At 49.0% G+C, this 70,958-nt stretch overlaps 2 protein-coding genes and 1 long non-coding RNA gene across 4 annotated transcripts; 1 reads left to right on the top strand and 2 right to left on the bottom strand.

Annotated features, from left to right (window-relative positions):
• Positions 1-11,303: 11,303 nt before the first annotated feature.
• Positions 11,304-46,599, top strand: LOC142070620 (uncharacterized). The gene is made up of 3 exons (XR_012666531.1): positions 11,304-11,449; positions 27,277-27,355; positions 45,894-46,599. It is a non-coding gene; the product is annotated as an uncharacterized LOC142070620 (long non-coding RNA).
• Positions 21,404-30,542, bottom strand: LAG3 (lymphocyte activating 3). Its single transcript, XM_048835920.2, has 8 exons — positions 30,345-30,542; positions 29,910-30,081; positions 29,452-29,678; positions 28,860-29,117; positions 28,312-28,605; positions 27,575-27,865; positions 27,262-27,380; positions 21,404-21,666 (listed from the first exon to the last, which is right to left on the bottom strand). The coding sequence occupies exons 1-8, from the start codon at positions 30,397-30,399 to the stop codon at positions 21,556-21,558; spliced, it is 1,527 nt and encodes a 508-aa protein (XP_048691877.1). The 5' UTR covers positions 30,400-30,542; the 3' UTR covers positions 21,404-21,555.
• A 13,534-nt stretch (positions 46,600-60,133) lies between the features above and the next one.
• On the bottom strand, positions 60,134-68,665 carry PTMS (parathymosin). Of its 2 annotated transcripts, none has more exons than XM_048820727.2 (5): positions 68,395-68,665; positions 62,997-63,068; positions 62,054-62,129; positions 61,828-61,895; positions 60,134-61,126 (listed from the first exon to the last, which is right to left on the bottom strand). In XM_048820727.2, exons 1-5 carry the CDS (start codon positions 68,440-68,442, stop codon positions 61,076-61,078), a joined length of 315 nt encoding a protein of 104 aa, XP_048676684.1. In that variant the 5' UTR covers positions 68,443-68,665; the 3' UTR covers positions 60,134-61,075. The 2 variants fall into 2 exon arrangements, with proteins under 2 accessions (XP_048676684.1, XP_074975829.1); XM_075119728.1 differs by lacking the exon at positions 68,395-68,665 and adding an exon at positions 68,096-68,326.
• Between the last annotated feature and the right edge of the window lie 2,293 nt (positions 68,666-70,958).

The following is a 70,958-nucleotide window of genomic DNA, read 5'->3' as shown; positions in this document are numbered from 1 at the left end:
TGTGATTAGGCCCTATGATGGTGTCCCCTGCATAGATATGTGGACACAGTTGGCAACGGGCTTTATTGCAAGGATAGGTTCCTTGGTTAGTGGTTCTGTTGTGTGGTGTGTGGTTGCTGGTGAGTATTTGCTCCAGGTTGGGGGGGCTGTCTGTAAGCAAGAACTGGCCTGTCTCCCAAGATCTGTGAGAGTGATGGGTCGTCCTTCAGGATCGGTTGTAGATCCTTGATGATGCGTTGGAGAGGTTTTAGTTGGGGGCTGAAGGTGATGGCTAGTGGCGTTCTATTTTCCTTGTTGGGCCTGTCCTGTAGTAGGTGACTTCTGGGTACTCTTCTGGCTCTGTCAATCTGTTTCTTCACTTCAGCAGGTGGGTTTTCTAGTTGTAAGAATGCTTGATAGAGATCTTGCAGGTGTTTGTCTCTGTCTAAGGGGTTGGAACAAATGCGGTTGTATCGTAGAGCCTGGCTGTAGACAATGGATTGTGTGGTGTGGTCTGAATGAAAGCTGTAGGCATGTAGGTAGGAATAGCGGTCAGTAGGTTTCCAGTATAGGGTGGTGTTTATGTGACCATCGCTTATTAACACTGTAGTGTCCAGGAAGTGGATCTCTTGTGTGGACTGGTCCAGGCTGAGGCTGATGGTGGGATGGAAATTGTTGAAATCATGGTGGAATTCCTCAAGGGCTTCTTTTCCATGGGTCCAGATGATGAAGATGTCATCAATGTAGCGCAAGTAGAGTAGGGGCATTAGGGGATGAGAGCTGAGGAAGCATTGTTCTAAGTCAGCCATAAAAATGTTGGCATACTGTGGGGCCATGCGGGTACCCATAGCAGTGCCGCTGATTTGAAGGTAAAACTATTTCCCCGTGTTTATTCCCCCCGCACCCTCCACTGTTCCTCAGACATTCTTGTCAACTGCTGGAAATGGCCCACCTTGATTATCACTACAAAAGGTTTTTCCCCCCCACTCTCCTGCTGGTAATAGTTCACCTTAAGTGATCACTCTTGTTACAGTGTGTATGGTAACACCCATTGTTTCATGTTCTCTGTGTATATAAATCTCCCCACTGTATTTTCCACTGAATGCATCCAATGAAGTGAGCTGTAGCTCACGAAAGCTTATGCTCAAATAAATTTCTTAATCTCTAAGGTGCCACAGGTACTCCTTTTCTTTTTGATAAAATACAGGTTCCACAAAAGTTACACACGCAATCCATCTACCTGTTTTGTTATGCAAGCATGGGAAAATTACTAAAAAAAACCCCTACTTTCATACTTATAAAAATAGCTATGTATATCACAGACAGAAAACTTATACTTTGTTTCATAAAATGCTATAATTTAAAAAGTAAATAAATCTTCACTAAAGAGAGAAGAAATGCCTCTGAACACAAAGGGACCCAGGAAGGCAAGCAGCAAACCTCTATGACTGAATGGCAAGGGTCGAGAGGCTATTCAACCAGGAGAGTCTAGAACATTTGGAAATTTAACCCAAATGAAGTGAATAGAAAGGAACATAAAATACAGAGGCAATATGTAAGAGAAAAATAAAGAGGGCTAGATAGATTTGGAAGAGGAAATATCTAAAGGATTTAAAACCAAACAACAAGAAATTCTTTAAGTCTGTCAGAAGCTGGAAGCCTGCAAAAGAATCAGTGGGTCTAGTGGATCACTAGGGATTTAAGGGGTCAATTAAGGATGATAAGGACATTGCTGAGAAGTTTAATGATTTCTTTGCATTAGACTTCACCACAGGGGATGTTAGGGAGATATCTAGCCCATGCCTGACCTCTTCTGGTAAGAAAGATGAGGTACTATCAGAGACTGAGGTGTCAGAAAAAGAGCTGCTGGAAAAAACTGATAATCTAAAGTAGGCCCAGATGGTTACATACAAGAATACTGAAGGCTCAAGTATGAATTTTCAGAGCTGCTAGGAAAAATATGTAATAATAAAAAACTGCTACTATGCTGGAGAACAGCAAATATTGCTTGTATATATTTTGTAAAAAAGGCTATCAGGTGATCTGGGGAATTACAGCCCTGTGAACCTTACATCTGTGCCTAGTATATTGGCTGAAATGATAATTAACAATAAAATAATAAATCGCCTGGAAGCTCATAATCTGATAGGGTATAACCAGCATGGATTCTGCAAAGGAAAATCATGTCTCTCTGATCTCTTACAATTTTTGAACATGTCAGTAAAGTAGGCGCTAAAGGAGAACTGGCTGACATAATTTATTTAGACTTTCAAAAGGCCTTGACAAGAGGCTACTGAAGAAGCTAAGTCATCTCGGGGGTGTGAGGCAAAGTGTTGTAATGGAGTAAAAACTGAGCAAAGAGTTGGAATAACTGGTCAGTTTTCAGCCTGTCTAAAGGTTAACCGCAGGGGTTTTAAGGATCTGTACTAGGTCCCGTGATATTTATTAATGATCAGCAGATCGAGGGACGTGATCGTTCCCCTCTATTCGACGTTGGTGAGGCCTCATCTGGAGTACTGTGTCCAGTTTTGGGCCCCACACTACAAGAAGGATGTGAAAAAATTGGAAAGCGTCCAGCGGAGGGCAACAAAAATGATTAGGGGGCTGGAGCACATGACTTATGAGGAGAGGCTGAGGGAACTGGGATTGTTTAGTCTGCTGAAGAGACGAATGAGGGGGGATTGGTTAGCTGCTTTCAACTACCTGAAAGGGGGTTCCAAAGAGGATGGATCTAGACTGTTCTCAGTGGTAACTGATGACATAACAAGGAGTAATGGTCTCAAGTTGCAGTGGGGGAGGTTTAGGTTGGATATTAGGAAAAACTTTTTCACTCGGAGGGTGGTGAAGCACTGGAATGGGTTACCTAGGGAAGTGGTGGAATCTCCTTCCTTTGAAGTTTTTAAGGTCAGGCTTGACAAAGCCCTGGCTGGGATGATTTAGTTGGGGATTGGTCCTGCTTTGAGCAGGGGGTTGGACTAGATGACCTCCTGAGGTCCCTTCCAACCCTGATATTCTATGATTCTATGAACATTGGAGAGACCTAAACACACTAGGGGAATGAGCAACATGATGGCAAATGAAATTCAGTGTCAATGAATGCCAAGTAATGCATGCTGAAGAGAGAAATTTAACAGCTTGTACATCATGCTGGGTTCTCCATTAACTGTATCAACTCAGGAAAAGGGACCTGGATTTCATAGACAGCTCAGTGATGACCTCTGCTCAATGTTCACTTGCGGTCAAAAAAGCAAACAAGATGCTAGGATGCATAAGGAATGGGATGGGTAATGATATAGAGAATATTATAATGCCTTTATATACATCACTGGTGCTGCCTCACATAGATACTGTATGCAGCACTGATGACCCCATCTCCAGAGGATATTGCAGAACTGGAGGGGGCTTAGAGAAGAATGACAAGAATGATCAAGAGCCTGGAAAAACTCTTGCAGGAGGAGAGATTGAAAAGATTGGGCTCACTGGGATTGTTACTGATGTAAGCAGGGTCTGAATGAACTCTCCCCTGACAGCTAACTGGGAGAGGGAGAGACTTCAGGAGCAAACTGTGTTTACGTGAACATACCTACTCTGCGTAGGTATCCAGCAGACAGGAGCTGTGTAGCGCCAAGTAATCAACTTTGGCTGATGTTGGGTTACAAATCACTTTAGTACTGGATGCAGGGATAGTGAAATGTTGTTATCAGTGTTGTTGTCTTTATTTCTTTATTTTCTGAGTAAAGGGGAGCAGAACTGTGCTTAACCTATCCCAAATGAAGGAGTCACCCTCAGCTGAAAGGACCTGGTTAAGCCAGAGGCTCGAATGCCAGAGCCCTGTGAAAGCAGAGAGGGGTGGGGACAGGTGTTCCAGCCAGAAGATGTGGACTCCCTTTCTCTGAAATGGTTTCTGGTCTAGTTTAACCAGTTTTTCCTCACTATTCAATGATAGAGCTAAATGGGCTTCATTGGGAGCCTTTTGTTATTTTAAAAGCTTAAAACTGCTGACAATCCTTTGTGTTGGGACAGCATCTGCCCAGTCTCAGAGCTGAAAATTACTAAGAACTGGGTGGAACCTCAAGGGACTGACCTGCAGAGGTCACAGCAGGTGGCAGATGATGACCAGTGAGTGAAAGGGTGGCTGGTGAGGTGGCAAGCGGAATGGTGACTGGCAGGGTGGCCAGTGGGGAGAAACTGCAGCTGACAGGATGGCCAAGTGGAAAAGAACTGTAGTTGGCAGGGCAGCCAGGCAGCAAGGAGCAGCAGTGGCTGGCAGGGTGACCAGGCACAGAGGAACCGTGGCTGGCGGGGTGGGCAGTCAGAGCAAGTTCTCAGATGGGGAAGCAAACAAGGTGCCTTCTTCCCTGGGTGGGAGGTGAACAGTGGTGCAAGTAAGCTGGTACGGTCAGGTACACCTTACCATTAAGACATTTATTGCCGGTACACCATACCGGAAAGACATATTTTCAAGAATGAATTGTAGAGCCCTGCGTGGATACAAATCTATACCCATGGATGTGGATATCCGTGGATAGAAATCAGTATCCGCTGCGGGGCTCTCCTAGGAACCGCAGTGGTGAAAGGAGCAGAACATGGGGCTGCCATGCCCAGGAGTCAGCACCCCATGCTTGCAGCTGCTCCGACACAGCTGTACCACCCCTAACCCCACCCCCAGCCCTTCCACGCAGCTTCGTCTCCTGTCATAGAATCATAGAATATCAGGGTTGGAAGGGACCTCAGGAGGTCATCTAGTCCAACCCCCTGCTCAAAGCAGGACCAATCCCCAGCTAAATAATCCCAGCCAGGGCTTTGCCAAGCCTGACCTTAAAAACCTCTAAGGAAGAAGATTCCACCACCTCCCTAGGTAACCCATTTAAGTGCTTCACCACCCTCCGAGTGAAAAAGTTTTTCCTAATATCCAACCTAAACCTCTCCCACTGCAACTTGAGACCATTACTCCTTGTTCTGTCATCTGCTACCACTGAGAACAATTGAGATTCATCCTCTTTGGAACCCCCTTTAAGGTAGGTGAAAGCAGCTATCAAATCATAGAATCATAGAATCATAGAATATCAGGGTTGGAAGGGACCCCAGAAGGTCATCTAGTCCAACCCCCTGCTCAAAGCAGGACCAATCCCCAGCTAAATAATCCCAGCCAGGGCTTTGCCAAGCCTGACCTTAAAAACCTCTAAGGAAGAAGATTCCACCACCTCCCTAGGTAACCCATTTAAGTGCTTCACCACCCTCCGAGTGAAAAAGTTTTTCCTAATATCCAACCTAAACCTCTCCCACTGCAACTTGAGACCATTACTCCTTGTTCTGTCATCTGCTACCACTGAGAACAATTGAGATTCATCCTCTTTGGAACCCCCTTTAAGGTAGGTGAAAGCAGCTATCAAATCATAGAATCATAGAATCATAGAATATCAGGGTTGGAAGGGACCCCAGAAGGTCATCTAGTCCAACCCCCTGCTCAAAGCAGGACCAATTCCCAGTTAAATCATCCCAGCCAGGGCTTTGTCAAGCCTGACCTTAAAAACCTCTAAGGAAGGAGATTCTACTACCTCCCTAGGTAACGCATTCCAGTGTTTCACCACCCTCTTAGTGAAAAAGTTTTTCCTAATATCCAATCTAAACCTCCCCCACTGCAACTTGAGACCATTACTCCTCGTTCTGTCATCTGATACCATTGAGAACAGTCTAGAGCCATCCTCTTTGGAACCCCCTTTCAGGTAGTTGAAAGCAGCTATCAAATCCCCCCTCATTCTTCTCTTCTGCAGGCTAAACAATCCCAGCTCCCTCAGCCTCTCCTCATAACTCATGTGTTCCAGTCCCCTAATCATTTTTGTTGCCCTTCGCTGGACTCTCTCCAATTTATCCACATCCTTCTTGAACTGTGGGGCCCAAAACTGGACACAGTACTCCAGATGAGGCCTCACCAATGTCGAATAGAGGGGAACGATCACGTCCCTCGATCTGCTCGCTATGCCCCTACTTATACATCCCAAAATGCCATTGGCCTTCTTGGCAACAAGGGCACACTGCTGACTCATATCCAGCTTCTCGTCCACTGTCACCCCTAGGTCCTTTTCCGCAGAACTGCTGCCTAGCCATTCGGTCCCTAGTCTGTAGCTGTGCATTGGGTTCTTCCATCCTAAGTGCAGGACCCTGCACTTATCCTTATTGAACCTCATCAGATTTCTTTTGGCCCAATCCTCCAATTTGTCTAGGTCTTTCTGTATCCTATCCCTCCCCTCCAGCGTATCTACCACTCCTCCCAGTTTAGTATCATCCGCAAATTTGCTGAGAGTGCAATCCACACCATCCTCCAGATCATTTATGAAGATATTGAACAAAACCGGCCCCAGGACCGACCCTTGGGGTACTCCACTTGATACCGGCTGCGAACTAGATATGGAGCCATTGATCACTACCCGTTGAGCCCGACAATCTAGCCAGCTTTCTACCCACCTTGTAGTGCATTCATCCAGCCCCTACTTCCTTAACTTGCTGACAAGAATACTGTGGGAGACCGTGTCAAAAGCTTTGCTAAAGTCAAGAAACAATACATCCACTGCTTTCCCTTCATCCACAGAACCAGTAATCTCATCATAGAAGGCGATTAGATTAGTCAGGCATGACCTTCCCTTGGTGAATCCATGCTGGCTGTTCCTGATCACTTTCCTCTCATGCAAGTGCTTCAGGATTGATTCTTTGAGGACCTGCTCCATGATTTTTCCAGGGACTGAAGTGAGGCTGACTGGCCTGTAGTTCCCAGGATCCTCCTTCTTCCCTTTTTTAAATAATGGCACTACATTAGCCTTTTTCCAGTCATCCGGGACTTCCCCGGTTCGCCACGAGTTTTCAAAGATAATGGCCAATGGCTCTGCAATCACAGCCGCCAATTCCTTCAGCACTCTCGGATGCAACTCGTCCGGTCCCATGGACTTGTGCACGTCCAGCTTTTCTAAATAGTCCCTAACCACCTCTATCTCCACAGAGGGCTGTCCATCTCTTCCCCATTTTGTGATGCCCAGCGTAGCAGTCTGGGAGCTGACCTTGTTAGTGAAAACAGAGGCAAAAAAAGCATTGAGTACATTAGCTTTTTCCACATCCTCTGTCACTAGTTTGCCTCCCTCATTCAGTAAGGGGCCCACACATTCCTTGGCTTTCTTCTTGTTGCCAACATACCTGAAGAAACCCTTCTTGTTACTCTTGACATCTCTGGCTAGCTGCAGCTCCAGGTGCGATTTGGCCCTCCTGATAACATTCCTACATGCCCGAGCAATATTTTTATACTCTTCCCTGGTCATATGTCCAACCTTCCACTTCTTGTAAGCTTCTTTTTTATGTTTAAGATCCGCTAAGATTTCACCATTAAGCCAAGCTGGTCGCCTGCCATATTTACTATTCTTTCGACTCATCGGGATGGTTTGTCCCTGTAACCTCAACAGGGATTCCTTGAAATACAGCCAGCTCTCCTGGACTCCTTTCCCCTTCAAGTTAGTCCCCCAGGGGATCCTGGCCATCCGTTCCCTGAGGGAGTCGAAGTCTGCTTTCCTGAAGTCCAGGGTCCGTATCGTGCTGCTTACCTTTCTTCCCTGTGTCAGGATCCTGAACTCAACCAACTCATGGTCACTGCCTCCCAGATTCCCATCCACTTTTGCTTCCCCCACTAATTCTACCCGGTTTGTGAGCAGTAGGTCAAGAAAAGCACCCCCCCTAGTTGGCTCCTCTAGCACTTGCGCCAGGAAATTGTCCCCTACGCTTTCCAAAAACTTCCTGGATTGTCTATGCACCGCTGTATTGCTCTCCCAGCAGATATCAGGAAAATTAAAGTCACCCATGAGAATGAGGGCATGCGATCTAGTAGCTTCCGTGAGCTGCCGGAAGAAAGCCTCATCTACCTCATCCCCCTGGTCCGGTGGTCTATAGCAGACTCCCACCACTACATCACTCTTGTTGCACACACTTCTAAACTTAATCCAGAGACACTCAGGTTTTTCTGCAGTTTCGTACCGGAGCTCTGAGCAGTCATACTGCTCCCTTACATACAGTGCTACTCCCCCACCTTTTCTGCCCTGCCTGTCCTTCCTGAACAGTTTATAACCATCCATGACAGTACTCCAGTCATGTGAGTTATCCCACCAAGTCTCTGTTATTCCAATCACGTCATAGTTCCTTGACATCACCAGGACCTCCAGTTCTCCCTGCTTGTTTCCAAGGCTTTGTGCATTTGTATATAAGCACTTGAGATAACCTGTTGATCGCCCCTCATTCCCAGTATGAGGCAGGAGCCCTCCCCTCACAGACATTCCTGCCTGTGCTTCCTCCTGATATCCCGCTTTCCCACTTACCTCAGGGCTTTGGTCTCCTTCCCCCGGTGAACCTAGTTTAAAGCCCTCCTCACTAGGTTAGCCAGCCTGCTCGCGAAGATGCTCTTCCCTCTCTTCGTTAAGTGGAGCCCGTCTCTGCCTAGCACTCCTCCTTCTTGGAACACCATCCCATGGTCGAAGAATCCAAAGCCTTCTCTCCGACACCACCTGCGTAGCCATTCGTTGACTTCCACGATTCGACGCTCCCTACCTAGGCCTTTTCCTTCCACGGGGAGGATGGACGAGAACACCACTTGCTCCTCCAACTCCTTTATCCTTCTTCCTAGAGCCACATAGTCCCCAGTGATCCGCTCAAGGTCATTCTTGGCAGTATCATTGGTGCCCACGTGGAGAAGCAGGAAGGGGTAGCGATCCGAGGGCTTGATGAGTCTCGGCAGTCTCTCCGTCACATCGCGAATCTTAGCCCCCGACAAGCTAAATCCCCCCTTATTTTTCTCTTCTGCAGACTAAATTATCCCAGTTCCCTCAGCCTCTCCTCATAAGTCATGTGCTCCAGCCCCCTAATTATTTTGTTGCCCTCTGCTGGACTCTTTCCAATTTTTCCACATCCTTCTTGTAGTGTGGGGCCCAAAACTGGACACAGTACTCCAGATGAGGCCTCACCAATGTCGAATAGAGGGGAATGATCACGTCCCTCGATCTGCTGGCAATGCTCCTACTTATACAGCCCAAAATGCTGTTAGCCTTCTTGGCAATAACGGCACACTGTTGACTCATATCCAGCTTTTCATCCACTGTAACCCCTAGGTCCTTTTCTGCAGAACTGCTGCCTAGCTATTCTGTCCTTAGTCTGTAGTGGTGCATGGGATTCTTCTGTCCTAAGTGCAAGACTCTACACTTGTCCTTGTTGAACCTCATCAGACTTCTTTTGGCCCAATCCTCCAATTTGTCTAGGTCCGTCTGTATCCTATCCCTACTCTCCAGCGTATCTACCACTCTTCCCCGTTTAGTGTCATCTGCAAACTTGCTAAGGGTGCAGTCCATGCCATCCTCCAGATCATTAATGAAGATATTGAACAAAACTGGCCCCAGGACTGACCCTTGGGGCACTCCGCTTGATACCTGCTGCCAAGTAGACATGGAGCCATTGATCACTACCCGTTGAGCCCGACGATCTAGCCAGCTTTCTATCCACCTAATAGTCCACTCATCCAGCCCATACTTCTTTAACTTGCTGGCAAGAATACTGTGGGAGACCGTGTCAAAAGCTTTGCTAAAGTCAAGGAATAACATGTCCACTGCTTTCCCTCATCCACAGAGCCAGTTATCTTGTCATAGAAGGCAGTTAGGTTAGTCAGGCATGACTTGCCCTTGGTAAATCCATGGTGACTGTTCCTGATCACTTACCTCTCCTCTAAGTGCTTCAGAATTGATTCCTTGAGGACCTGCTCCATGATTTTTCCAGGGACTGAGGTGAGGCTGACTGGCCTGTAGATCCCAGGATCCTCCTCCTTCCCTTTTTTAAAGATGGGCACTACATTAGCCTTTTTCCAGTCATTCGGGACCTCCCCCGATCGCCATGAGTTTTCAGAGATAATGGCCAATGGCTCTGCAATCACATCAGCCAACTCCTTTAGTGCCCTTGGATGCAAGCGCATCTGGCCCCGTGGACTTTTGCTTGTCCAGCTTTTCTAAGTAGTCCTGAACCACTTCTTTCTCCACAGAGGGCTGGTCACCTCCTCCCCATACTGTGCTGCCCAGTGCAGCAGTCTGGGAGCTGACCTTGTTTGTGAAGACAGAGGCAAAAAAAGCATTGAGTACATTAGCTTTTTCTACATCCTTTGTCACTAGGTTGCCTTTCTCATTCAGTAAGGGGCCCATACTTTCCTTGACCTTCTTCTTGTTGCTAACATACCTGAAGAAACCCTTCTTGTTACTCTTAACATCCCTTGCTAGCCGCAACTCCAAGTGTGATTTGCAACTTGCAACTGCAACTCCAAGTGTCTGGGGTCTGTACAGCCCCCCCGGAGGAGCTGCCGGCGTGGGGCGCTGGCTCCTGGGAGTGGCAGCCCCATTTTCTGCTTCTTTCACCGCTGCGGTTCCTGGGAGAGCCCTGCGGTTCAGTGGATACCGATTTCTGTCTGCTGATATCTGCATCCGCGAGTATAGATTTGTATCCAGGCAGGGCTCTAGTCATGGAACATTTTTTTTGAGGGGCGCAGGGTCAGGGGGGTTGGTACTGTACTGGTAAGAGTTACAATATACTTGCACCACTAGAGGTGAACTCACACAGATGCACCTCTGAACTCTGGGTCTTCACTGATCAAGGACAGCCACTGTGAGTGGGGTGTAGCGAGGGAGCTGAGAGGGGCACAGAAAATGAACTTTTGGTTGTAGAACTCAAGAACACGAGGCAGAAGGCACTGCCCCACGCACTCTGGGGTGGGTGTTCTGCTTACAGTCAGGCATGCCGACGGGGAGGGGGGGGCAAAGGGGGCACTTGCCCGGGGGCCCAGGTGATTTTAAAGGGCCCAGGGTCCCCAGGCCATTTTAAATTGCTCAGGTGGGCCGCAGGGCTCCTAGGCATAGGTGCCCAGTGCGTGCTCAGCACCCACCAGCAGGCCCCTCCTCCCCCACAGTGCCTCTGACCAGCAGCAGGCCCTGCCGATCAGCTCAACCTCCTCCCCCCAGTGCCTCCCACCTGCCGCCATCAGCTGTTTGGCAGCGGGCGGGAGGCACTGTGGGGAGCGGGAGGAGCAGGAAGTGGGAAGAGGCGGGCTGGGCCTGAGTGACACATGGCCCAGATGCTGGGAGTGGAAGGGGTGGGATGAGCCCCTTCCAGCTGCTGAGACGCTGCTCTGCAGCCCTGTGCAGTGGCTGCCTGAGAGAGCCTGGCTCAGGAGGTGATTTCCGCTCCCCGGCCGGGCTTTGGGTCCCCGGCAGCCGAGCTGGGCGGGGAGCGGAAGCTGCCTCCTCCCCAGTCAGGCTCTCTCAGGCAGCTGCTGGACCGGGAGGGGCTGGCATTAAAAGCAGCTCCCTCCTGCTCCCCACTGGGGCTCCTGCCCACCAGGGAGAGCGGCAGAACATGCTGGGGGCGGGGCAGGCACAGTGGGAGGACAAAGCGCCCCCTCGCCCCTCAGGTAAGATGGGGTGGGGAGAGCGCGGTGGCCCTGGGCTTGGGGGGGACACGTGACCTGCCCTTTAGATCGTGCCCCCCCCCCACACTATGGGAAGGCACCAGCTGTATATGGGGCGCCCTTGGGGAAAGAATGGAACAGGGATGGGAAGAGGTGGGATGGGGTGGGGCATTGGGGGAAGGGGCCTAGGCATGGGCGGCAGGTATCGTAGGCAGGGGGAGGCCTTGCCACGCTCCACCAGGTCCCCTTCTGCCTGCTGCTCCCTTCTGTGGCTGAGAGGCTGGAGCAGGCAGGCTGGGGGTCATGATATTCAAGACCATGCCTGCCACCCGTCCTCCCGGTGCTGGGACCACGCTAGAGCCGGGGGCGCTCTGGCCCTGCCGCCCACCTGCCCAGTGCTGTGGCCGGGGGCGCTTCCCACCCACCCATCCAGCGCTGGAGCTGGAGGTGCTGCAGCTGCTGCCTGCCGGCACTGGGGCTGGAGGGTGTGCAGGCCAGCCAGCAGGGGTGCGGGGGGCGGTGTGCTCTGGGCTCCAGCGTGGGAGCAGAAGGGACGGGCCCTCGGGCAGAGCAGGAGGGGCCGGGGGCTAGCCTCCCCCAAGGGTGTGTTCACTCACCGCCCATGAGCCTAGGACAGAGCGGGAGGTCAAGCACCTCCCAGGAAATCTGGAGCCTATGCTACTAGGTACGCGTGGAGTGGTACCAGTGGTGGCGAAGGCTACCGGGCGGGCATGTGGAAGCTCTGGCTGTGCCGGAAGAGCACGCCCAGCAGCACAGCCGGCAGCTCGCTGGGCACCAGCGGGGGCCCATTGACTGTTCTGCCCTGGGGCCCGGAATTGCTGTTGGCGGGCCTGCTCACAGGGTTATGATATGAATCCTGCTTGTGGCATTTTCCCTAATTAATATCAGGTGACTTCCCTCCTTTCATTAAAAGCTTCTTTTCTCACTCAGACTCTGCTTGCGAGTGGGGAAGTATTGCCTCTCAGAGGCGCCCAGGGGTGGTGTGTAATTGTCCCAGGTCACTGGATGGGGGCTCAAGCCAGTTCTGTGTTGTATTGTTGAAAAGGAACCCCTAGATATTGAACCGGCCCTGGTTGCTGCTGGCTCAGCCTCCACCTAGCAGAAGGGTTACACTTAGAAAGGAGGAGAATAAGAGGGGACATAAAGAAAGTCTACACAGTAATGATTAGTCTAGGGAAGGGAGATTGGGAACCTCTGTTCTCCCTCGCCCCTAACACAAGAACAAAGGGACTGTCAGTGACATTGAAAGGTGGGAAATTTGAGATCAATAAAAGGAAATATTTTAGGGTAATCAGATCATAGGAACTCTGCTACAGGATGTTGTTGAGGCCAAGAACATAACAAAATTCACAGAGGGATCATACCTATATATGGATAACAAGAACAACCAGAATTATAGCTAATGCTAAAAAAGCTTATTGGAAGGGATATGAAACCATATGCTTCAGGGTTTAAGCAAATCTCTAATTATTGGGGACTAGGCTGAGACCTTCATGAGTGTCAGATTATCCTACAACTTCCCACTCTGGCATGACCTACCCCTTCCTCCGAAGTATCTGGTGCTGACCAGTGTCAGAGACAGGACACTGGGTCAGATGGACCACTGGGCAAACGTAATCTGGTAATTCCTATGTTCCTATAAAATTCTCAGGTAAATTCCTAGCACTAAAATGGACTCTGCTTCCTCACTTAACCTTCCCCTTGCCTCAAGTCCAATCTAAAGAAAATCAGTGTCTGTTTTGAAAGCGACTTGCAAAACTGTATGGGACACTTCACATGGACAGCTCAACCTGGTGCCTTTAACAAATCTCTGCAAACTGGGATACCACTTAGTGGTGAAACAATCACATTTTTGGTAAAGCTGAGGACAATTGAACAGTAAAATGACTGATTTGCCCTTATTTATGCTGCATTGTACTGACTATGGTCTTTGGGATATGTCATTTGGGAGCTTTGGGGCAACTGCTGGTTACTCATTAAAACCCTAATATCCCTTGTCCCTTCACCAATATCTTCCATCTGAGGATCTCAACATGGTTTACATGTATGAAGCTTCCAAACTCTTGAGGAGGGAGGAAAGGAATACACTGGGAGGGATCAGGGATGTCTTCTCTTCTTCACTGAAATAATAAAATAATGAGCAAAGCAAGGCCCTACCCTCAATTTGATGGCATTCCTTTGTCTGTCTGTAACATAATAACTTCTGTAATTGTCTATATATTAAAGAACCACTTGATGGCAGTCATTAACACCTTCCAGCATAACAACACCCCCACCTCAGCTCAGCCTATCCTCCCAATGAAGTTTCATATGTTGATACTCTGAATGATTCCTCCCCCAAACAGAAAGAAAAGAAAGTGGAATCATAGAATCACAGAAACATAGGGTTGGAGAAGGGGTGGGCAAACTTTTTGGCCCAAGGGCTACATCAGAGTTGCAAAACTATATGGAGGGCCAGGTAGGGAAGGCTGTGCCTCCCCAGACAGCCTGGTCCCTGTACCCTATCCGCCCCCTCCCACTTCCCACCCCCCTGACCGGAAGACCCCCTCAGAATCCGCGACCCATCCTGCTCCTTGTCCCCTGACTGCCCCCTCCCAGGACCCCCATCCCTAACTGACCCCCAGGACCCTACCCCCTATCCAACCCCCCCTGCTCCCTGTCCCCTGACTGCCCCAACCCCTATCCACGCCCCCTCCCCCTGACAGGCCCCCCGGGACTCCCACACCTACCCAGCCCCCCTTGTTCCCCATTCTTTGACCACTCCCCCCAGAACCTCCACCCCATCCAACTGCTTTCTGGCCCCTGACTGCCCTCCAGGACCCCCCACTCCCCGCCCCCTTACCATGCCGGAGCCAGCCACGCCGTTGCGCTGCCCAGCAGGAGCAGCGGGTGTGGTGCAGTGAGCTGAGGCTGTGGGAGAGTGCGGGGGGGCTAACCTCCCCAGCCAGAAGCTCAGGGGCCAGACAGGATGGTCCCACGGGCTGGATGTGGCCCGCGGGCCATAGTTTGCCCACCTCTGGGATGGAGGGTACCTCGAGAAGTCATCACATTCAGCTAGTTGCACTGAGGCAGGACCTAGAGCATCCCTGACAGGTGTTTGTCCAACCCCTTCTTAAAAACTCCAGTGATGGGGATTCTATAACCTCCATTGCAATCCTATTCCACAGCTTAAACTACTTTTATTGTTAGAAAGTTTTTCCTAATAGCTAACCTAAATCTTCCTTGCTGCAGATTAGGCCCATTACTTTGTGTCCTACCTTCAGTGGACATGGAGAACAACTGATCACCATCCTCTTTATAACAGACTTTAACATATTTGAAGACTCTTATCAGATCCCCCCATCCCCAATCTTCTTTTCTCAAGATTAAACATAACCAGTTTTTTAATCTTTCCACATAGGTCAGGTTTTCTAAACCTTTTATCATTTTTGTTGCTCTCCTTTGGACTCTCTTCAATTTGTCCATGTCTTTCCTACAGTATGGTGCCCAGAACTGGACATGCCCAGAACTGAGGCCTCACCAGTGCTGAGTAGAGCAGGACAATTACCTCCCGTATCTTACATATAGCACTCCTGTTGTTACATCCCAGATTTAGATCAGCTTTTTTTTGCAATTACATTTCATTGTTGACCCATTTTCAATTTGTTATTCTCTACAACCCCCAGATTCTTCTCAGTAATAATACCACCTAGCCAGTTATTCTCCATTTTGTAATTGTGCATTTCATTTTTCCTTCCTAGAAGTACTTTGCATTTGTCTTTATCAAATTTCATCTTGTTGAATTCTGACCAATTCTTCAGTTTGTCAAGGTCACTTTGCATTCTTATTTGGTCCTCCAAAGTGCTTGCAACCCCTCCCAGCTTGGTGTCATCCACAGATTTTATAAGCATGCTCTCCACTCCATTACCCAAGTCATTAATGAAAATCTTGGCTAGTGCTGGACTGTGTTCCCTGTAAGCTGAGTGCTTGGGTGGCTGCCCAGCTGATTAGAGAGCGCGCACAGCTGGCAGCATGTTTTCAGGTGCCCCTCACCGCACATTGCGCCAACTGCAGCTGCTCCCGGGACCCTCCTGCTGGCTGTGCAGAGTGGGGGTGGGGGAGAGGAGGGTGTCAGGGTGTCCCCCTGCCCCTGTACCCCATCTTCACAGAGCAGGGCAAAGAGGACAGCCTGGCTCAGGAAGACTTGGAGCTGCTGCTGTGGTCTGAGGTCTGAATGGTGAGTGGCTGAGTGTCTTTCTTAAAGAGACAGTGCACTGTTTCTGAGATTTCCCAGCAGCCAGCTCACACAGTCTCTCTCTCTCTCTCTCTCTCTCTCTCTCTCTCTCTCTCCCTTGCTCACATACACACACAGACACAGACACACACACTCTTTCTCTCTCCCCTTTCCCTGTCCATGTGCCCCATCCCACAGAGTGGGGGATGGGCGATAACAGGGCTCAGGACAGAGCAGGAGAGCTTTCAGTGAATGTCTTAAAGAGACAGCACATGGCTTTCCCCATCAGCGAGCACATACACTGTCTCTGTGTGTCACACACACACACACACACACATACAAACACACACACAGAGTGTCTCACACACACACTGTGTCACACACAGTCTCTCTGTCACACACCTGCTGTGTCACACACACAGACACAGACACAGTCTCTGTGTCACACACACCCTGTGTCACATGGAGTCTCTGTGTCTTTCTCTCACACACAGACACTCAGTCTCTGTGTCACATACACCCTGTGTCACACAGTCTCTCTGTCTCTCTCTCTCTCACACACACACACACACACACACACACACACACACACACACACACAGAGTCTCTGTGTCTCACACACACAGTCTCTGTCACACACACACACAGAGTCTCTGTAACACACACACCCTCTGCATCACACAGTCTCTGTGTCTCACACAGTCTCTGTGTCACTCACACACTGTGTGTGTGTGTCTCTCTCTCTCTCTCTCTCACACACACACACACACACACACACAGAGTCTCTTTCACATTCACCTCCCATCAGATACTTGTATTATTGTTGTTGTTACTTCTTGGTACTTCCTGCAATGCACATATATTCTCTGTAATTTTATTCTTTCAAAGTGTGTTCTTTTAGTGTTTTGACTGGTCTATGCATTTCATAATTTTTATTTCTCTCTCACACTTAAATTTAATTCTTTGAGTAGTGAGTTCTCAAATGCCTAACCTGTCCTGTCTGGAGTAACTATCCCTATGGTAACTTTAAAAATATACATATATATTATATCCAGTGATGAGCTGCCAAAAGCTGAAGAATCGGTTCCTTCAGTCGCTTTGGGTCTTCGGCGGCACTTCGGCGACAGGTCCTTCAGTCATTCCGGGTCTTTGGCGGCACTGAAGGACCCGCCGCCGCAGTCCCGGAGCACTGCTGGGTGAGTAAAAATTTAAAAGGGATTCTCAGGGGAGCCTCCCCAGCCGAGAGCTCAGGTGGGCTGGACAGGATGGTCCCGCGGGCCGGAGTTTGCCCACCCCTTTAACAACCAGTTCTAAACCGGCTTCAAAATTTAACAACCGGTTTGCGTGAACCGGTGTGAACTGGCTCTAGCTCACCACTGATTATATCTAGGTTTTTTGTTTCTACTGGTGATGCACATGCACACATTACCTTGGTGCACATAACAAAGTTTATTCCGCACATGGATGGAAAAAATTAGAGGGAACATTGGTGCTGGAGCGAGGACTGACCTCTCTGGGACCCCACTAGATGTGCCCTCCCAGTTTGACAGTGAACCACTGATAACTACTCTTTGAGTATGTTCTTTCAACCAGTTGTGCACCCACATTATAGTAATTCCATCCAGACCCCCATTTCCTTAGTTTGCTTATGAGAATGTCATGTGGGACTGTGTCAAAAGCCTTACTTTTCTGTAACAGGCAAGGAAGGGGACAAGGGAGGCACACAAAGCTCCTGGCATGATAGGGAGACTGGGGGACAATGGTAAGGGGTAGGAGGGACAGAGGGGACACAGATGCCCTGGCATGCCCTGCTGCTCACAAACCGGGTAGAATTAGTGGGGGAAGCAAAAGTGGATGGGAATCTGGGAGGCAGTGACCATGAGTTGGTTGAGTTCAGGATCCTGACACAGGGAAGAAAGGTAAGCAGCACGATACGGACCCTGGACTTCAGGAAAGCAGACTTCGACTCCCTCAGGGAACGGATGGCCAGGATCCCCTGGGGGACTAACTTGAAGGGGAAAGGAGTTCAGGAGAGCTGGCTGTATTTCAAGGAATCCCTGTTGAGGTTACAGGGACAAACCATCCCGATGAGTCGAAAGAATAGTAAATATGGCAGGCGACCAGCTTGGCTTAATGGTGAAATCTTAGCGGATCTTAAACATAAAAAAGAAGCTTACAAGAAGTGGAAGGTTGGACATATGACCAGGGAAGAGTATAAAAATATTGCTCGGGCATGTAGGAATGTTATCAGGAGGGCCAAATCGCACCTGGAGCTGCAGCTAGCCAGAGATGTCAAGAGTAACAAGAAGGGTTTCTTCAGGTATGTTGGCAACAAGAAGAAAGCCAAGGAATGTGTGGGCCCCTTACTGAATGAGGGAGGCAAACTAGTGACAGAGGATGTGGAAAAAGCTAATGTACTCAATGCTTTTTTTGCCTCTGTTTTCACTAACAAGGTCAGCTCCCAGACTGCTATGCTGGGCATCACAAAATGGGGAAGAGATGGACAGCCCTCTGTGGAGATAGAGGTGGTTAGGGACTATTTAGAAAAGCTGGACGTGCACAAGTCCATGGGGCCGGACGAGTTGCATCCGAGAGTGCTGAAGGAACTGGCGGCTGTGATTGCAGAGCCATTGGCCATTATCTTTGAAAACTCGTGGCGAACCGGGGAAGTCCCGGATGACTGGAAAAAGGCTAATGTAGTGCCAATCTTTAAAAAAGGGAAGAAGGAGGATCCTGGGAACTACAGGCCAGTCAGCCTCACTTCAGTCCCTGGAAAAATCATGGAGCAGGTCCTCAAAGAATCAATCCTGAAGCACTTGCATGAGAGGAAAGTGATCAGGAACAGCCAGCATGGATTCACCAAGGGAAGGTCATGCCTGACTAATCTAATCACCTTCTATGATGAGATTACTGGTTCTGTGGATGAAGGGAAAGCAGTGGATGTATTGTTTCTTGACTTTAGCAAAGCTTTTGACACGGTCTCCCACAGTATTCTTGTCAGCAAGTTAAGGAAGTATGGGCTGGATGAATGCACTACAAGGTGGGTAGAAAGCTGGCTAGATTGTCGGGCTCAACGGGTAGTGATCAATGGCTCCATGTCTAGTTGGCAGCCGGTATCAAGTGGAGTGCCCCAAGGGTCGGTCCTGGGGCCGGTTTTGTTCAGTATCTTCATAAATGATCTGGAGGATGGTGTGGATTGCACTCTCAGCAAATTTGCGGATGATACTAAACTGGGAGGAGTGGTAGATACGCTGGAGGGGAGGGATAGGATACAGAAGGACCTAGACAAATTGGAGGATTGGGCCAAAAGAAATCTGATGAGGTTCAATAAGGATAAGTGCAGGGTCCTGCACTTAGGACGGAAGAACCCAATGCACAGCTACAGACTAGGGACCGAATGGCTAGGCAGCAGTTCTGCGGAAAAGGACCTAGGGGTGACAGTGGACGAGAAGCTGGATATGAGTCAGCAGTGTGCCCTTGTTGCCAAGAAGGCCAATGGCATTTTGGGATGTATAAGTAGGGGCATAGCGAGCAGATCGAGGGACGTGGTCGTTCCCCTCTATTCCACATTGGTGAGGCCTCATCTGGAGTACTGTGTCCAGTTTTGGGCCCCACAGTTCAAGAAGGATGTGGATAAATTGGAGAGAGTCCAGCGAAGGGCAACAAAAATGATTAGGGGTCTGGAACACATGAGTTATGAGGAGAGGCTGAGGGAGCTGGGATTGTTTAGCCTGCAGAAGAGAAGAATGAGGGGGGATTTGATAGCTGCTTTCAACTACCTGAAAGGGGGTTCCAAAGAGGATGGCTCTAGACTGTTCTCAATGGTATCAGATGACAGAACGAGGAGTAATGGTCTCAAGCTGCAGTGGGGGAGGTTTAGATTGGATATTAGGAAAAACTTTTTCACTAGTTGGGTGGTGAAACACTGGAATGCGTTACCTAGGGAGGTGGTAGAATCTCCTTCCTTAGAGGTTTTTAAGGTCAGGCTTGACAAAGCCCTGGCTGGGATGATTTAACTGGGAATTGGTCCTGCTTCGAGCAGGGGGTTGGACTAGATGACCTTCTGGGGTCCCTTCCAACCCTTATATTCTATGATTCTATGATTCTATGGCTCTAGACTGTTCTCAATGGTAGCAGATGACAGAACGAGGAGTAATGGTCTCAAGCTGCAGTGGGGGAGGTTTAGATTGGATATTAGGAAAAACTTTTTCACTAAGAGGGTGGTGAAACACTGGAATGCGTTACCTAGGGAGGTGGTAGAATCTCCTTCCTTAGAGGTTTTTAAGGTCAGGCTTGACAAAGCCCTGGCTGGGATGATTTAACTGGGAATTGGTCCTGCTTCGAGCAGGGGGTTGGACTAGATGACCTTCTGGGGTCCCTTCCAACCCTTATATTCTATGATTCTATGATTCTATGATTCTATGGTAGAAAATGGAGTATCCTAGAAATGGGGAGGGGGTGTCAAACAGAACCCCTGGCATGAAGCCAGGGGGGTGATGTTATAGAGAATTCCTGAAATAGAGGGGAATGGGACAGTGGCACACGGAACTGGGGGTAGAGAATGGGGGATGCAAAGAGCCCCTGGTGAGTGCAATGTATTCAGCCTACACAAGCTACAAAAAGTGAAAGCCTGCAGTAATGACAATACTTAATGCAGCTACCTCTGGGGTAGGACACAGCAGTTGTTTAACAGCCACACAGCAGCACTACACAATAATTTGGGACAGGAAGCAAAGGGGAGTTCTGTATACAGCGAGATCACAGTGGGATTTAGGGTGGTGAAATGGGTGCACTCAGCAGGGATTTGGCCAGCACTCTTCCTGGATCCTGGTATGGGGCATTTGACTGGTTAATGCCCCAAACTGGGGGGAAATGACAGGGATGTTTAATGACCATGAGTGGTCAGGATCTCTTGCGTTGATGTCTCATCAGAAAGACAGAGTGGGGAGAGAGAGAAAATGAAAGAAAGAGAGTGAATGGCACAGAGAGAGACAGGCAGAAAAAAGAGAGAGACACTGAAACTGAGAGAAAGGGACGGACAGAGCGTGTAACTTTTCCTTCTCTGGTGCCATTTCATTTTCCCTCCTGAAAGTCCAGAAACTAATGATCTACACCAGCAAAACAAAAATAAAAGTGAAATCCGGGGGGGGGGGGGGGGGGTAGATTTCAGGGAAGCTGCTTCACACAGACAACCAGATGCAAACAATGTGCTAGACAGGCCCATTTCACCCCAAATGCACACAGAGACCAAAGGGTTTCCAGTGGGGGGGTTTTATTGAAGGACATTTTCTTCTGAGTGCTAATAAACTATAACAAACTCAACTATGCAATATCTCTGGCTGAAGGATCTGCTGTGCCAGCGAATGTGTGCCAGAGCAGGGTGCTTATGGGATACAGAGAGGGAAGTCAGCAGCGGGGAGTTAAATTCCCTGTGGGCAAAGGGGAGCCAGGTCTCTGCCAATCTCCCCATCTGCTAAAGACCACTCACACCCCTCCAAGGAAGGAGCAAGGCTGAGAGAGGGAGACAGAGGGCAGAGGGTGTGAAAGAGAAAGAACAAGGGAGTGAGGGAGAAACAAGTGGAAGTGAAGCAGGTTATGGACACTGGAGTCCTTCAGCTCCAAAAAGGAAGCTCAGAAACCAGTACAACAGCCCCACCCACCCCCCCAACCTTCCTGCACCCAGGTGACACCCATCTCCTTTTTGTCATATGACTCCCACCCCCTCTGCAGTGGCATGGTCCCCATGCTGTGTCCATGTGACCTCCATGCCCTCTGGACAAGTCTGCATGGTTCCCATCCCCCAGCTGTGTAACACAGTCTTGTTTTCCCATTGAAGTGCTTGCCATTCCAATTGACCTTTGTGCCTTCTCTTCCATCAGCACTCTGTCTGCAGGCTCTTCCCTTCCTGGCCTTCATCCTTCCCTGCATTCCCTGGTGTGGGGGCGGTAACCACCCGCTCCAGTGCTGGGAAGGCTGGGGAGAATATCTGAAAGGGAAAAAGAAGAGATGATTGGGGAATGGACCTAGCATGGGCTCCATCCTGCCCCAGCATGATGCTTACATCTGGACCCTGGGTCTGAGCAGCCACCGTAGGTCTTATCCCTCAGAGGCCTAGAACGTCACAGAGAGAACCCTGAGAGTCCTGATTTCTAATTCTTCCTGCTCTAACCCACTACACCCTTCTTTCTCACAACCAAAAATAGGATTCAGGAAACCTGACTCTCAGTTTCCTTTGGTGTAACTACTATACCCCAGTCATCTCCTAGAGCTGAGAAAAGAACCCAGGAGTCATGCTCCACAATCATGTTCCCTTTCCTGTAGAGAATACTGGCTTGATATTAGGCTTTGTGCAGTTGAGTTATGCCTTTAACGTGGCTCCTTTCATAGATTTTAAGGCCACAAAGAGCCATTATGATGATCTAGTCTAACCTCCTGTGTAAACCCACCCAGAGAACCCACCCAGGAGTTTCTGCATCAAGCCCATAACTTCTGGTTGAGTTCAAGTGTTTCTTTTAGAAAGACATCCAGTCTTGATTGAAAGACTCCAAGTGATGAAGAATCCACCGTAACCCTTGGTAAATTGTTCCAATGGTTAATTACAGTTGCTGCTAAAAGTTTGCATCTTATTTCTAATCTGTATTTATCTAGCTTCAACTCCTAGACATTGGACCTTACTATGACTTTTTCTGCTAGATTAAAGAGCTGTCTAGTATCAGAAATCTCTTCCCTGTGTAGATACTTGTAGCCGGTGATCAATTCACCTATTAACTTCTCTTGGATAAACTAAATAGATTGAGCTTCTTGAGTTTTTCATGGTGAGACAGGTTTTCCAGACCTTGAATCATTCAAAATACACTCAGGAGCACTATTCTGTGGATACATAGCTCTAATAGTATTGAAAGGTTCACAGCATCACCCCTGTTGAAGTACACTCTGGGGTGTTACTCTTCAAGTGTACCATGGGCTCTCAGTTTGAGGTTTGTGACCTCCAGGTGGGTGATGAACAGGGGACAGGGGCTTGTCCTTTCTATATTGCAAATTGGGAGGGATATCCCTACTAGATGGGAGCGGTCCCCATTATAGAAAAAGAGGTTGTGGTATTGAAGAGTTTGAGAACCAGGCTACATCTACACTATATCTGGGATCAACGCTCTGAGATCAATCCACTGGCAGTCAATTTAGTGGGTCTAGTGAAGACCCGCCAAATCGACAGCAGATCACTCTCCAGTCAACCCCTGTACTCCACCCCGATGACAAGAATAAGGTAAGTCGATGGGAGAGTTTCTCCTGTTGACCCCCAGCAATGTAGACCCCATGGTAACTCGACCTAAGGTACATCAACTCCAGCTTAGTTATTCACGTAGCTTCTCTTGTGTAACGTAGGTTGACTTACCGCGATAGTGTAGACATAGCCCCAGTAAAGTATAGAAAAATCAAGAAGTCTATGAGAGAATAATTGGGTCCCCTGGACCACCAGGAGAGCAATTAGAGGAGGAATTTGCAATGTAAGTAGTTTGCCCTGAAGAAATGTGATTTCCTTGCGTGAGTCTTTGACCACTGAGGATGTTGTGGGGACACCTAACAAAGACCTGCTCTTTAGTGGTGCCAAAGCTGAGGCACTGCGAGAGATTGAAGTCTGAAAAAAGGAGATCCTGGAACAAACTGATAAATTAAAAGAGTGACAAGTCACCAGGAGTGGATGGAACCTGGGTCTGAGGCAGCTAACAAGAATATGAAGCCTCATTAAAATCAGCAAGTGTACATTGACAAATGTTGTACATTGATCCTGATAATTACACATCAGTAAGTCTGACCTAGCCCCAGAAAAGCTGCAGCAAGAAAATTACCGAAGAACAGGAAAATTAGTTGAAACAATAATTAGAGCACTATAAAAACCTTAGAAAAACATGATCTGATAGCTACAAATTAGTGCCTGCAAAGGAAAATCATGCCACTCTAATTTATTAGAATTCTCTGAATGCATCAGCAATATTGTGAATAAAGAATGACTCAGTTGTCATGATTTTGGGGGGGATTTCAGAAGACTTTGACAAAGTCCCTTCTGAGATGCTGTTAAGGAATTAAGTAACATGGTGTGAAAGGTTAAGTTTTATCATGGATCAGAAACCGGCGAACAGAGAGAAAGCAGGAATAAATAGTACATTTTCATCATGGCTAAAGGTTAATAGTAGTGTGCCGCAAGGTTCTGTACTAGGACAGGTGTTTACCATGTTTATACGTGTACAATTTTTTTAAGTCCCTAAAAGACTTAGGAGTACAGCTGGCCAGAAAATGGGGGCATCCCCCACAGAAAATTATGACTTCTTGGTAGAAATCAAAACCTAAACATTTTTGGCCAAACACACAGTGACTCATGGGATTTGTGGCTTGGATCCCCCATGCTCACATTCTCCTTTATGAGCCAGGCAGCCTGGTCAGTCTACATCTCTCCTCTTGTTGAGCCACTGTGGTACATCATAGGAGTTCTACAGCCATGGTGCATCATGGAAGATGTAGTCTGGTTGCAGAACTTGGCCCATAGAGAAGAATGGGGGCATGAGGCACCCAAACAACAACTCCCATGAGGCACACTTTTGGCAAGTCCAAATCCAAATTTTGGATTTTGGGTTCTCAGTGACAAGTCAAAAGTTTTTGAAAAAGGAACTTTTTTGCAAAAAATTTAATGTAGTCAAAAAACAAATTTTCAACGAACCCTACTTAGGAGCCTGGAAGTCTCATTGTCAGAAGCAACTTGGCAATTTTTATGCACTTAAGGCCCATTGAAGTGCAATAAGCCTTAGTTTCCTAAGGACCCAAATCACTTTTGAAAAGGGAACTTAAGATCCTGGGTCCTTCAGTGATTTTAAAACTTTACCTAGTCTGGAAAAGGGGATGAGCAGTGAAGTAGCAAAATATGCACATAGCACAACATTATTTAAGTTAAACAACACTGGAGAAGACTGTGAGAGCTAGCACAGAGTTGTAGTAGATTCTCCGTCATGGGCAATTTTAAAATCAAGATTGGATTTTTTTTCTAAAAGATCTGCTCTAGTCCAAACAGGAATTAGGCTGGGGAAGTTCTATGGCCTATGTTATACACAAGGTCAGACTAGCTTATGACAATGGTCTCTTCTGGCCTTGGAATCTATGAACCTATGAATCAAAGCTAGATGAATGGACATCGCAATGGCAGATGAAACTCAGTGTAGACCAGAGGTCCCCAAAATGTGGGGTGCGCCCCCTAGGGGGGCGTGGAGCATGGGCAGTGGGTGAACCATGGGCTTCAGGAGGCTAGCCCCTGGCCAGGCCCATCCCTTCCACCTGAGGCCCTGCCCCTCTCAGCCCCTTCCCCCACCAAAGCCCAGTGGCCCCCCCCCCGGCATGACCTCTAGTCCCTCCCACCCTGGCCCCAGGCTGCCCAAGCACCTCCAGCCCTGGAGCACTGGGTGGGAGGGCATTGCGCGTCCCCCCACCCCCCAGTCCTGGAGCACTGGACGGATGGCGCCCCCGCCACAAGCCCAGAGCACCAGGTGGGCAGCACACAGCCCCCCCCACCCACCCCCCAGCACTGGGCGATGCAGCTCCAGCACCCCCAGCCCCAGAGCACTGGCCACCGCAGCCCCAGCACCGGGGCTCCCCCCAGTGCCGTGCAGCCCCAGCCACAAGTCACCCCAAGTCCCAGCCACCCTAGTCACAGCCCCGTCAAGCTCCCTGGAAAAGGAGCAGCCTGCCTGGGCTGAGATCAAGGGGGAAGGGCAAGCAGGAGGGGGCCTCGGGCTGGAGCATGAGCGGGGCCACAAGCGGGGCTGTTTGGGGAAGCACAGCCTTCCCCAGTCTATTATACCTGCCGCCTATGGTGTGGAGGAAAGTTCAGGGGGGCACGGCAGGGCCCGGACCAGCCCCTAGGGCTGTAGGGAGGGAGCACCACCCAGCCCTTCCCTGCCCTGCCCCCAGCTCTGCTCTGGTCCCACTCATGGACCTGTACCTGGCCCCGTCCCCAGCCTCAGCATGGCTCCACTTCCAGCCTCGGCCCCTGGCCATGGCCCCACTCCCAGCCTCAGGCCCACCCCCAGCTGTGGCCCCAGTCTTGGCCCCCTTACCCCTGTCTGTGTCCCCCCGCCCCAAACCACAGCCCCACTCCTGGCCCCGGCTCCTGGGGGCAGACAGGGTAAGGGGAGTGTGCGACCCTCAATAGTTTGGGGACTGCTGGTATAGGCAAATGCAAGGTAATGCACATTGAAAGCAATCATCTGAACTCCAACAAATTATTAGGTTTTAAATGAACCATAACCACTTAGGGAAAAAGACCTAGACATTATTGTATAATTGAAGATCTCTGCTCACCAGGTAGCAGTAGTTAAAAAGCCAACAAAATGTTAGCTATTCCCATGTCGCTATTCCCATGTCGCTATGTAAATTAGTGAGAAGACCTCATCTGGAACACTGTGTTCATCTCCGGTTACCCTCTCTATAAAAAGTCATAGTAAAACAGAGAGGATTCAGATATGAGTGATGAAAACGATGTGAGGCCTTGAAAGATTTCTGTGTGAAAAGAGACGGTGTTTGTTTTGTTCAGAGACAAGAGAAATAAGAAGGGACATACTAGAGGTAAACAAAATTCTAACTGGGTGAGAAAGTCAGTCAGGATGAATTTATCATAGCACAGAACAAAGAGATGATCAGTAAAATTGAAAGCTTGCAATTTCAAAATGGATAAAAGGGAACAGTTTTTACACCTTGCATAATGAGCCCCTGGAACTCACTGCCCCAGGATAATGTGGAGGCCAAGAGCTTAGCAAGATTCAAAAAGGTATTGGGCATTTACATACACTGGAACAATTTACTAAGGGTCGTGGTGGATTCTCCATCACTGGCAATTTTTAAATCAAGATTGGATGTTTTTCTAAAAGATCTGCTTCAGGAAGTATCTTGGAAAGTTCTATGGCCTGCGTTATACAGGAGGTCAGACTAGATGATCACAGTGGTCCCTTCTGGCCTTGGAATCTATGAATCTATTTGGGAATTGAGAACATCCACAATTACATTAGGTCAGATTATGAAAAAGAAAAAGTACAACCACAATAGTTTGGAAGGGACATAAACCCTCATCCTTTAAGGCACAAGAGGACCTCAGACTGACAGGAGTTAAGAGAAAACTTCCTCCGTGGGCAGGTTATTCTATAATTGTCCACTAGAGGGTATTTTGCCCCTTCCTCTGAGGTATCTGGCACTTGGCCACTGTCAGAGACAGGGCACTTGGCTAGCAGGTCCACTGGGCTGATCCAGCCTGGCAGTTCCTATATTCCCAGTACATACTGCATACGACCAGGGCAGAGCTGGCAGGCTACCCAATGTAGCCTCTTTGCCCTGCACACACAGCCCCAACCCGAGGCAGGGCTGTCAGGCTTAGATGAGCTCAATCACAGCCCTTTCCCCCCTGGTTCTTCCCTCTCAGCTCTCCCATTCACTCTCCCTTTGTCATGCTACTCAGACACTTCTTTGACGGCTCTGCCCAAGGAGGAATGAATGGCCTTTGAGAGAGAAGACAGATGGACATAGACAGAGCAATGGACTGACTCACCCTTTGGTTCCGCAGGACCAAAGCCAGGATGGAGGCCACAAGCAGGAGGAAGAGGACAAGGATAAGGCCAAAAGAGACCTGCCCATCCAGAATGGTATGAGGACCAGAGAGCTGGGCACCTGTAAGGGGAAATCACAGTTAGAAAGGAGGGTGAAACGGGGGGGGGGGGGGTTGGGACTGGTTCGGGGTGTGGATGAGGTTTGAAAAATGTTGGCTGGTCAAGTGGGTCAAGTGGAGCAGAAGTCTTGGGGCACAGGGAGATGGAAGTGGGGTGGGGTGGGGTGGAGGAAATGGGGCACAGGGGAGACGGTACCTGTAATATACAGCTCATATTCCACAGCTCCCAGCCTCCCTTCTGAGCTATGGACACTGCACTCCCAGGTGCCAATATCCTCCTGGGACACACGGGTCAGTTCCAGGGTGGAACCCAGATAGTAGCGCTGGACCCCTGGGCTCCTGAGAGTGGCCTCAAATGAGCTCCTATTGCTGAGGCCTGAGCTCAGCTGCCTCCACTGAAAGTGCTCGTGCCCCCTGGGGTGGGTGAGGCTGCAGATAAGCAGCAGACGAGAGCCTTCAGCGACTGGCCCTTTGATGCTTGGGGTGACTGTGGGGGAGGGAAACAGAAATACCCTCAGCAAAAAAAGGAGAGCCTCTTCCTGCCTCACCCCTTCAGCACCTCCTTTCTCTCTGTCACGTTCCTCCTTTTTCACTCTCTCTCTCACACACCTTCTCTCATTGACTCCCTGGCTTCCCCCTTCTCTCTCTCTCTCTCTTTCATTTTCCTACTTTAAGGCAGATTTCTAAAAGAAAAATACTGGAACCACCATGAGAAACCTCCCTATGGCACAGCATCCTGTGGAAAGAGAGACTCCACTCCTGTGCAGCTAAATGCCTGAGCTGAGACACAGGGTCTCCCCGCATGGGGAGGCTGGACAGGCTGAGAACATCCCAAACTCACCACATTGGTGTGCAAGGAGATTTTCTCCAAGCCAGTGAAAGCCACTGGAGGGAAAGAGTCCCCTTGGCATCCTCTGGGCTTCCCTTGCTCACCTGTCATCACTGCCAAGGTCACATCCCTAGTGATGGTCGTGCCATGGATAGAGACAGCACAGCAGTATTGCCCTGCATCCCCTGGTCCCACCTCAGGGAGATGGAGGGTGAAGCTCCCATTGCTTCCATTCTTGGAGATGCCCCGTATTTCCAGATCCCCTCCTGCAAGACGGCTCCAGTGGGCTGACACCCCTAGAATGCTGGAGGCACTAGGGTCTCGGTTCAGGAGGCAGGGAAGGTTGGTGGCAGATCCTACTGCAGCATAGACTACAGGAGAGGCTGGGCCAGCAAAACCTGGAGGAAACAAAGAGTGTAGGGCAACATTAGATTGTATGAGGTCCACAGAACTGCAACAGAAGGGGAGGTTACCACCCCCTGTGGGGAGGGGATGCTGGGACAGAGGGAAACCATGACTGGGAAAGCAGGGAGGGAAGCAAAGAGATCCCAGGAGGCTACTCATGATAGGGCAGGAGTTGGAGAGGAGGAGGCTATTGTGAGAGGCCAGAGATCTCTGGGAGCTGAGAGGGTGAGTTGGAAGCCAGAGTTACCTAGAATTTGAAGGTTGAATGTGGCAGAAACTTTCTCATCATTTGAGTATGTGAGTTCGCAGCGCCAGGGCCCTGAATCACTCACAGTTGGCCTAGAGATGGATAGAGCCCCATAGCGGGAACGGAACCTGCCAGAGACGGGGACCAGGCTGCCCTTATGGAACCAGCGCATCCCCACAAGCTTAGCCGGATGACTGGAGTTACAGAGTAGCAAGAGAGGCTCCGTTTCCACCAGCAGGCCTGGGGGATTGACAGTCACTGCGGAGAAGAAGGGAAAAGAGAAGTTAATGTCACAGGGGAGTCCTAAAACCATTCCCGCTTTGGAGCTCCCAGCCCCTCTCTACAGGGCATTGAAGTGACAATCAACCTGTCCTTGATCTCCCCATTTTCCTTGTGTTTATTACCTAGAGATTTCCCTCTCTGCAGCTCTCATCCCATGGGATGAAGACAGGGGAGTTGACTAATCTCAAGAGGCTGCTTCTCATTTTCTAACCTGCTGTTCCAGTCCTGGGCTCCCCTGCCAGAACTTTTTGTCCTAACTGACAATACCCTGCTGTTCCAGGGATCCCTGTTGGGCTCCAACTTCTCGTACCTGTCACCATGCCCAGCTCCAGCTGGCAGCGCCGAGTCTCCTTGCCATATCTCACCAGTGCCTCGTAATGGCCTGCATCATCATTCAGTAGTGGCTCAATCCAGAGGGAGAAGTCCCCCTGGCGGAAGCTGGTTTCCCTGACTGAGGCTCGGGGCATCATGGATCGGGCTGTCTTCAGGAGACCACTGTACTCCACCTCCAGCACCATGTGGGGCTCTTTGTGGGAGCTGGGGATATGGGCAGGGGGAATGAGTTAGTGCTAGGAGAGGGAGAGGATGGGGAAAGGAGCAGAGAAAGAGCAGGGAAGAAAGGCAGCGAGAGGGAGAAAGATCACATCAGGGGAGAGAGGATGGGAATCAAAGACTGTGGAAGAGGAGAAGAAAGAATGAGGGAAAGGTGAAGAAATAGGAAAGGAATCAAAAAGCACAGCACCACCACCCCCTCACAGCCTGAATTACCTTTCCCCATGCCGCTCCCAGCGGACGGCTGTCTTCTCATACAGCTGCTTCCAGCTGCTCTGCAGCTCCTGAGGACTCAGGTGACAGGGGAGCACAACCAGGTCCCCCACTTTGGCCCACACCCTCTGCTCCCCCCTCTGCTCCTTTGCTGCTCCAGGGGAAGTACTGCTGGCTGCAACAAGACAGAGAACTGAGCAGGGGGGAGGTTTAGAAATGGGGGTGGAGACATTTTTTTCCTGTCCTGAGAGGACCCTGCCAAGGAGGATGGAAGAGGCCTGGGGAGCAATATCGGGATAAGGGGAACACTGAAGGGTCAGGAAAGCAAGATCTGCCAAGAGTTCAGCTTTGAATTGCTAAAATCCTGTGGACCAAGTAAATCCCAAATGTCCCCAGTGCAACTACCCTCCACCACCAAAAATACTCAGCCCCCCTTACCATTGGTCACCAGCAGCATGAGGGCGAGAGACAGTGGCATGAATGCCAATGTCATGGTGGCATCAAGGAGACAAAGGGGATGTGTCTCCACACTCAGTTCACCACCAGAATGGATCCAAAGCTTCAAGGGACGAGTGAGAACAAGGCATGGACTGGACAAAGGAGGGGGCAGGTGAGTGGGTCGTCAGGTTCTCTCGTTCACTTGCTCTCTCGCTCACTATCTCTCTCGTTCTGATCAAAGCCTTTCCCTAGATGCCCTTATAATGCGGGTGGGCAGCTAATTTCCTCACAGCGCTGAGAAGATGCGTCACAGCCAAGAAACCAGCATCAGACTGAGGCACGTGCAGAAAGAGATGGAGACAGAGGAAGAAGGAGTCAGAGATCGTGTTCTAAGCATCTTTTAGTGGAAATTCTCTCTCTGGGTTTCTGTTGTTTTCTTCACAGTTTCGCTTCTACCCAGACAGCGGAAAATTTGTAGAAGACACTTCCCAGCAAGTGCCCTTCATGTTTTTCTTTCATCTCTTACCTTTTTTGGTTTGATCTTTCCGCCTCTCACTGTTTCTGTCAATTAATTGTTTTAGTCTTTTCAGAATGCCTTGTTCCTCTTTCCATTTTTTCTTTTACTTTCTCAAATATAGGCTCTCTTTTTCTGTATTTCCAATTCACAGGGGGACACTAAATGAGGAGCTGCAAACAACAGGAAGGACAGGAAAATAACCCAAAGGGACTAAGAAAGACTAGAGATGGCACAGGTGCTGGAACTAGGGGTGCTGGGGATACTGCCACACCCCCTGGCTTGAAGTGGTTCCCATCATATACAGGGTTTACAGTTTGATTCAATGGCTACACGAATTGTTCCAGCTCCCGTGGGAGGTGGGGCCGGGAAATAAAGTGAGTTTCAGCCAGGACAAATGTAGTAGTAGATCCAAAACCCAGGACCACACTGGAGGGGAGATGGCCAAGAGGAGCTGAGGGAGGAGGCTGCATATTGGCTGCAGAAAAGATTGCTGTGCTTTTGCGGTTGCATGGCAAGACACTGCATCCTAGGGCGGGAATGATCTCTCTCTGTCTAGTTTTGGGGAGACCCAACTTCAGGTCCTGTGACATGGGGGCTTCTCCCAGCTCCCATGTAGGTGCTGAGAAGTTCAGGGAGAACAGAACTGAACTTTGCATAGTGAGATTCATAGATTCCCATCCCTGTCACACGTGGGACCCCCTTGTCACCTCAGAGAATCCCTCCTTTTGTGGCTCACACTTTCCAGCACCCACTGGTTTTGGCTCTATCTGACTTAATCATGCATTTGTCCTCTCTGGTGACTTCTGACTGTGCTCCCTTCTGTGCACACATCCCCCACTAACCAGAGTGGGCGGGGCCTCTCCCTGGGGTCAGGGAGCACAGGGTGACTCAGGGGCACAATTCTCCTCTGCTGGAGGATCTCTTTCTCTCTCTGTTTTTTGTCAGCGGAGTGATCAGGAGGGAGGAATTGGGAAACAGAGAAGTGGGTAACGGAGAGAGGAAAGGAGAGGAGGAGAGGTTGGAGAATACATTACAGTTAAAGCGCAAGGTGTTTTTCCTCCTGTTCAGCAAAAACAGTGCCTGGTGTCCGGTCTTAGCAGAGGGTATAGACTTTCCATTCCACTGAGTCAGCATCAAAGGGATGGCATGAGCGCGTGGGTGAAGGAGAAACAGAGCAAGAGAATGAAAGAGAGAGGGGTCTGCGGCATAGCGAGGAGACATGTGGGGCTTCACTCTCAGTAGGGCTGCCTGAGGGAAAATGGCACCCTGAGCAAACTTGTATTTTGGCACACACACACACACACCCTTGTTCCCGTGGGCACAGTGCCCCCGCACACTGCCCCTGGCCACTGTGGGCTTTTGAGGCTCCCCGCCCCCTCCTGCGCTCCTAACCCCTACACTGTACCCCCTCCTGTGCTCCTAACCATTGCATCCCCAATCCTGCACCCACGTGGGGAAACTGACCTGGATGCATGGAGCGCCTGGCATTGCCGCTCACTCACCCCTTCAAACACTGCTCCTCTGCGCACCCCTCGGGGGTTCTGGGGGGGGGGGCAAAGTCAGGGCTCCCTGCATCCAGGTCACTTTCCCCACCCGGGCTGCATAACAGGAGGGCAGGAAAGCAGCAGCTCCTGATGTTCTCCTCACAGCACAGCACAGCTGGGGAAAGTGACCTGGATGCAGGGAGTGCTTGGTGTTGCTCCGCTCTCGCTCCCTCCCCTCCCCACACACACACACACATAGCCCCATTGCGGGGATGGTGACCGTGAGCAGTATCTGTACATCACCACTGTCCCTCCTTCCTCTGCAGGGAGGGAGCAGGGAGAAATCTGGGAGCCTCCCCACATGGGACACAGCACTTCTGTGCCAGCCGGGAGCAGTTTCTGACTCTAGATCGGCAGTGTGCCTCTCTGTGCTGCCATGCAGTGCCCCTTTAACCATGGCATCCCTGGGTGGTCGCCCAGATGGCCCACCCCTAAGACTGGTCCTGACTCTCAGGCCACATCTGCCCCACCCCTCTCCCTGGCCCCACTCCAGAGATACACACAGGACCCTGCTCTCCATCTCCATCCATCTGCTCCTCCTCAATCTCCTAACCTCACTCCCCCTGCATCATCCCCACTCAATCCTTAATATTGGCCCAAGTGTTAACCACACTCACAGCATTGGAACGGTTGTCTTCAAATGAAAAAGCTCATCTCCTAGTGTGACAGGTTCGGTCACAGAGCCCCCTTGGGAGTGTCACCTGATGTGCTAAAATGACCTCTGAGCTCATTTTCCCTGCCAGCTTGGGACTCCAGAACCCTGCCTTGTTGAGCCAGAGTCACAAGCCTGCTGCAACACAGATCCAGGGTCTGAACCACACCCTCAAAGCTGCAGGCTTTAACTGAAAACCACTCAGCAGGTACTCCTGTCTCCAGCACCCAGATGCCCAGCTTCCAGTGGGATCCAAACCCCAAATAAATCTGTTTTATTCTGTATAAAGCTTATACAGGGTAAACTTATAAATTGTCCGCCCTCTATAACACTGATAGAGAGATATGCACAGCTGTTTGCTCCCCCAGGTATCAATTACTTACTCTGGGTTTACTAATAAACAAAAGTGATTTAATTAAAAATAAAAAGTAGGATTTAAGTGGTTTCAAGTAATAACAGACAGAAGAGAGTGGACTAGACTAGATGATACATCTGACGGAAGGGAACAGAAGGAGACTCTGCCGATTGGAAGGCATGAGATGCACTGTCCTAGGGATGGGGGTTCCACGACCACCGTTCCCAAGAAAAGGAGGCAGGTGGTGGTGGTCGGGGACTCCCACCTCAGAGGGACTGAGTCATCTATCTGCCGCCCCGACTGGGAAAACCAAGAAGTCTGCTGCTTGCCAGGAGCTAGGATTCATGATGTGACGGAGAGACTGCTGAGACTCATCAAGCCCTCAGATCACTACCCCTTCCTGCTTCTCCACGTGGGCACCCATGATACTGCCAAGAATGACCTTGAGCAGATCACTGCAGACTACGTGTTTCTGGGAAGAAGGATACAGGAGTTTGAGGTGCAAGTGGTGTTCTTGTCCATCCTCCCTGTGGAAGGAAAAGGCCCAGGTAGAGACCGTTGAATTGTGGAAGTCAACGAATGGCTACGCAGATGATGTCGGAGAGAAGGCTTTGGATTCTTTGACCATGGGATGGTGTTCCAAGAAGGAGGAGTGCTAGACAGAGACGGGCTCCACCTAACGAAGAGCGGGAAGAGCATCTTCGCAAGCAGGCTGGCTAACCTAGTGAGGAGGGCTTTAAACTAGGTTCACCGGGAGGAAGGAGACCAAAACGCTGAAGTAAGTGGGGAAGTGGGATACTGGGAAGAAGCACAAGCAGGAGAGCATGAGAGGGGAGGGCTTTTGCCTCATACTGAGAAAGAGGGACAATCAGTGAGTTATCTTAAGTGCCTATACACAAATGCAAGAAGCCTGGGAAACAAGCAGGGAGAACTGGAAGTCCTGGCACAGTCAAGGAATTATGATGTGATTGGAACAACAGAGACTTGGTGGGGTAACTCACATGACTGGAGTACTGTCATGGATAGATATAAACTGTTCAGGAAGGACAGGCAGGGCAGAAAAGGTGGGGGAGTTGCATTGTATGTAAAAGAGCAGTATGACTGCTCAGAGCTCCGGTATGAAACTGCAGAAAATCCTGAAAGTCTCTGGATTAAGTTTGGAAGTGTGAGAAACAAGGGTGATGTCTTGGTGGGAGTCTGCTATAGACCACCAGATCAGGGGGATGAGGTGGACGAGGCTTTCTTCCGGCAACTTGCAGAAGTTACTAGATCGCACACCCCGGTTCTCATGGGAGACTTCAATCACCCTGATATCTGCTGGGAGAGCAATACAGTGGTGCACAGACAATCCAGGAAGTTTTTGGAAAGTGTAGGGGACAACTTCCTGGTGCAAGTGCTGGAAGAAACCAATGAGGGGCAGAGCTCTTCTTGACCTGCTGCTCACAAACTGGGAAGAATTAATAAGGGAAGCAAAGGTGGATGGGAACCTGGGAGGCAGTGACCAGGAGATGATCAAGTTCAGGATCCTGACACAAGGAAGAAAGGAGAGCAGCAGAATATGGACCCTGGACTTCAGAAAAGGAGACTTGGACTCCCTCAGGGAACTGATGGGCAGGATCCCCTGAGAGAATAACATGAGGGGGAAAGGAGTCCAGGAGAGCTGGCTGTATTTTAAAGAATCCTTATTGAGGTTACAGGGACAAACCATCCTGATGTGTAGAAAGAAAAGTAAATATGGCAGGCGACCAGCTTGGCTTCACAGTGAAATCCTTGCTGATCTTAAACACAAAAAAGAAGCTTACAAGAAGTGGAAGATTGGACAAATGACCAGGGAGGAGTACAAAAATATTGCTCAGGCATGCAGGAGTGAAATCAGGAAGGCCAAACCACACCTGGAGTTGCAGTTAGCAAGAGATGTTAAGAGTAACAAGAAGGGTTTCTTCAGGTATGTTAGCAACAAGAAGAAGTTCAAGGAAAGCGTGGGCCCCTCACTGAATGAGGGAGGCAACCTAGTGACAGAGGATGTGGAAAAAGCTAATGTACTCAATGCTTTTTTTGCCTCTGTCTTCACGAACAAGGTCAGCTCCCAGACTACTGCACTGGGCAGCACAGCATGGGGAGGAGGTAACCAGCCCGCTGTGGAGAAAGAAGTGGTTCAGGACTATTTAGAAAAGCGGGATGAGCACAAGTCCATGGGGCTGGATGTGCTGCATCCGAGACTGCTAAAGGAGTTGACGGATGTGATTGCAGAGCCATTGGCCATTGTCTTTGAAACCTCATGGCGATTGGGGGAGGTCCTGGATGACTGGAAAAAGGCTAATGTAGTGCCCATCTTTAAAAAAGGGAAGGAGGAGGATCCAGGGAACTACAGGCCAGTCAGCCTCACCTCAGTCCCTGGAAAAATCATGGAGCAGGTCCTCAAGGAATCAATTCTGAAGCACTTAGAGGAAAGGAAAGTGATCAGGAACAGTCAGCATGGATTCACCAAGGGCAAGTCATACCTGGCTAATCTAATTGCCTTCTATGACAAGATAACTGGCTCTGTGGATGAGGGGAAAGCAGTGGACATGTTATTCCTTGACTTTAGCAAAGCTTTTGACATGGTCTCTCTTGCCAGCAAATTAAAGTATGGGCTGGATGAATGGACTATAAGGTGGACAGAAAGCTGGCTAGATCATCGGGCTCAAAGGGTAGTGATCAATGGCTCCATGTCTAGTTGGTAGCTGGTATCAAGCAGAGTGCCCCAAGGGTCGGTCCTGGGGCTGGTTTTGTTCAATATCTTCATTAATGATCTGGAGGATGGCGTGGACTGCACCCTCAGCAAGTTTTCAGATGACACTAAACTGGGAGGAGTGGTAGATACGCTGGAGGATAAGGATAGGATACAGAGGGCCCTAGACAAATTAGAGGATTGGGCCAAAAGAAATCTGATGAGGTTCAACAAGGACAAGTGTAGAGTCCTGCACTTAGGACAGAAGAATCCCATGCACTACTACAGACTAGGAACCGAATGGCTAGGCAGCAGTTCTTCAGAAAAGGACCTAGGGGTTACAGTGGACGAGAAGCTGGATATGAGTCAACAGTGTGCCCTTGTTGCTAAGAAGGCCAATGGCATTTTGGGCTGTATAAGCAGGAGAATTGCCAGCAGATCGAGGGACGTGATCATTCCCCTCTATTCGACATTGGTGAGGCCTCATCTGGAGTACTGTGTCCAGTTTTGTGCCCCACACTACAAGAAGGATGTGGAAAAATTAGAAAGCATCCAGCGGAGGACAACAAAAATGTTTAGGGGACTGGAACACATGACTTATGAGGAGAGGCAGAGGGAACTGGGATTGTTTAGTCTGCGGAAGAGAAGAATGAGGGGGGATTGGATAGCTGCTTTGAACTACCTGAAAGGGGGTTCCAAAGAGGATGGATCTTGACTGTTCTCAGTGGTAGCAGATGACAGAACGAGGAGTAATGGTCTCAAGTTGCAGTGGGGAAGGTTCAGGTTGGATATTAGGAAAAACTTTTTCACTAGGAGGGTGGTGAAGCACTGGAATGGGTTACCTAGGGAAGTGGTGGAATCTCCTTCCTTTGAAGTTTTTAAGGTCAGGCTTGACAAAGCCCTGGCAGTGATGATTTAGTTGGGGATTGGTCCTGCTTTGAGCAGGGGGTTGGACTAGATGACCTCCTGAGGTCCTTTCCAACCCTGATATTCTATGATTCTATGAGAACAAAGTAAGTTACCAAGCAAAATAAAACAAAACACGCAAGTCTAAGCCTAATACATTTAAGAAACTGAATACAGGTAAATCTCACCCTCAGAGATGTTCCAATGAGCTTCTTTCACAGACTAGATCCTTCCTAGTCTGGGCCCAATCCTTTCCCTTGTTCCAGCTCAGGTGGTAACTCAGGGATTTCTCATGACTGGCAGCCCCCTTTGTTCTGTTCCACCTCCTTTTATAGGTTTGGCACAAGGCAGGAATCTTTTGCCTCTCTCTTTCTAAATGGAAAAGCACCAGGTTTAAGATGGATTCCAGTTCAGGTGACATGATCACATGTCACTGTAAGACCTCCTTCTTCATAGCCTAGTAGCTGGAAGACATGTACATAGGAAGACTTGCAGGTAAACAAACCCATTCACAGTTCATTGATTCTGAAGCACCCTTAATGGCTTCCACTTGACATGTTTACATCAGTAAAACAAGTTTATATCTTATTCTCCTAACTCCAGACATAGAAATAATACATGCAAACAAATAGGATGAACACACTCAGTAGATCCTAAGCTTTGTAATGATACCTTATAAGAGACCTTTTGTATAAAGCATATTCCAGTTACATTATGTTTACACTCATAAGCATATTTCCATAAACATATGGAGTGCAATGTCACATCTAACTCTTAAAAAGGGATACAGCTAAATTTTGGCCTATCTGCCACTGCCTGGGAAAGTAACCTAAAGCTCAGGCTTGGAGAGCTGAGGGGCTGAGGACAATGCCTCTCATGCACAAGGGGATGTTGATGGTAGAGGGGTTATTGTGGTGAGAGGGCATGTTCTGAAATGATAGCTTTTAAGGCATTGTTTTACTCAGCGTGAGGCTCTATCTTTAGAAGTGAAGTCTCTGACGTTTCTCTGTAATGACCCATTTTAAATGCTGACTCCATTGAATGGCATCTTCATCATCTCCCAGCACAAAACCCCACCAGCACCAATAGCAGTGACTGGAGTGAGGTCACCACTGAGACACATTGGTGGAGCTGCATGTGTGGCTAGGCTAGGGCAGCAATAGCAGAAGGGGCTGAAGGTGAGGACTGAGGGGCATTGGCAGAGCTGGGGAAGGCAGTGGAAACTAGGATTAGAATACAGGTGGGGCTGAAGTTCGGAAGCTCAGTATTGATACATTTGGCTTGGGCATTAGCTGCCTTTGATCAGGTTCTAGGCTTTACTGACCATTTCAGTGAATTCCCTTTATTGCCTTTTTGGGTTTGTTTTTGTTTCTTTTTAATTATGTAGTATACATGCAAGTTCAGTTCCTGGCACTCCCCATCTCTGCTCTTACTAGTGCCACAATGAGGTCTGGACCTTTGCAGAATGCCTCTTGTGAGGGTCACCCCTTTCTTTCTACCTTGCAGCGGGGGGCAATGCCCTGTATTATAAAACCTGCAGCCCGTTTCCCAAAGAATTGTCAGCAACCCGCTTCCTTAGGCTTCAAAGGTAATTTCTGACCCAACTAGACAAGTCTAATTAGAATTAAACAATAGAACTTTGGTTAAGGCAGTCTTAAAATTTACAGTTAAAAATCAGGAAAAAAGTGACTTTAAATAGTTTCTTTTAAATATAAACTGGAAAATTAAATGCAGAAAACTTTGAAAATTAAAAAAAAAACATTAACTATGCGATCCTCTCTAGATTCTTAAGGCCAATAGGAACCATTAGATTATCTAGTCTGACCTACTGTATATCACAGGACATAGAATTTAACCCAGCTTCTCCTGTATTGTGCTCAACAGCCTTACAAAATCCCTTTGAGATACTGCAGGTAGATGATTCTCAAAGAACCATCGTTACTGCACAAGCTAACTTCTTTTCTGAAGTCCAGGGTCCATATTTTGCTACTCTCCTTTCTTCATTTTGTGAGGATCCTGAATTCAACCATCTCATGGTCACTGCTGCCCAAGTTGCCACTCACTTCTACTTCCCCTACCAATTCTTCCCTCTTTGTAAGCAGCAGGTCAAGAGGAGAATGGCCCCTGGTTGGTTCCTCCAGTAGTTGCACCAGGAATTTGTCCCCAGCACTCTCCAAAAACTTCCTGGATTGTCTGTGCATTGCTCTATTGCTCTCCCAGCAGATATCAGGGTGATTGAAGTCCCCCATTAGAACCAGGGCCTGTGTTCTGGAAGGTTCAGTTAATTGTCTGAAGAAAACCTGGTCTACCTCATCCTCATGGTCTGGTGATCTATAACACACGCCCACCATGACACCACCCTTGTTGCTCTTGCTTCTAAACTTAACCCAAAGACTCTCAACAGGCTTTTCTCCAGTTTCATACTGGAGCTCTGAGCAATAATACCACTCTCTTACATACAGTGTAACTCATCCATCTTTCCTCCCCGGCCTGTCCTTCCTGAACAGTTTATACCCATCCATGACAGTGCTCCAGTCATGTGAGCTACCCCACCAAGTCTCTGTTATTCAATCACATCATAGTTCTTTGACAGTGCCAGGACTTCCAATTCTTCCTGCTTGTTTCCCAGGCTTCTTACATTCGTGTACATGCACCTAAGATAACTAGCCGATTGCCCTACTTTCTCAGTATGAATCAGGAGCCCCCCCCTTTTTTCACCATCCTCCTTGTTTTTCCTCCCAGTATCCCACTTCCCCACTTACCTCAGGGCTTAGGTTACCCTCCCCCGGTGAACCTAGTTTAAAGTTGAAGTGTGCAGCTGAAGTGTGCAGCTGCTGTTACTCAAAACTGGGCCAGCTAGTAAGCTTAGGGAGGACTAATGACCCACCAGAGTTTGGCAGAAAGCAGCATGTTTATTATTCTGATAGCTAAGCTCAAAAGAAAAGGCGGGGTCACATTCACACTTGCATACTCATGCTCCCAGGACAGGCACGGCACTGGAGATGTCAGGATCCTTCAAGGTAAGTGTCTCACAGTGCAGCAATGGATGGTGCAATGAAGGTAAGTCTTCCTGAGGTACTATGGAATGCAATGTGGGGAACCACTGACCAGACAGTCCAGGCAAAGGGCCTTCATGGGAGGTACAAGCTTGTGAGTGCGCTCCTGAGCGCATGGCCCCTTCCCCTTTTATGGACCTGCTCCTCATGGCCTGCAACTAGAGATGACTTGGCCGCGTCTGGTTGGTCACACTCCACGTCTGGTTGGTCACACCCAACCTCCAGCAGTGTCCATGCACTGGGTGTGTGATCGCTGCCTAATTAGAGTTCCAGACACCTTGTCTACCTGGGAGCTCTTCTGATCTTCCAGTTGTTTAAGCAGCCCATTCATCCCACAAGTATTCCAGGAGGGAGTGGGAGAGGGAAAGCCACTTCACAGATATTCAAAGAGGGAGAGGAGACAAAAGGCGGGGGGGAGAGGGGGAGGGAATGTAACAGACCTTTTGAGTATACAGGTTATACATAGCATACAAATCACTGCTGCTCCTACAACACTCCACCCCTTGATCTATGATCTCTGATCATTACAGTAGTTGTTGTCATTGTAGGGCACAGGTGATCTGTTGCAAAGAAACCAAATAATCATAACCAGGTGAATATAACTAAACCATTAAACTGACTAAACACCAGATATAACATAAACACAAATGCAAACAATCATAATAATAATAATTGGGAATACAATGAAACCATCACCATTACAATAATTGGGTACATTGACAAACAAGTTTGATGCTGCAATAGCCATCAAACAATAAAAGTCACTGAGGTCAAGATTTGTAGGTGTACCATAGCTGTCATGCAAGGTTAAACTGATTTGGACTTAAACTAACATTTAGTTGCTAAAATGTTGCAGAATCCCCTATTACTAACAGTTGGGGTTCGGGGGTAAGGGGGAGAGGAACAAATCCAACACCTGAAAGATGGGGCCCTACAATCACGGGCCAAGATCTTACAGGTTATGGGGGCCCATGAACTACCCTTCAGGGCTTGGGGAAGTAGAACCAGGGTGCATAGAGGAAAGTGTGGAATTAACAATACAAGAAAATGTAACTAACAATATAAACGTATCAATAACAAAAATCAACAACAAAATGATTAGAGAACCTAACAAAAAATAAACCTGGTGCACTGGGGACAAAAGTCTTTTGGACAGAGGTATATGTGATTGGTAATTTGGTTGGAGAGGGGAGAAATAGAGAGAGGAAAAGGCATTTACTCTGTCTAGTGTAGTATCCCCTTTCTTTCTGGACCCAGCGCTAGCACAGGACACCCACCAGAGACAGAAACAGAACATGCAACACAGACTTTCTCGCGACACTATAACCATGGTATTTCTATAACTCTTCAGCTGGTACGAGCTCTCCAGATGTTCTGGTTCAGAGGCTGAAAGACAGAAGCTTAGAAACAAATTAGCACAGTGCTCCCACCACGGCAGACCCTGCTTGTTTGAGTTGTCCGCTGTGTACCCATTTTCCCTCCAGGGTTTTTGCTAACTCTATTGCTTGCGCAAGAGCCAAGTTGGTCTCTGCCACAGTGTGTCCAGTACTTGGGGCTGCCCCGCCCCCTGCAGGCACAGGCCCATAGTTTCAGACCACCCTTCAGACCGCTGCAACACGGTGTCTGGGGTCCAGCCATCCGGAATCCAGATCCGGGGGATCTGGATCATACCAGATATCCCCATCCCAATCATCATATGGTCCCGCACCGCCCTGGGCTTTCACCCCAAAGGTGGTGACCTGGGCTGAATAAGCCTCCCGGATGCTGTTCTCCTGGGCAGATGCCTCCAGGCCCATATCTTTCAGGCAGGTAACTGCCTGGCTTGGAGTGGCATTCTCTACTTCCACCTGCTCCCAGTACTCCTCTGCTGCTGCCACCTGTGCTGCGGCTACAGAGAGGGAAGACGGCTGGGTGCTAGCAGTCAGAGCCTGCACCTTCCACATATCTTGTTCCTTCTCCAACTCATGAATTGTACTCCCAGGTGGAACTGCCCCTGGCATCCCGGGGTCTGCCCCTTTCTTTTGGAGCCATTCTAACAACACCCCGGGTGGTGGTGCTGCTCCCCAAGGCGGGGTGTCTTCTTGCTTGGGCTGCTTTGCCTGTTCCTTCCCCTTGCCCCACAATGGCATACTTAGTGGCAGCATCCTTTTCTCCCTGCAGTGGGTTGCTAGCCTACCACCTTTTCCACAGGCTCGAGCTGGACCCGCGCAAGAAGCTATTAGGGAGCACAAGGGATTTACACCCAATTTTCTCCCTTGCCCTATACCAGCACTCAACAGTGGCATCCTTTTCGCCCTGCAGTGGGTTGCTAGCCTACCACTTTTTCACGCAGGCTCGAGCAGGACCCACCCAAGAGACCACCGGGGGGGCACCAGGGGACCCCTACTCTTGGGTCAAATCCTCCACCAAGCTGCCGACATTATCCAACATTAATGTAACCCAAAACTGGGCCAACTAGTAAGCTTAGGGAGGACTAATGACCCACCAGAGTTTGGCAGAAAGCAGCACATTTATTATTCTGATAGCTAAGTTCAAAAGAAAAGGTGGAGTCACACTCGCGTACTCACGCTCCCAGGACAGGCACGGCACTGGAGATGTCAGAATCCTTCAAGGTAAGTGTCCCACAGCACAGCAATGGATGGTGTGATGAAGGTAAGTCTTCCCGAGGCACGATGGAATGCCACGCAGCGAACCACTGGCCAGACAGTCCGGGCCAAGGGCCTTCATGGGAGTTACAAGCTTGTGAGTGCACTCCTGAGCACATGGCCCCTTCCCCTTTTAAGGACCTGCTCCTCATGGCCTGTGACTAGAGATGAATTGGCCGCCTCTGGTTGGTCACACTCCACCTCCGGCACTCCATGCAGTGTCCATGCATTGGGTGTGTGATCACTGCCTAATTAGAGTCCCAGACACCTTGTCTACCTTGGAGCTCTTCTGATCTTTCAGCTGTTTAAGCAGTCCATTTACCCCACAAGCATTCCAGGAAGGAGGGGAGTGGGAAAGCCACTTCACAGGTATTCAAAGAGGGAGAGGAGACAAAAGGGGTTGGGGGGGAATGTAACAGACCTTTTGAGTATACAGGTTATACATAGCATAGAGATCACTGCTGCTCCTACAACAGCTGCCACTGCATATCTCCAGGGGATTCTGAGCAAGGCAGAGAGTTAGAGTTAGGGCTAAGAAATCCCTTTTCTGGGTGGAAGGGAAGCCCTGAACTCCTTCCCCACTCACTTCTCCCTGACCTGAGGAAGGGGCTCAGGGATTCCCCTTCACCCACTCCTGGGTACAAGGTTGTGCAGAGCTCTTTCCACATGCACTGGGACCTGAGGTAAGGTAGGGAAACTAAAGCACCCCTCACAGCCTAAAGCCATATCCGCTTCCCTCCTCTCAGGGTACAGCTATACCAGAGCTGGAGGTGTACTTTCCAGCCGAGCAGACTACTCATGCTCGCTGGCGTGAGCTGTGGGAGGAGCTAACCGCCCAAGTACTTACCTCTGGTCTCAGACAGGACCATTCTCAGTGTGGCTAGCCTTTTCCGCTGCCCGTGCTGCTGCAGTGACGCTGCTATTTTCTGCACGCCAGCTCAGCCAGAGCTAGCATGGGTATGCCCGCCTGTGCTGGACACTACACCTTCCAGCGCCAGCACAGACATACCTAAGCGACCCCACCAGCCCTGCTGGAGCATGGAGGGGCTGGAAGAGAGAGCTAGTAGTTGAGGGGCAGCAGTGTGACAAGGAAACCACTTCATTACCATCCCAGGTGCCTCAATCATGCTCCTCCACTACCATCCATTTCTAAAAAATAATCCTTGAAGATTATTAACAAAACTTCATTAATGAATTAGGGTTGCTTAGCCTCAGCCTCTGCCAGAGCATGGAAGTTGGCTGCCACAGATAGGATCCTCTGAGAACCAGGGGAAAATACTCACCCGTACATTTCCTAGCTTTCTAATGATTGTGTTTTGTGGGGTTATGCTTCACACACACACTGCCCCTGGGGAGATGGCTGCGGGCACTGGGAATATAACAGAACTTTACCATTCCCCTAACACCACCTGCCATTTTGTCAGTGCTCCCAACTCTAGCTCTGCATTCCTATTCATACACTCCCATGAACCGCCAGGGTGTTCCAGGCAGGCCCTGGGAGCACTAGCCAGGAGTGGCAGACATCCATCTGGACAGTAAGGCCTAGTCTGCACTACAGAGCTTTGTTCACAAAAGTTGGCTTTCATCAACAAAATGGTGGAGGTGTACACACTGCAGTGCTCCTTCTGCTGACAAAAAAAAAACAAAAAAAAAAACACCCCACCAACTCGATGAGAGCAGCATAGAGCTTGACAAAGTGTCAGTGTATGTTGCTGTACATGGCCTCCAGGAGGTGTCCCACACAATGCCCATATGACCGCTCTGGTCAGCAGTTCAAACTCCGCTGCCCTCCACCCAGGTACACAGGCTTCTGCCCCTCCCCCTTTACAAGCCCAGGAATTTTTGAAATTCCACTTCCTGTTTGCTCGACATGGACAGCTCACATCGCATCTTCCCAGTTGGCCATGGCAGCTCTATGCACCAAATGCTCTCCCGCTTGGATCACACCTGAGTTGTTGGATCTGCTGGCACTGTGGGGAGAGGAGGCTGTGCAGTCCCATCTCTGTTCCAACTGCAGGAACTTCAATACCTACAGTCAGATTTTTCATGGCATGTTGGATAAGGGCTGTGAACAGGACACACATCAGTGCATGCAAAAATAAAGGAGCTGAAGCAGGCATACCTGAAGACAAGAGATTGAAACCATCACTCTGGTGCTGCTCTGAAGACCTGCCACTTCTATAAGGAGCTGGAGGCCACCCTCGGTGGCAACCTCACCTCCACCACCAAGAGCCCCGTGGATACTTTGGTGGGGCTGGAGACAGTGTACTGTAGACTCAACTCTGAGGATGAAGTTGTGGATGAGGAAGTTGAGTATGAGGACGATGTGGAGCACATGGCAGGGTCGTCTAGTGACCTGGCCAGCCAGGACCTCTTTTCCACTCCTGAGGGGTGTTGCCAGCCCCAGCAGTCCATCTCTGGTGCACATGATGCAGGAGAGGAGAGCCCTGGTAAGTGATCTTTTTCAGTTGTTGCTGCTCAGTTATATAAAATAGTGCTGTTCTTTGTGCTGTATATTCTAGAAGTGGGTGAAGGGATAGAAATGTACAAGACTAACTGTGTTTGCATGTGCTTCACATTCCTCTGTGCAGCTGAGAAGTGTGGCAGAACAGTGTGTTGATGCACACTGAGATTTAACGGGAGTCCTCCAGAGAGATCTCTCGGAAACTTTCCTGGAGGTACTCACAAATCCTCTGCCGATGGTTCCTTGGCAGAGATGCTTTGTTCCTTCCCCTGTTGTAGGAAATTTTTCCGCTCCAAATGGCAATAACTTGTACAGGAACCAAAGCAGCACACAGGTGAGCAGCACAGGGACCCAGTCTGAAGCCACACACATGCAGGAGATGCACCCTTGCATCCTTTCTTACACTCAGGAGTGAGATATCAGTTTCAATTACCCCTGTCTATGGAAAATGGTGTCAGAATTTACAATATTGTCCCAGGGCACTGGCAGTGATCCCCTTAAAAAATGACTGAGACCCTTTGACCCATCTTGAGAATCCCCCCCAGGCTGAACTTACCATGTTTAGGGCGTTCACTGAGCTGTGTCCTTGCCGAGAGACATGGATTCGTATTTTTAAAAGGGTGCATTTTACTATAATGATTTGATGCTGTGCATGCACTAACAATCATGCTTCTGTTTATTGTTTCTTGTGCTTCTGCAGATGTGGCCTTCACTGGAACCCCCTACACACCGGCAGAGTGACTCTGTCAGATAAGGAAGCTATCAAAGAGGAGCAAGGATGACATGTTTCAAGAGGTGTTCCAAACCTCAGAGGCTGAAAAACAAAAATGCAGGTTGCGGAGAGACACTTTAAAGAAAATCATAAGATAGGCAGGCTGGACAGAAAGGAGAGCCAGGAAAGAATTCTATTGGGCCAGAAGCAGATAAAAGTGATGGAGGAGCAAGTTGAAGTCCTTAATCATGCTTCAGACAGAATTAATGCATGCTTGCCCTGACCCCCATAGGCGACACATGGGGGGAGAACACCGGGGGGGGGGAACACCAGGGGTCACATCCTCCCACCCACTCACCCCCATTTCTGCCAGAGTGGGAGTTGGGAGTGCAGCTGCTGAGACATGCCTGGGAAAGGCACCAGCAGCTAGTAATACCGCTGATCCCCACTAGGTGGTGCCTAGAACAGGAAAGCAAGACTGGGCTGGGGAAGCAGTTCTGTCCCTTTCTGGCTGGCAGCCGCAGTTACCTGGTCAGGTACATGTCTGGGCTAGCTTGCCTGAGTGCCACTACCTGGGGTGAGCAAAGGGAGCTTGTGGAGTTGGGGCAATGGGATGAGAGGAAGGGAGGCCCAGGAGCACTGGGAATGGGATGGGAGTCCGGGGAAGGCAGCAGAACCCATGGGAGATGGACGATTATCTGGCGTGCTGGGGGGAGGGGCACCGGCAGCAGGGGCCAGGGGTGATGGGGATGGAGGCGGGGATGGGAGAAGCAGTGGGAATCAGGGGGGAAGGCTGGGCAACTGGGTTAGGCGGCAGGAGGCTTGAGGTGGATGGGTGGGGGGAGGAGGTAGTTGGAGCTAGGGCAGATGGGGGGATTCCAGAGAGGATGGTGGGGCCACAGGGGCAATGGGGGGCAGCAGCAGGGGCAAGGGGGGATGGGGAGAGGTGGAGTCCAGGGGAGGCATCAGGAGCCAGGGGCAATGGACGGGGAGCTGTGGGAGGCAGTGGCGGGGCACAGGGGCAATGGGTGAGGACATGTGGGAGGCAGTGGGAGCCAGGGGAGATGGGGAGAGTGGGAAGTCCAGGGGAGGCATCAGGGGCCAGGGCAATGGGTGGGGGGCTGTGGGAGGCAGTGGGGGCCAGGGCGCCAAAATACAAGTTTACCCAGGGTGCCATTTTCCCTATGGCCAACCCTGGCAGGGCTGGCCTTAAGGGTGGGTGACTGCCCAGTGTGCCGTAATCAGCCTTGACAGTCACCAGAAAGCTGACTGTGGCTGTAATGGCAAGGGGAGGCCCTGCCATTTTGCCGCCTCCACTATCACTAGAGGGAGGGATAGCTCAGTGGTTTGAGCATTGGCCTGCTAAACTCAGGGTTGTGAGTTCAATCCTTGAGGGGGCCATTTAGGGATCTGGGGCAAAAATTGGGCATTGGTCCTGCTTTGAGCAGGGGGTTGGACTAGATGACCTCCTGAGGTCCCTTCCAACCCTGATATTCTATGATCAGCAGTTGCCTGTGTGGCAGCCAATACAGAACTGCTTTCCATGCCCTCCTCAAACTCCTTCAACACATTCCTTGCAACTTCCTGGCCTGTTCTGGTACCCCATTCAGTCTAAACCTTCAGACAGCTTCTAAAATGATAGCTGAACTTATACACCGCTATGAGAGCCTACACTGCCCTGCACTCTTATCTCCCTTCCCACCAATTCTTTTGTGTGTGTTGTTAATTCGTATTTAATAAAAACATGCTCTCTGAAAAATAACCAATCTTTATTTGTCTCTTACATATGGTGGTTGCTGCTGGAATTAATACACAGTGGCTATTTGATCATTTCTTGAGTACAAATCACAGTCAGAAATCATTAAAATTTTCATGCAAGGTGGCAAGTTAACAAAACATGGCAAGTGCTGTATAGAAAGACACATTCCTGGATCTCATTGTCAAAATGGTGCCTCAAAGCCTCTCTAATTCAAATAGCCCCCTGTCGTGCCCCTCTGATAGCCCTAGTATCTGGCTGCTTAAAATCAGCGGCCAGATGATGCACCTCCGCACTCCACCCTGGGTGAAACTTTTCACCCTTAGCCTCACAAATATTATGCGCACAGCAGGCTGCTATGACCAGAATATTTTCCTCATTTTGGTCTAACCTGCCATAAAGGCAGCACTAGCGAGCTTTTAATCTGCCAAAAGGCACATTCCACAGTCATTCTGCACCTGCTGAGCCTATTGTTGAAGCACTTCTTGCTGCTGTCCAGATTTCCCATGTACAATGTCATGAGCCATGGAGTAAGGAGTACACTGGGTCTCCCAGGATCACTATGGGCATTTCAACATCCCCAATTTGTATCTTCTGGCCTGGAAAGAAAGTCCCTGCTTGCAGCTTTCTATATAGGCCAGTATTCCTGAATATGAGTGCATCATGAACCTTCCCGGACCACTCCATGTTGATATCAGTGAAATGGCCATGGTGAGCCACAAGCACCTGCAATACCATAGAGAAGTAGCCCTTTCTATTGATGTACTCTGTCGCAAGATGGTTCAGGGCCAAAACCAGGATATGCGTGTCATCTATCGCCTTGCTGCAGTTAGGGAATCCCATTGCTGCTAAACCATCCACTATTTCACACACACTGCCAAGAGTCACAGACCTTCATAACAAGATGTGATTAATGGCCCTGCACACGTGAGTTAATGCAGCCCCAACAGTGGACTTTCCAACTCCAAACTGATTCGTGACTGACCACTAGCAGTCTGGAGTCGCCAGGTTCCACACAGCGATCGCCATGTGCTTCTCCACTGAGAGGGCAGCTCTCAGTTTGGCGTCCTTGCTGGGACAAGCTTTGCACACAGTTCTAGGAAGGTGGCTTTCCACATCCGAAAGTTCTGCAGCCACTGCTCATCATCCCAGACCTGCATAACAATGCGATCCCACCAGTCAGTGCTTGTTTCCCAAGCCCAAAAGTGATGGTCCATCGTGTACAGCTGCTCCGTGAATGAGAAAAGTAATCTGGTGCAGTTTCTTTCCATGGCACACTGCAGGTCAGGCACCTCTGATTCCTCTTCAGATTGGGAGTTCATGATATACTGTATGACCCTCCGCAATGTGTTCATAACAGTGACAACAACAGTAGAGAGCAGTGCAGGATCCATCCTTTCAGACAGAGATGGTGGGTGCACAGTAAACAGGGGCCATTGAAAAGTGCAGTGAAATGCAGTCAGAAGCCCATGGAATGATGGAATTGAAAAAACTGCATCATGGGATGTTGAGCCTCCACCCATGATGCACTGCAATCCCCTCCACTTTCCCACAACTCCTAGTTACAGAAGGTGGTGAGTAGCACAGTGGGATAGCTAACCACAGTGCATAGCTCTCACTGTCGATGTTAGAGCACCAACTGTGGATGCGCTCTGCCAGCAGAAGGAGCGTTGTGTGAGCAAGCACAAGCAATGTAATTATACTGGTTTTTGATCGTCAACATAACTTGCATCAACAAAACTCTGTAATGTACACAAGGCCTTAATGTGAGGGGTAAGTAATGCAATCTCCCCGAGAGACTCCTGAGAGCAGGGATCAGAGGGTTTACAACACTTAAGACTTCTTTAGTTTCCCCAAAATTCTTCTTCACTCTTCCTGCCACCCTCCAAGTGCCTAATGAGGTATACAGCACTGAGATCTGCCTGAAGGACTCCTTAGGGTGGTGATCAAAGAGGGGGCAGAGTTAAGGCTGAGTCTGGAAAGTATGACTTTAACTGTGCATTGCCTGGTTTTATAAGGTGCGTGTGTGACTATTTTTCTCAGTTCTCGGAGGTTTCAGTTTCCAGCTACCAACTTCTATGTGCTGGAAGGATAGGTACAAGGCACTGCTAAGCAGCCTTAATTCACCTTTAGCAAAGATTTTTGTGAGTGGGTTTTTGTTTTGTTTTTTTCCCTTTTTTTCTTAGGACAGGAAAGATTGAAGAGCCACTCCCCACATCCTATCTTAAGTACATAAGAAACTCAAGCTCTTGGCCTTAAGGATTTAGCACAACTGCTGACAAAGTGAAAATACTGCATGTGCCCCATACATCTCTCTAGAAGTTCAGACACTGCAAAACTATCCGTCTGTGCATGCCCGATGCAACATTTCATTAATTTCCAATCTGTTGCTCTGATGCATTTGGCTGCATTAAAACATAAGGTCATATATCTAGAAACAAAGAACATAGGGCACACTTACAGGATGTGGAACTGTATCCTGGAAAACAGCAACTATGGAAAGGATTTGGGGATAATGGTCGATAACCACCTGAACAGGAGCTCCCGATGTGACACTGTAGCTAAGAGTGCTAATGCGACCCTTGGATGAGCATGGAGATATGACTTCTATATACAGACCACTGCTGGAATACTGTGTCCAGTTCTGATGCCCACACTTCAAAAAGGAAGTTGACAAATTGGAAAGAAATCAGAAGAGAGTTGCAAAATTGATTAGATTTCTGAAAAATATGCCTTACACTAAAAGAAAAGGAGTACTTGTGGCACCTTAGCGACTAACCAATTTATTTGAGCATAAGCTTTCGTGAGCTACAGCTCACAGCTGTAGCTCACGAAAGCTTATGCTCAAATAAATTGGTTAGTCGCTAAGGTGCCACAAGTACTTCTTTTCTTTTTGTGACTACAGACTAACACAGCTGTTACTCTGAAACATGCCTTACACTGAAAGACTTAAGATGCTCTAGCCTATCCAAGAGAAGGTTAAGAGGTGGTCACAGTCTATAAGTACCTATAGAGGGAGAAGATTACTGATAGCAGAGAGTTCATTCACTGAGCAGACAGAAGCATAAGTGCCAATTAGAGGAATCTGAAACTAGACAAATTCAGACTAGAAAAAAGGCATACATTTAAAGCAATGAGCGTATTTAACCACTGGAACAACTTACCTAGGGACGTGGTAGATTCTCCATCACTAGAAGTCTTTAAAATCAAGACTGGCTATCTTTTTAAAAGATAAGCTTTGGCTCAGTCAGAAGTTATGGGCTTAATGCAGGAATCACAGGGTTACATTCTATGGCCTGTGTTATACTAGAGGTCAGATGAGATTTTATAAAGATCCCTTCACAACTCAAAGTCTATGAATACGCCTTCCAGTCATTTTCTTCACTCAGAGCTTTTTACCAGCTGGGTTCAGGGTTCAAAGTTCAGCTGTTTCTGAAGACTCAACTTCAAAATGGCCAAAGAAATTTCCTCAAACTGGCTTAAAACACACACACGTAGGAGAGCCAGCAGGAAAGTTTAATCCAAATAAATCAAATTTATCATGAAGTTGCACAAAAATCAACCCTGTCCATCCTTCACCCCAACATTCTTCAACGCCACCTCTCTGCCTGCTGTCTCCTCTTCTCAAAGTAAAATACTGCATTTAGGGCCCCATCCAGTAAGGTGCTGAGCATATTAGGCAAGCTGTGTAAAATGTGAACAGCCATCCCTTCCCCTTCCCTGATGTAATAGTTGTCCCTAGAGTCCACAGATACTGTTCCTTGCCTTGTGAAAGAGGAATTAACCATTTGTAACCCTGGCCCATCTCAGATAACTGGGACCTGGAAATGAAGATTACTGTCTTACCAGCACTCCTGTGTGTGGCATCTTTGTTACCTGGTATCAGAAAACTGAACTGTTGTATACATGCAGCAAAGGAAGCCACATTAAATCCTCAGCCTGGAAAGAGGTGAAAACCAGAAGGAGGTGGCTATGTCTCTTCCACATTTTTCTAAAAGAGAGGCAATGCAGAGAAACTGGAGATGGTGAAATCAACCACACTGCTACATGTGGCAGGCCCTGAGTCATGTGAGATCTGAAATACATTGCAGTGGGAGCACAAAGAGGACTGCAAACCACCTGACAGAGTCATTCAGAAATTTCAAGAATACTGAAATCCTCACAAGAACGTCACTTGGGCAAGGCACTTATTTTTTTTAAACAAGAAACGAGCTACCAGGTAAGCCCACTGAGCATGCTGTTGCAGACTTACTGAAAGCTAAGGACTCGTCGCTAATCAAAGTTGCATCAATTTAACTAAAGGTTTGATTTCAAACCAACTTAGCTAAACCAGTGCCAGCCCCGGGTAGATGTTTTTTCAGTTTAAACCTGGTTTATATTGCTTTAGCTTAACTCTATTCCTTATGGCAAAAACAAATGGTATTGATTAATTTAGCAACTGAGTGGGTTAACAGTATGGTCACAGAAATAAAACCAAACACGCTAAGAGTTAGTATAGATCCAAGAGACTGGAATTGTCCTTCAAATGGGAGAACCATAAGAACAGTTGGGGAGGATGGGCCTAATTATCCTCTCACTTACACCAGTTTTACACAGGTGTAACTCCATTGACTTCAGTGGAGTTCTCATTTATATTGAAGTGAGAAGAGAATCAGGCCCAGCATACCTCAACTTCAAGATTTAAGCAAAAAGAAAAGGAGTACTTGTGGCACCTTAGAGACTAACCAATTTATTTGAGCATGAGCTTTCGTGAGCTACAGCTCACTTCATCAGATGCATACCGTGGAAACTGTAGCAGACTTTATATATACACAGAGAATATGAAACAATACCTCCTCCCACCCCACTGTCCTGCTGGTAATAGCTTATCTAAAGTGATCATCAGGTGGGCCATTTCCAGCACAAATCCAGGTTTTCTCACCCTCCACCCCCCCACACAAATTCACTCTCCTGCTGGTGCTAGCCCATCCAAAGTGACAACTCTTTACATAATCAAGTCGGGCTATTTCCTGCACAAATCCAGGTTTTCTCACATCCCCCCCACCCCCATACACACACAAACTCACTCTCCTGCTGGTGAGTTTGTGTGTGTATGAGGGTGGGGGGGATGTGAGAAAACCTGGATTTGTGCAGGAAATAGCCCGACTTGATTATGTAAAGAGTTGTCACTTTGGATGGGCTAGCACCAGCAGGAGAGTGAATTTGTGTGGGGGGGTGGAGGGTGAGAAAACCTGGATTTGTGCTGGAAATGGCCCACCTGATGATCACTTTAGATAAGCTATTACCAGCAGGACAGTGGGGTGGGAGGAGGTATTGTTTCATATTCTCTGTGTATATATAAAGTCTGCTACAGTTTCCACGGTATGCATCTGATGAAGTGAGCTGTAGCTCACGAAAGCTCATGCTCAAATAAATTGGTTAGTCTCTAAGGTGCCACAAGTACTCCTTTTCTTTTTGCGAATACAGACTAACACGGCTGTTACTCTGAAACCTTTCAAGATTTAAGAGCATTTTTAATTGTGGATGCAAACCAAATGTTTTGGCAGATCTGACTCAGTAAAGTGAAAAACCCTGCACTTTTAACTCTCCTTGTGGAACATAAGAATGGCCTTACTGCGTCAGATCAATGCTCCACCTAGTCCAGTATCCTGTCTTCTGACAGTGGCCAATGCCATGTGCCCCAGAGGGAATGAACAGAACAGGTAATCATCAAGTGATTCATCCCCATCACCCATTCCCACCTTTTGGTAAACAGAGGCTAGGGACACTTCAGAGCATGGTTTTATATTCCTCCGCATCCTGGCTAATAGCTAAAGCTATGTTTAAGAGACCTCCCTGACATTCTCTGCTTCAGCCCCTGCGGGCCCCCTGCAAGATTCCAGCGAAAGGTGACCGACTCCTGAGGTGGCCCTCCTCAGGATTCCAGCGAGGGGCGACAGCCTCGTGCTGAGGGGGAGGAGGGGAAGAGGGAGACGCCTCGGGCAAGCGGCGGGGGTGTCCCATTTTCTCTTTGGGAAATATGGTCACCCTGCATCTTCCAGCTGACGTGGGCAGAGGGGGAACCCCACAGCTCCCAGCCATCACGGTGGCAGGGGAAACCATAGAGTTCAAAAAAGAATTAGCTAAGTTCATGGAGGATAGGGCCATCAGTAGACTAAAATTTTGTCATGGTTATTTTTAGTAAAAGTCACAGAGAGGTCACAACTTCCATGAATTTTTGTTTATTGCCCGTGACATGTCCGTGACTTTTACTAAAAATAATCATGACAAAATTTTAGCCTACCAATAACCATTGATGACCCTATCCTCCATGAACATAGCTAGTTCTTTTTTGAACCCTGATATAGTCTTGGCCTTCACAAAATCCTTGGCAAAGAGTTCCACAGGTTGACTGTACATTTTGTGAAGAAATACTTCCTTTTGTTTGTTTTAAACCTGCTGACTATTAATTTTATTTCATGACCCCTACTTCTTGTGTTATGAGAAGGAGTAAATAACACTTCCTTGTTTACTTTCTCCACACCAATCATGATTTTATAGACCTCTATCAGATCCCCCTTAAATGTCTCTTTTCCAAGCTGAAAAGTCCCAGTCTTATTAATCTCGCCTTATATGGAAGCTGTTCCAAACCCCTAATAATTTTTGTTGCCCCTTTCTGTACCTTTTTCAATTCCTGTATATAGTTTTTAAGATGGGGCAACCAAATCTGCACACAGTATTTAAGATGTGGGCATACCATGGATTTCTATAGAGGCATTATGATATTTTCTGTCTTATTATCTATCCCTTTCCTAATGATTTCCAACATTCTGTTACCTTTTTTAACTGCCACATTTTTGACAGCAACTTCTCTTCATGATTGGCTCAGCACCCAAATATCACAACACAGATCTTTTAAGACCTGCATGAGATGGAAGAAATTGTTGATGATCTCCTGATTTGGGGCAAAAATAACAAGCATGAGAGAAATGTTTTGCAGTGAACCAAAAAAACAAAAACCAAACCCCCAAAACCCCCACAAAAAATAAAAACCTTAAATTGAACAGTAACAAATGCCAGACCAGACTGAATGAGATTAGTCATGTAGGATCAGTTACAAAGGAGTTGAACAGGCCCAGGAAAGATGGAAGCACTTGCACAAACGAAAATAATCTAAAACAAGAAGAGCTAACAGCGATTCATGGGCCTGTTAACACACCTAAACAAATTCATCTTTAATTTGTTAGACTAAGTGTTCCACTCAGCATCTACTTGAGGATGATGACCACAGAATGACACTGGGATTATTGGCAAAAGGAAAATTTTGGGAAATTAGTAAGAGTTGTCACAGAAGCAGCAGCGCTGAAATATTTTGAGATGAATAAAGAGCCTAAAATCTCACTCAATGTAAACTGACATGCATAGGGACCTGTCCTTTTACAAGATGAACAGCGAGAAGCATGTGCTTTCAAACTACTAAATCACCACAGCCCGATGCTCAGACAAAGAAGAAATGTTGGGAATCGCTTTGGTTTGTGAGTGGTTTCATGAATCTGTTCAAGGTAGAAACAGACTGTGAAGAGTTGGAAGCCACATTACAGCAACCACTGAAGCGTAGCCTGGACTTCAGAACAGGAGCATGAAATTGCCACAGCACTGATTAAATGTGAAAGAGGAGGTGAGGAGCTTATTGTCATGTCAAATGTGCCTGGGAACAGTGGCCTCAGGAAGAGGATTTGAAGTAAATAGGATTCATTTACCAACTGCTTCTGAAAGAAAATTTGACAAATTCAAATAAGAAAACAAAAAACAACCCCAGCTCACAACAGCTGAGGAAGTCCTTCTATCTGAATGGTTGGGACGAGCAGTCCAGGTATCTCCAATCTGACAGGGACAATCAAGAGGAAATTGCTGATGATGGGACCCTGTACAAAGGAGGTTGTTTTGTATGATAACATAGCATGAGATCACCACAGCCTCCAGCTGGGTATTATGAATGCAAAAGAGAGCTGGAGGTGGTCTAGTCCCGCCAGGTGTGAACACTGCCACAAAGGTAATAATATTTAAACACAATACCACTGTCAATAGAGGAAGCCAAATGCAAAGGGATGGCTGACATCATGAGATACGTGATCACCCTTTGTCTAGGGTAGAGCTAGATCTAAATAGGAACCTCTTATTAGTGAACAAGTACTCAGCTTCTTAGAAGACTGAGCTGTTGCAGACCATGCTGAGTAGCAAGGGAATAACCATTATGAAGCACTGAGCACACCAGGGGATTCCAGACGTGTTAGTGGCAGAGAATGACCCACAATTCACAAGTGGCTCATTTCTGCTCTCCGCATTAATGTATCAGTTCCGCACCACATGCCACGCCCTTATGTGCACTCAAATGCAGTCATTTAGCAAAAGTGTTGGTACAAACAGCAAAGAACTTGAGAATCAAAATAAACAAGGGTCTTGGCAGATTTATGGGATCCCTATTTAGCTTTGTGAGCCTATCACAACTCACCTCACAGGCTTCCTTAGAGTCATCGTGTAGTGAGGCAGAGTGGCCTTCCTCCGAGTAGGAGAGTGAGGAACCACTACACTCCCCCTGGTGGGCGGAGCTAAATCCACCCTGCCCACCTCACCAGAAGTCCCGGGGCTGGACAAGAACTATAAAAGGAGAGCCCCACTGCTCAATTGGGCTGGGAGCACTAGAGGGAGCAGGCAGCTCTTCCAGGGAGCTGGGATCTCAACAGGATCCCAAACTAGGCCCCGAGTGGAGCTGCGCCCTGTGGCTGGAGGAGACAGACAAGTGTGCCAAGGAGCTGCCAGGACCGCTGTCAAATGACTGCCCAGAGGAGCTGCAGGGACTGCCAGCAGTCAAATACCCTGAGGTAGGGTGACCAGATGTCTTGTTTTGAAAGGGACAGTCCTGTATTTAAGCCCTCCTGCAAGTGTCCCGACTTTTTCTTAAAAACGGGCAAATTGTCCCATATTTTCTGTCTCCCCCCATCAGTACTGGCGGGTTCTGCTGCTGGCCAGATCCCTATTCGCCAACTGCCTGCCCACCAGCGGTGTGTGGAAGGGTCCAGTGGCTGACAATGGAGGTGGGTGTGCAAGGCTGGTGAGTGTGGGCAGGCACCTCGTGGCGGCCGGTTACGTGTCACCTCTGCTGCCCACCGATGGCCCTTTAGGTGCTCTCCCTCTCACTGTCCTCTCCCTGCTTTGCTCCTTTGACCCCCGCCCCCAGCCCCGCTGCTCCTCGATATCCCCCCTGCAGCACGCGTCCCATTCCCAGCACTGTGTGGAGATCCAGCTCCTGGTGGGAATGCTCAGTTCACCAATAGCCTGGCAAGCAAGCTCCTTCCTTCCCCCACTGCCTCTGGCTGGGCCATTGCCCCAGGAAAGCCAAAGACCCTCCAGCCTGGGGCACTGGTCAGGAGAAGCCAAGCCCTGAATGTGCCAAAGCCCCTCTCAGCCCTGGCATGGGGAAGCCCCTCCACCGTTTAGCTAAGCTCTGGAGTTGCGAGGGGAGAAAGCACTTTCCAGCCTGTTCATGACCTGAACCTGCAGGCTCCACAGCAGCCCCCAGGGCAGGGACTTAGCATCCTCTTCGCCTGTGCCTCCCTGTCCCCCCTGCCCTGTGTCCTGCCCCCAGGGAGCAAGGGACTGCCCCATCCCCTCCACTGCTGAGCCACTTCTCTGGCTGGTTTGCTGAAGCCTCTGCAGTCTGGTTCCCTGGGGCCTGGTGCATAATGCATCCTGAGGGCTTCACCCCTTCCAGCCCGCACTGTAGCCAGGGGACAGGCAGCAACTGGGTTATGTCAGGGGCCAGCAGCAGCCTGGAGGAGTTAGCGTGCCTTTTGACACTGTGCAGGCAGGAAGGGACAAGCCGCTTCCAGCCACATGGGGCGGAGGGAGGGGACGAGGAGAAATGAGCTCTGCAAAGGCATGGTCCCTTTCCCCACCCCCTCCCTGTGGCTGGAAGCAGCTTCCATCCCTTCTCTTCCACACAGTGTCGAAAGACTGCTGCTGGCCACATTCTGGTGTGAACCCTGGCAGAAATCTGGGGAGGAGGGGCATATGACCCTGTGTGCCCTCCCCAATGTGTTGCCTCAGGAAGTCGCAGCACCGGGTACCAGGAGAGGCAGGTCAGTCCCGAGGCCCAGCCAGGCATGGAGAGCAGAGAGTGCCAAGCAGGGAGGGGAAGATCAGTCCGTCAACCCCTGTGTGAGAGAGGTGTACAGGAGTGTGTGTGTATTACTTCTCCCAGTGTTTGGGTTGGGGGGTGGGGTAGGGGCGTGTGTGTCATCCCTCCCCATGTGAACCCTAAAGCCTTAAAGAAAAGAAGGTAAATATAAAGAATCCAACTACTCAGTATTTCTTTTTAACGGGGGATTGGTCAACTTGATGTTAATTTGAACTTTTGTACTGCATAGATCAGATTGATTGCCGTCAAACTTGCCTGAATACGAGTAATTTTACCAGGTGCCCCATATTCAGCATAGGGAAATATGGTCACCCTACCCTAAGAAGACAGAGGACCTATGGACTGCAGAGCCCTACACCCAGTCTGCGGTAGGAAGTAGTCCAGGGGAACCAGACTCTGGTTTGGTTCTGCTGCCAGAGGGTGAGTCAGCGTGTTTCAAGTGGGATTCCCTGCTGACCCAGTGGTAGAACACTCCGCCACTGTTAGGACCCTGGGCTGGGATACGGTGGAGTTGGGTGGGCCTGCATCCCCCTGCCACCCCACCTGAGGCCCAAGAGGCCTGCGTTCATCTGCTGTCCACCCCTGAGCCAGGATGCTAGACCCCAGAATGCTTTGTCTGCTGCATTTGCTCTGCCCCAGCCAGGTGCTGGGCTATAGACTGTTTGTGTTGTGCCCTGCCTGGGGAGCCAGCGCTCCCTTATAGATTGCTAAGTACAATTGGCCCCAGCCAGAAGGTGCTGGGCTATAGACTGTTTGTGGCTCTGTCCCGCCCAGAGCATCTGAGTTTCCCCTATAAACTGTGACTTGCAATCTGCCTGTAGTGAGGCAGAGCGGCCTCCCTCCTCATTTGAGAGTGAGAGACCACTACACATTGGTTCAGAGACCCATGTGCAGCAGGACACAACCCTTAGTGCCAGCAGCTAATAGACTTCTTCAACCGGAGGCCATTGACCCTGGAGTGATTATAAAAGAGCAAGAAACTGCAACAGAAGAAACTTGACAAGAATGCTGGAGTCACCCCATTTGCAAGTGGGAGAGAATGTTAATTCAAAATAGGAAGGGGCTGGAAACCTTGTCAACAGCTGCACCACTCACTGAGAGGTTGTGTCATAGCATCTCCTGAGGGTCAGTCCTACAGGAGGAACAGAAGACATTTAGACAAAACCAAGAAGTTTCCATTGGCACTCTGTATTTAGAGGACACCCAGAATGCTACTGAGTGTTCTTGTGCTGAGAAAATTAAGTAAATGACAATGAAAACACCAGGAACAGGAAACACACAGGCTCCAGGTGGCAGATCCATCTCTGCAGTTGAACAGCCAGTTGCAGAAGGAACTGTTCTGAGAACAAAAGTGGCTGAGTGAGCGGAAAGCCAATGAGGTTCAGATGAGTTAATATTACTCTGCGGCTGTTGTGTTTTGGTTGGTATACAGCTTTATTTCCATCTGATTTTAAAAATAAAACAAAAAGGAAAGATGTAAAGGTAACCACTTGAGTCTGTGGCTCCTGGTCTCTACCAGGCAGGGTTATTGGCCTCCATGGACAGCGGTTACAAACAACTGATCAAAAACAGGAAAAGGTTCTCATGAAGCTTTGTCAAGAAATGTTCCACTATTTTTTCCATTGTAAATCAAAATCTAAACGAAAATTATAAAAAATCAGAAATATGTACAATTTTAACCAACGCTGTACTCAGGTCATGTGTCTGAGCCAGGAACTAAAGACCAATCTCTTTCCAGCACTCCTGTGCACCCTTATATGTATGACTGGGGATCGGTCCTGCTTTGAGCAGGGGGTTGGACTAGATGACCTCCTGAGGTCCCTTCCAACCCTGAGATTCTATGATTGCTCAATCCAGGGATCAGTGATGACTTTGCACAGGGTGCCTTGGTCAGTATGAAAGCTATAAAATACCACAGAACCTGAATCCAGCAGCCTCAGCATAGAATCCTGGTCTTTCTGGGCATTGTTCTAAACCTGGGCACACTGGGCATTGCTGCTTCTGGGGCAGAGACCTGTGCTTTCAGAACATCACCCGTAAAATAGGCCTGTTTCATTTTCTGTGATTCCTGGCATGCCAGTGAAGCAGTGCAAGGGAGGAAGAAGTAGGCACAACAGACGGCTTTTCAAGAATCTCCCGGTCAATGCCAGGGGGCACCACCCTTGGCTGCTCCCTGCAGCAACTGCTGCTCAAGTTAACCCAGGTGCTATTTTTCTTCAACAAACTAACCTGTTAGTTGGTTCAGAATTTGAATTGGGATCCATAGGCACCACCTGACAAATGCACACTTCAACATCTTTTTAAATGAGTTTATTTACAGTGCTACTTGAAAACAATATATATATTTATATCTATCACCCTTATGACGGTTTGTGCCATAGAAAATGCCGTAACTGGATCGGCTTTAATTTACAAAAACAGCAACAAGGTAATCTGGAAGGGGAATGGAAATCAAAATTTGGTCCCTAATTATTTCTCTTTTTCTTCTTCTTCTTTTTTTTTTTTTAAAAAAAGCCCCAAAATGAGAAACTGCAACACACATTAATTTATACATAAAAACAACCTTTATCTTCTGGAAAAAAATCATGGGGCCAGCTTACCTGTTGTGTAAACCTTTTTTTTTTAATATTAAGCTAAATTTCTGCCTGTGTGTGCGCTTTAATAAAAAAAAAGTTATTTGCATGTAACATTCCTTTTCTTTCTCTCAGAGGGATCAGATAGAAGGCAGTTAAGGGAAGACTTAGGATAGGTATCATGAGATCCCTGCCCTCAACCTTCTCTATCCCAAGGAGGATGTTGGAGGGCAGATCTCAGAAGCAGAGGGGTGAGAATCTTGATCAAATTAGTGGAGAGAGGTGGCAAGTGAAAAGGGATTAGAGGCGCTTGTTGTGGGATGAGTCTGGAATTTGGAATATGTCAGGTTGCTTGTTGGGAAAAGGAGGGGTCATCATTTTGAGGACTATTGGGATTATTTGGGAGTGGGGTGCAGGAATAGTAATTAGCAGTGGAGATGTGCTGGGCGAGTGGGCAACCTCAGATTTGGGAGCATCATAGGAAGGCTAGAACTTGGGGTGGAAGGGAAACTCTTAGTCCCATGCCCTCTTCCCTGTCTGAGAGCATTTCTAATCCTTCCTCATCTGAGATTGTGTGAAGCCAGAGGCTAAATGACAGTGCAAGCACAGGCTGGAATGGAGGCAGGAGACACAAATGGAGTAAGAAAGGATGGGATGAGAGAACTCAAGCCGAAGACCCATTTTCTGTCTTCTGTCTCTTTGGATCAACTTCATCCTATACAGGATTAGGGAGAGGGGAGAGAGTGTGATTAGCACAGTCAGAACTCCCCCACCCCCCAAAATGTTTCATAGGATTCAGCCCAATATGTGATCCTACACATTGAAGCACACTCTCTGCCTGTGATTCACATTGCTACATGGTTCCCCACACTCCAAATTCTGTTTGTTTGTCCCCCCCAGGAGTCCCCTCTTCTGTACAGACCCTACAGGTGACTGGCGCTCAGATACGCCAGTGATAGGCATGGTATAAGAACCCTGGACAGATCAATCCACATGTTATCCACACTATTATTTCCAGCACATAAACTCCACATGGATCCACCCTGTCTTAGTCAGATCCCTAGAATCCACCCTCAAAACTGGATCCCCGTGACCTCATTAAAAATCTCAATTTCACATTGGATCCAGTTTCCCACATAAGCCACAGAAATAACTGATGTATGTGAGATCCAGGGTCCCACACGATCTCAAGCACCCTACATGTAATAAGGAAGGTGGAGGATCTGGATCAATTGTACACAGCATCCACTGGGATTCCTTATCCTTCACTACATGAAATGTATGTATCCTATAGTCACACAAGATCCACGGTGGTGATGTGACTGCTCACTGATAGAATCCACATGGATTTCACCAACTCCCAGACAGGCAGGACAGCCCTCTCTTGCCCCCTCTGCTCCCAGTGCCATCACCCACCTCCTCTTCTTCCTCTGCAGATCGTTTTGCTGCATGTCCGTCCTGCTCCTGCCCATTCTCATCTCCATCTAAACACAAGCAAAACAGCAAGTCACATGTTAATACTGGCAATGCTCAAGGAAACCTGCCCCTGCTGGGGACGCCCAGAGGGGAGATTCAGTCTCTGTGGCAATGCAACCCTGGCTACCCCAACCCCTCTCCCCACACACATATTAGCAGCTCCCACCGTCATCCTCTTCTCCTGCCTCTTCTTCATCCACATCCTCAGGATTCTCTTCCTCCTCTGCACCATTTTCCTCATCCTGAGTAAAACAAAGCCACAGAAGAAATCAGCTTTGGCCTACTCTTTCCAGGCCACGCATCACTCCTGCTGCCTGAAACTGTCCCCATCCCAGCCAGCCTGTGCAGCCAAAGCCACCTACCCTCCCAACTTTGTCTCCCCACACAACCCACCTCCCCACAACCCACCCTCCACCCACTCCCCTAGCCTGCAGTCCCATGCTACCTGCCTCCTCTTCCACAAGAAACCCTCCCAGATTCTCCTTGGGACTCTGCTCCCCATATCACCTACATCACCTTCTAGGCTGTGCTCTTCATGATGTTTGCCTCCCCTAGTGCCTGAACCTCCCTAGTCTGTGCCTCCCTCACATCACCTGCCACCCTAATCCCATCCCTTCCTCACGGGACTGGGCACATCCCCAGACATCCACCTCTTCAATCCCCCCCCACCCCACGCTACCCACCTCCTCAGTATTCCCACCCAGCCCATGCCTATCACTTTACCCTATGCCACACGCCTCCGTGATCCACCACCTCTCACCACGGACCATGCATCCCAATACTACCTCCTCTGGTCTACAATTTTAATTTCCAGCTACCTTCTCATTGCTCCTTGGCCCATACTCCCCATGCTGTCTGCCTCCCAGGTGGCCCACTCCCCTCTGACTTGTGCTTCCCATCCCCATCCCTCTCACCCCATCCCACTCCCCTAACTCACATTCTGCCACCTGCCTCCCTGATAAGCTCCACTGGGCTGCACTCCTCATCCGTCTCACCTCCCAGATTCCATTCCCCTGTCCCAATTTGCACTCCTCAGGCCAATTGCTTCTCTCACTGCCAAAAATCCCCTCCAAACGTATGTTCTGAGGGGTGAATATATTTGGCCTCACCTCTATTATCTCCTTCTTCTTTTCTTTGCAGACAGTCTTCTCCTCCAGTTTTTCCTTCTTTTCTTTCAATTCCTAGATATGGGATGAGAAAAATAATTCTGAGATTTAGCATCAGAGAGAATGACAAAACCGGGGTTGTTTAAATTTGAAGTGAAGAGGGATAAAAGAGGACATGATAAAATGATGAGTGGGATAGAAAAGGTAATTACACAAAGGGACATTCAATTAAATGGAAATGTAGTCAAATTAAACATTGTCAATGGAAACATTTTTCACATAACACACAACTGGCATGTAGAACTCATTGCCACATGATATAATAGAGGCCAAGAGCTTAGCATATTTCAAAATGGGATTACATATTTATGTGGAAAATGAAAAAATCCAGAGTTACAACAGACAGGAGGAACATTTTTTTAAGTAAGGGATATAAACCCTTGTGCTTGAGGCGTAAAACAACCACTAACTGAGATTGGTTAGAACGAAACTTCTCCTGTGTGCAGTTTATTGTATAATTGTCCACTAGGGGGATTCCTGAGTCTTCCTCTGAGGCATCTGGTGCAGGCCACCGTCAGAGACAGGATATGGGATTAGCTGAACCCTGGGTCAGATCTAGTACGACAATTCTTACAGCAGGATTATCTGGCTATTTGGACTCTCTCCTCAGACCCTATACTACCAGCACTCCTAGCTATATTCGAGACACCACCAACTTCCTGAGGAAACTACAACGCATTGGTGATCTTCCTGAAAACACCATCCTGGCCACCATGGATATAGAAGCTCTTTACACCAATATTCCACACACGGATGGACTATAAGCTGTCAGGAACTGTATCCCTGATGAGGCCACGGCACACCTGGTGGCTGAACTTTGTGACTTGTCTTCACCCATAACCATTTCAGATTTGGGGACGACTTATACCTTCAAGTCAGTGGCACTGCCATGGCCCCACAGCATGCCAACACTTTTATGGCTGACTTAGAACAATGCTTCCTCAGCTCTCGGCCCCTAGCACTCCTCCTCTACTTATGCTACATTGATGACATCTTCATCATATGGACCCATGGGAAGGAGGCCCTTGAAGAATTCCACCTGTATGTCAACAATTTCCACCCCACCAGCAACCTCAGGCTGGACCAGTCCACATAAGAAATCCACTTCCTGGACACTACAGTGCAAATAAGTGACTGTCACATAACCACCAGCCTATACTGGAAACCTACTGACCGCTATACTTACCTACATGCCTCCAGCTTCCATCCAGGACACATCACATTACACAATGTCTACAGCCAAGCCCTAAGATACAACCGCATTTGCTCCAATCCCTCCGACAGAGACAAAACACCTACAAGATCTCTATCAAGCATTCTTAAAACTACAGTACCCACCTGGGGAAGTGAGGAAACAGATTGACAGAGCAAGATGGGTACCCAGAAGTCACCTACTACAAGACAGGCCCAACAAGGAAAATAGAACACCACTGGCCATCACATACAGCCCCCAGCTAAAACCTCTCCAGCGCATCATCAACGATCTACAACCTGTCCTGGAAAACGATCCCCCACTCTCACAGGCCTTGGGAGGCAGGCCAATCCTCGCTTACCGACAGCCCCCCAACCTGAAGCACATACTCATCAGCAACTATACACCACACCACAGAAACACTAACCCAGGAACCAATTCCTGTAACAAATCCTGTTGCCTTCTCTGTCCCCATATCTACTCTAGCGACACCATCATAGGACCCAACCACACCATCAGAGGCTCCTTCACCTGCACATCCACCAATGTGATATATGCCATCATGTGCCAGCAATGCCCCTCTGCCATGTACACTGGCCAAACCAGATAGTCTCTATGTAAAAGGATAACTGGACACAGATCAGACATCAGGAATGGTAACATACGAAAGCCAGTAAGAGAACACTTCTTTCTCCCTGGACACTCAATAACAGATTTAAAAGTAGCCTTCTTCAACAAAAAAACTTCAAAAACAGACTTCAAAGAGAAACTGCAGAGCTACAATTCATTTGCAAACTTTAACACCATCAATTTGGGCTTGAATAGGGACTGGGAGTGGCTGGCTCACTACAAAAGCAATTCTCCCTCTCTTGGTATTGACACCTCCTCATCAATTATTGGGAGTGGACCACATCCACCCTGACTAAATTGGCTTTCAACATTGGTTCTCCTCTTGTAAGGTAACTCCCTTCTCTTCATGTGCCAATATATATTTATGCCTGTATCTGTAATTTTCACTCCATGCATCTGAAGAAGGGTTTTTTTTTTTACCCACAAAAGCTTATGCCCAAATAAATCTGTTAGTCTTTAAGGTGCCACCGGACTCATAGAATCATAGAATATAAGGGTTGGAAGGGACCCCAGAAGGTCATCTAGTCCAACCCCCTGCTCAAAGCAGGACCAATTCCCAGTTAAATCATCCCAGCCAGGGCTTTGTCAAGCCTGACCTTAAAAACCTCTAAGGAAGGAGATTCTACCACCTCCCTAGGTAACGCATTCCAGTGTTTCACCACCCTCATAGTGAAAAAGTTTTTCCTAATATCCAATCTAAACCGCCCCCACTGCAGCTTGAGACCATTACTCCTCGTTCTGTCATCTGATACCATTGAGAACAGTCTAGAGCCATCCTCTTTGGAACCCCCTTTCAGGTAGTTGAAAACAGCTATCAAATCCCCCCTCATTCTTCTCTTCTGCAGGCTAAACAATCCCAGCTCCCTCAGCCTCTCCTCATAACTCCTTGTTGTTTTTGTGGATACAGACTAACATGGCTACCCCTCTGACACTTGACAGTTCCTATGTCATCCCAGTGTATATCACTGTCAGAATAACTATCCTCCACCCCACCTCCAACCCTAGGAACAAAATCTCACTTCAGTTACAAATTTGCAAAAGTCTCCTTCTCACAGGAGAGGCTGGGACTCTAGTAACCCTACTTAATATAGGATTCGGAGGGGGGTGGAGAGTGTCCCTTCTCCCCATGGTCAGAGACAGGAAAAGCTCTCTCAGGCTATGTCTACACTACATCTTATGTCGGCATAATCTATATCACCTGGGGGTGTGAATAAACCACCCCCCGAGTGACATAAGTTACACCAACATAAGCCCCAGTGTGGATAGCGCTATGCTGGCAGAAGAGCTTCAGCCACCCTCCCTGAACCAAGAGCTGGATCACTCCCTCAAAACCATATCCTGGTCTCCTCGTTCCCAGTGTCTTGAGCAATGGGATTCTAGGCCCTTCAGTTGGTAAAACAATTCCCCAGACTCACAGACCCCTCAGCACTGTGCAGTGGTTTCTAAACTCTAGTCAGAAGGGGTTGAGATTTAAAGACCTGACTTCCGGCTATGACTAATGGGAGACTGACAAAATCCTCTGCTAGTGTCTGAAGGGTGTGAACCCCGGAGGGGGACTGTTTAGGGTACGGGGAGAACTGTTGGAAAAGGACTGAAACTGAGCCATGGAAAAGGAGTTCAGTGACCATCCTTCAACACTTTGGGATCTAGGAACCTGGGGAGCCACCCCCCCAAAGGAGTGGTCTAGAGCCCCACCACTCAGGACACTAGGACCTACAACTCTGAGTAGAACTACTCACATGCCTAAATACCCTGCTGAATTGAAGCCTAAGCACCCTGGGAATGGAGCGAGGGGGAAAATCCTTCCCTCCCTACCTAGTGCAGGAGGTGATGTGGGTTTTCCCAGCTCTGATTTCGACCTTTTAAAATATATTTTCCACGTTCTTATTCTATATAATGAAAAGAAGCCACAGGAGAGAAGACTGGGTAGTATTAACCTTTACCTCGATGCCCCCGGCTGCCCCTGGGAATTCGGGAGGCAGTCGGAAGAACGCAGTATTTAGTTTGCTCGGCTACTAAAAAAACATTGGGCAAGTTCCAGTGCCATAAGGCACATGTTAGGGTCTTTCCTATTTACCCCCACAAACCCCGTTTTAGCAGATAACTTTCTGTCTAGGTTTGCAATGAGCACGGGCAGCTGAATGTGCTCCCCAGTCCCTACAACACAGCAGTGGAAAGGCTAGTTCAGGGGCATTTTATTCTTTTACCACCTCGGACTTGTCTTTGTCCAAACTGATAATGAGAGCTTATATTTGCGCAAGGACTAATAAGTCATAGTGATGCCATCTGTTCCCTACACTCTCTTCCTCACTCTTCACCCTCCCTCCTTCTTTCTCTCTCTTTTCCTCATTCGTTTTCTTGCCTAACTCTACTAACCTTTAGCTAGCCAAAAGAGCAAAAACATTTCTAAAGCAGCAGCTTCAGCCCCTGCAGCCTTTAAAAGAGATCCACTATGGCACTGCATATAGTACTGGGGGGACGGGACACACACGCCCACATTTTTGGATGAATAGCTTGTGACGCCCCCCCGCCCGACCTCTGTGCCCCACATAATGCAAAAATTCAAATCCTCATCACACAACCAACCCTCACAACAGTCCAACCCACAGCAGCTGCAGTACAAAGAGCTCCTTTCCACAGCACTCACAGCATATCCAATGGTCACAGCACAGAAACACAACTCAGGCAAACATCATTCACAGCACACAATGCTCAGTACCACAGCACTCAAGAGACGAAAAATAAACATTCAGAGATACCCAATCTATGCGCTAGCATAACTCGCACCCACTCCTGCACCGAGCAATCTCACCAGGCACAGGCACTAAGGTGCTCCCACTCCCTCCTGTTTTATTACTTTTCCTTTGTTAATCTAACAAAGCCCCTAACCACCACCCACCCTTGCTGGTTGGATACATCGGATCTTTCCCCCCTTCCGCAGCTATGACCCCGGGGACCCCGACCAGCCAGCCAGACTGGCACAGCCACAGATCACTTGACCAGGTCGGCACCGGATCCAGGGGCAGCAAAAACATCAACAGACTTTTAAAGGAAACCATCAGGGACCAGCCCGCGCTTCGTGCAGGGTTAATGGCCAGGGAGGTGAGCAGCGAAGTGAAGGGAGATTGGAGCGCAGACAAGGCGAGGGCGAGATAAAGCAAGCCAAGACGGGGAAAGAGAGCGCGCTTTGTGATCGCACAAACACTTCTGTCTCTCTCACGTGCGCGTTGCACTGAGCACTCGGGGACCCACCGCTCCACGCAAATGCTAATTCAGAGCAAAGGACAGGAGAAACGCCAGGGGCGAGGAAAGAGCCCCTGAGAAGAGACAAGAGCAATGGAAAGGGGTGGGGAAAGAGAGTCGACAACACTGCCCTGCCCCTGCTTTCCCCGCGCCGCCGCTGTCGTGCGAAGATCTCCGAGCACTTTACAGCCATTCCCGAACTGACAGACTGAGGGGGCGAGGAGGACCGGGGGGAGGGGGCAAACAAGCTGGCGGAGGGTCAGGCTGGATGCTCACCGTGGCACCCACTTCTGCAGTAGCCTCCTCCGCGCGTTTCTCCGACATCCTGGTGCAGCAGCGGGAGCAGAGGAATCACCCACCAAGAAATGCCCGGGAGCCCCCTACGGAAACGAGCTAGTGGGGATTGGGCAGCGGAGCCGAGGAGTTCAAAGTCCGAACAACCCAAAGGCCAGTGGCTGCAGCTTGTGCCCCGGGGACCGAAGTGCCAGGGTCTCCCGTCCCGCCGTGCTGGGGGATATGCCAGAGAAGGGGATTTATACACCACTCGGTGACGACGGAAGGAGGGACCTGGGGAAGGGAGGGGAGTCGGACTGGGAGGGAGAAAAGAGGGAGGCACGATGTAGAGAAAGCCAGGTTGGTGGAAAGAACCCTGGAACAATGTGTACTCACATTTGCCAAACGATCACTAACAATTAGGGGAAGCAGCATGGTAAGCGGAAGGGGTGCTAGGAGCTCTGGGTTCAGTTCCAGGCTCCAGCACCCACCTGTTGTGTGACCTTGGGCAAATCTCTGCCTCGGTTTCCCCACCCCTTCCCTATCAGATTGTGAGCTCAGGGCAGGGACCCTGACTCACTGTGTATTTGTAGTGTACCTAGTGCAAACGGGGCTCAGATCTTGGTTTGGGGTCTCTAGGTGCCACTGCAATACAAATAATAACTAGCACATTGATAAAAGGAGTACTTGCAGCACCTTAGAGACTAATACATTTATTTGAGCATAAGCTTACTGAGCTTTTTGCCAATACAGACTAACAGGGCTGCTACTCTGAAACCTTACACATTAATCTTCACCCTCTTGTGCAGAGGAGAAGCTGAGAGAGGGAAAGTCACACAAGTCACGTAGAGCCAGAAGTCCTGTCTCTACGGTTCTCTAACCCACTGGACCCACATCCTCCCAAAGCTAGAAGGGAGTCCAGAAGTCCTGCCCCCAACTCTATCCCATTAGACCTAACTGTGTCCTACAGCTAGAACTAGGGGGTGGAGAAAATAATGGGTGTGTGTTGGTGATGTGGTGTTTCCTTAGGTCGCCGTCTGAAAATCCTAGACATGAAAAATGCTATTAGCAACCATCTTGTCCAATGTGCCGCTCCTGCCCCTGCCCCTACCGCCTCGCCGCACTTCCCTTTTCTCTCCCCCCACCCCCATCTTCGGAGGACAGATGGGAACACTTCGTTCTATCGTCCGGCCCAACCACTCTAGCTGCTGCTGCTGCGGCTTCAGCTATTGGTCGCTCACTGATCCCGCTTGTCTAGGCTCCCCGCTGCGTTCAAGCTGGACCTGACCCAGCTGCGGGCTGGAGGACGGCTGGCGGGGACGGCTGGGGAGTAAGATGGTGCTTGGCATATAAAGAAGAGGCTGAATTTGGTCTCCCTCTTGTTCAACGTTTCCCTCCTTTTGTCTCGTTCTACATCTGCCTCTTCAGCGGGCGTCTTTTCGGGCTGGCTCCTGCGCAGAAATCCCTCTTCACCCCAGCCCGACATACACCAAAGGAGCCCAATGCGGTCCAGGAAAGAACTGAAACACATCAATGGATGTCCAAAATCACCAACCCTCCCCGACCCATTGCTTCCTATAACCCCGCATACAAGGCGCTCTACCCTGTAGGGCTTGGGTCTGGAGCCCTGGCTATGGAGGGAGCCCCTCCACTCCTACCCATTCCCAAAAGGAGGCGCTGTAGGGAACAGGGCAGGGCCCCTGATTGTGGGGACAGCTCCTCCAGTCCCACCAAGAGTCACTGGAGAGCGTGCAGCGGGGGGCGCGGTTCCCAGCTGCTCCAAGCGGGCCAGCAGGAGGCGCTGCCTGGGCATGGGGGAGGTGGGTACGACGTGCCTGGCAGGGCTGTGTGGGGCAGAAGCGTCGGTACGCTTACGTCGCCCGCGGTTCCTCCTGCCTGGAATTTTCCACTCCAGCAGCCCGCGCTCCCAGCACGCCCCGCCCCCGCCTGGCACTGTTCCCAGGCTTTCCAACCCCTTCCCCGCTCGCTCCTCCCCTTCCCTTCGCCGCCCAAGTCCCGCCAGGGAGGAGCCGGGCCGGGGACACAGCACTCCTGCGCGGGAACCAGGCAGGGCGAGGGGTGTTTTTCCCGCGCTCAGAGGGTGGGGTGTGGGGCAGCTGGGGGAGGGGAGAAGCGGCTTCCAAAACCCCATATAAGGAGGGACCAATGGGCGGGCATGTGATTGGATAATTCAAATGAGCTCTTCTCTTGGTAACAGGCTTCTCATTGGCTGCTGGAAACAATTCTATGCAATGGGGAAAAGGCATAAAGCAGAAGAGAACGGAAAGAGGCCAGCGGGTCCGGACGGGGAGGGCAGTTACTGTGACAACCAGGGCGGGGTTTGGGTTTCCTGCCTCTGGGGTGGGAGGGGGGCCCTGGGTAGCTGGGTTCTGTCCCTGGTTGTGGACGGGGAGTGAGTGCTAAGGGGCTACAACAGGGGGGTCTGTAGAACAGCACTCCTAGGGTCTCTCCTACCTGCAGGGGGGAAGCAGGGCCGCTAATTAAAGTAACAGCTTGAGCTCAAAGCTAACCGCAGGCATGAAACAGAATACCGTGTCAGCAAGAGT

This window comes from Caretta caretta, chromosome 1 (genome assembly GCF_965140235.1).
Source record: "Caretta caretta isolate rCarCar2 chromosome 1, rCarCar1.hap1, whole genome shotgun sequence".
In the NCBI taxonomy this organism is placed as follows: Eukaryota; Metazoa; Chordata; order Testudines; family Cheloniidae; genus Caretta; species Caretta caretta.
Note: the sequence above shows the minus strand (reverse complement) of the source record. Positions and strands in the feature narration are given on the sequence as shown.

Coding starts and splice junctions, on each gene's coding strand:
- PTMS (XM_075119728.1), bottom strand. CDS start 68,311: ATGGCTGTAAAGTGCTCGGAGATCTTCGCACGACAGCGGCGGCGCGGG. Junction 63,069..68,095: donor GTGCTCAGTGCAACGCGCAC/GTGAGAGAGACA, acceptor TCCCATATCTAG/GAATTGAAAGAAAAGAAGGA. Junction 61,896..62,053: donor GGCAGGAGAAGAGGATGACG/GTGGGAGCTGCT, acceptor GCTTGTGTTTAG/ATGGAGATGAGAATGGGCAG.
- LAG3 (XM_048835920.2), bottom strand. CDS start 30,399: ATGACATTGGCATTCATGCCACTGTCTCTCGCCCTCATGCTGCTGGTG. Junction 29,118..29,451: donor GGAGCTGGGCATGGTGACAG/GTACGAGAAGTT, acceptor TCTTCTCCGCAG/TGACTGTCAATCCCCCAGGC. Junction 27,381..27,574: donor ATATGAGCTGTATATTACAG/GTACCGTCTCCC, acceptor TTCCCCTTACAG/GTGCCCAGCTCTCTGGTCCT.